Raw genomic sequence first — 60,948 nt, 5'->3', positions numbered from 1 at the left:
CTGTTAGCTCATATGAAATTAACTTAGAACTATATGTTGAATTAGTTCGAAAAGTTTGAATTAGGTAAGGGGAGAGAAACTGACAAGTATATGTGATATAGCGATTGATTATCATATAGAGTTTTGTATTTAAATGTGATTTAAATATTAAAAACAAAAATTCATATTCATATTCTGGAAGCTCGTAATTGATGGAACTAGTCAAACTTTGACCGATTTTACATTCAAATATGATTTGAATTTTAAAATGAATGCAGATTCATGATCAGGAGGTCGAAATTAGTTAAGACAAATAAAATGGATAAAAAGTAAAAATTGTTGACGTTTGACTTTGATTTAAATGGTTAAAAGACTATATTGCTCTTTGACTAAAGTTAGTGAAAAAATCTAACATTTTGTTAGATAATACCACTAACAGTTAGTGGGATAAATGGCTACATGGGATGTAAATACTTAACCCATAAAAATTGAGTAGAATGTGAGGTGTTGATTCAAATGTGGAGGATTTATATGCATTTTGCATGTTGTTCTTTATAAAATGCTTTGAAAGATCATTTTCAATTTTTTTTTGATAATTTTGTAAAATTATTCAATTTAATTATACAAAAAGGACTTCATTTCTTTCTTACATCAAAGGTTTCTTCTTACTCCAAATTCCATCTCTTTCCTTCATTCCTTCACTTATTGGATACCACAGCATGGTTTTAAGTCTAGGTTAACACTAGTGGTGGTCCCCGATTCGTGTTTTATGAAGATCGGGTAGCTTCAAAGGTATGATTTTCTATTAACCCTAATTTCACATAATTAGGATAGTTAATGAATATTAACTTCTAAATGGTTTAGATGAAAATAGGATAAAATTGATTTGTAATTCTATTGCTCATGTAGTGTCTGAGGTATAGATTATTTTAGTTTGAGTTATAATAGTATGTTTCGTGATTTATATTTTTACTATAAATGTATATTTTCATTTCCTAAACCTTTTTAATTTTTTCTATCATAAATTCAAATATTTAGTATATCAACAATGCATCAAATGTATATTAAGTGTTTGTTAGAAGAGTATCAAGTGTATGAAGTATATATCACAAGTATATCAAATATATCAAAAGTGAATATTAATAGTGTATCAAATGTGTATTAGTCGTGTATCGAGAGTATAAATGCAAATTATGTGTAACATGAGTTAGATTTGCTTTTTTTTTTCGTTGCTATTTTTAAAGATAAATAAGTTTGTACTGTGAATATAGTTTGGAGTATTTTAAAAAATATAACAAAGAGACAAAATATTTACATTGTATAGAACAATTTCGAAAAAGCCCACAGGCCTATAATTAAAATACATAAAATGCCCTCGTCAACGACATTGTCAACAATGTGTGTAATATATTTGATACACGATTATTTAAATTTGGTTATTGTTTGGTACACAATCGTTTATGACCAAATCTAAACAATTTTTTTCTTCAGAATTGTTTGTAATGATCGTTTAATTTGGTACACGATCGTTTAGATTTAAGTAGCCAAATCTACTCGATTTTTTTAAAAAATTATTTAGTACACAATCGTTTAGATTTGACTAGTTTTGGTACACGATCTCTTAGATTTAGGGCCTTTTCTCATGATTTTTATATTTAGTACACAGTCTTGAACAACCAAATAACAGTTTGGAAAAAAAATAGATCTTTTAATTAGGTACACGATCTTGAACTAAATAATAGTTTGAAAAAAAAAAGAAGAGAATAAAAACGATGGAAAGAAAAAAAATCGCAGTAGATGAAGAGAAGAAAGACGATGAAAAAGAAGAGCGAACTTGGAATATTTTAAAAAATACCCACATCCATGAACTTTTTTATTTTGTTACACGAGCAGTAAATATTTTATGGATTTGTTATGAAAAATTTACCTAATAATTTGAAACTTATTTTGTCTAACATACTTGACACAAGTTTGAAAATATTATTGTTATTATTTTGCATAAAATACAAAATTAAAGGTTTTTTATCAAGGGAAACTTATATAAATCTAACAAAACTGTAAACTATTTACGACCTGTGTAACAAAGCCCACAAGGTTAGCCATTTTTTAAATATTTCAAGTTTGCCCTTCCATCTTTCTTTTCTTCCTCGCGATTCGTCTTCCTCTGTTATTTTGTCTTCCCGTGCGATTTCGTCTTTCTTCTTTTCTGCGATTTCTTTCCATCATGTTTCTTATTTTTTCAATTATTTATTTATGCTATTTAATCTCTCCATCGTTTTTTTCTTTTCCTCTTCGTTTTTTTTCGCTTCGATTTCTTTTCATCGTCTTTCTACTTTTCCGCTTCTTTTTTTCGCTGCGATTTCTTTCCATCGTCTTTTTTTTACGCGTTTACATTTGGGTAACCAAATCTAAACGACTGTATACAACAAAATAACAAAATCTAAAAGATCGTGTATAAAGAATCTTGAAAAAAAATCATTTAGATTGGAGTAGCCAAATGTAAACGATCGTGTAAAAAAAAAAGATTATGTATAAAGAATCTTGAAAAAAAATTATTTAGATTAGAGTAGCAAAATGTAAACGATCTAAACGATCGTGTAAAAAAAATAAAAGATCATGTATAAAAAATCTTGAAAAAAAATCATTTGGATTGGATTAGCCAAATGTAAACGATCGTGTAAAAAAAAGGTAAATGATTGTGTAGATAAATCTAAACGATCATGTAAAGAAATCTAAACGATCGTGTACCAAAAGAATTAAAAAAATAGTGTAACAATTTTTTTTTTAAAAATCATTTAGATTTGGGGCCTAAATCTAAAGGATGGTGTAACAAAATTAAACGATGAATTGATAAATTATAACATATCTAAACGATCGCGTATAAATTGTAGCCATATCTAAACGATCCTGTTGTAGTCATATCTAAACGATCGCGTATAAATTATAGCCATATCTAAACGATCGATCGTGTTGTAGCCATATCTAAACGATAACGTATAAATTGTAGATATCTAAACGATCGTATATCAAACAATAACAAAATCTAAACGATTACAAATATATTAGGCACGCGTTATTGACGGCGTGGTTGATGGAGTATTTTTGGGATTACACGGTGGAGCTCTGGACTCTTTTCATTTTTGAAATTGTTCTATTAATATTCTGCAGCTTTTTTATATTTTCAAAAAGACCCATTTTATCAAATACTGAAAATTTCCCCGATTGGTCTTTTCTTTTCTTTATTTTTTTCTCTGTTTGAGGAGGCGCTTCACAATTGGTCCATCTTACGTGGAACGCCACGTCATTTTCTTTTTCTTTTTTTCTTTAGAAAATTTCTAACATACAGTCTCCGACGACCGGCACCATTTCCTCTACTGGGCTATCGGTTCAACGGAGAGAGCTAAAAACTCGGAGGCTATGGCTGTTAGAGCTACAGTCTCTCGTTTCCCAATTGACGCTGATGCTCAGGAGAATTCTGGTCTTCCATGGGGAGTTTCCGTCACCCCCTTTGCCTCCAAGGACGAGAATGGCCGCCCTCCCGCCTACGGATCCGACGCCCACCTCCTTCCCCGTTGCGAGCATTGCTGGGCTTACTTCAACTCCTATTGTGACCTTGAACATTGGGCATGGACCTGTGCTCTCTGCGGTACCCTCAATGGCCTCTCTTCCAAGGCGATTGCTCGATTCTCCAATCCTGAATCCTGCCCCGAGATGATGTCCTCTTTCATAGATCTCGAGCTCCCTGGTGAGTACGTTTTCTTCTTCATTTTTTCTTTGCTTTCTTCAGAAACAGCCTCTCCCCCGTAATTGTTCCTTTAGTTTGTAATTGTGGGATTTGGTGGATTTGGAGTTTTGTTATGGTGTGCAAAATTGAAGAACTGCTAAAGAATTGATTGGATTTATTGATGTCGTATAATGATTTAGGTTTCTTTTTGTTTCTTTGTTGTCTCGCATTCGGTTACCTGGCATTCAGCCAGTAATTCTAGGCTTTGTTTTCACCACCCTGTTCTCTCTTGCTCTACTGGTCCTATTGATTAATAGTTTCTTCTTCTTTTTGAAGGTTATTGTTTGATAGTTGTATTTCCTCTTTTCTTTCTGGGGTTTACATTAATCAATTTTTTTTTTCTCATTTTAAAGATGAAGGCTCTGGAGGAGAAGCAATGCAATCTCGTCCAGTATATGTTGCAGCTATCGATCTGTCATGTGAGATTTCTATAAACCCACTCATATGTCTCTGATCCAAATAGTTCTATCCATCTCTCTCTGATAGGGCATTTAAAATTGAGGCGGGTGCCAATAAGAAGCAAATTTTTATTTATTGATTTTTAAAATGAGGTTCTTCATTCTGCAGTACTGTAATTATCAAAGGAATTGAAAAATTACCAAAAAACATTATAAAGAATATCCCAATTAGAAGATACTAATATAATGGAATCCCTGATGTGTCCCGTTTAGGAATTTTCATTTTCTTCCCTATTTTGTGATGAAAGGAAACATGGACTTTTGTTTGAATAGTAATATATGTTACCCTCCCCTTTTTAAACATTGAATACTTTCATTGGGGAGAAATGGACATACAAAAAAGCAAAGCACATTCAAAGAAGTTCCTAAAGATAGGGAGTTCAATCAAGCAAAATAAGACCCGAAGGATAAGTACAAAAAATATTTAACATGGACGCCCAAAGAGAGACACAGATTCTAGCAAGAACCTAAACATCCCCATTGTCCCGCTCCACCCCTTTAAGGATCCTATTATATCTCTTTCCTTATAACACCCATAACAGAACACGAATGTCGTCATGTGCCACAAGCATGTTCCTCTCTCAAAACAGTGGATGGAAGAGGTACTGCTCCATTATGTGACTATGATCCTCAACTAAGAAGCACAAACACGGACACGAGACACCCAACACGACACGGCATGACGAGATGCCAATTTGGGGAACACAGTCGAGTGGACTATACAATTAAGCGAAGGACCTTCAGAAAAGAATGGATCAAACTGAACCAAGACAACACTGTATACGAGAGGCGAACTGTTCAACAGTTTGACAAATAAATAACCACAGAGATTTAGAAGAACCCTGAGTTATGGTCAACCATAGACAGCTGGTAGAGTGGTACTTTGCCACATTTAGCTTCTTCCACTAAGCATCATTTTCATTAGGGGGCGGAGTGGGGGGGTGGGGGGATTAAATGGACGTACAAAAAAAGCCAAGCACACATAAAGAAGTTCCTACTAAAGATAGGGAGTCCAATCAAGCAAATTAAGCCACGAAAGACAAGTACAAAAAATATTTAACATTCCCAAATAGAGACAGATTCTAGCAAGAGCCTAAATATCCCCATTGTCCTGCTTCACTTCTTTAAGGTTCCTATTATTTCTCTCTCCTTATAACACCCATAGCAGAACACAAATGTAGTCATGTACCACAAGAATCTGCCTCTTTTGAGACGGTGGATGGAAGACAAACTCCTCCATTATGTGACTATAATCCCCAACTAAGAAACACGGACACGGACATGAGACACCCGACACGACATGACATAGCGAGATGCCAATTTGGGGAACACCGTCAAGGGGACAACACTATTAAGCGAAGGATCCTTAAAAAAAATGGATCAACCTGAACAAAGACTACACTGTACACATGAGGCCAACCGTTTAATAGTTTGACTAATAAATCGCCTCAGAGATTTAGAAGAAGCACAAGTAATGGTCGACCACAGACAGCTAGGAGAGTAGTACTTCACCACAATTCGCTTCTTCCACAGCATCATTTTCATGTAAAAAGTCGCCAAATCTATTAAAGCTGGAAGAGTTCTTTTTGGTGATAAATTTGAGGTGACCACCTCAAGGGTTATGCCTTATCTCTTAAAAAGAAAAAAGCCTCAAAGTGCTTTTGGCTCCTTTCTCTCTTTCTATATATATGTAAATTTTCGGAAAAGCAAATAAAGCTTTTTCATTGATAGAATGAAAAGAGGCCAACACTTAAAATACAAGGAAACCAAACTAAAATACCAAAAATACCAAAACAAATATAGAGAAAAATAGAAGGACTGAGCAGGATAAATAAAATCAATCCAAATCAAATGTGAAGAGGCTTGAACCTGAGCTGAAATAAAACATCCAATTCCAATCCAAGGAAGAGAGTTACCTTGTATTTGTTTTTTTCATGAGAAGAGGATGTTTTTGTGGTAGGCTGGAATGTTATTTTGTGGGGACTATGGGGCGAGAGAAGAATAGAATCTTCAGACTTTTATTTTACTTGACTGGAGCCCCTTCTTGTATTTTGACTCCCTTCTTGTGGGCTGAACATATTTTATATGTTGGTGTATTCTTTTATTTTTTTCAATGGAAGTCTTGTTATGATGTAATCCACATAGCTAAAACCTACTGTCCTAGCTTAAATCTACTGTCTTATTATTTTCTGTTTTAGTTTTCTGTTATAATAGTTACAACTACTTAGTTAGTTACTACATAACTAACTTGTATTACATTTTCCTCAATAAATAATAATCTTCTCTCACATTGAGAGGCAAGATTTCATTCAAAAGTAAAGATTAGACTTTGGTTACACACCAATTGGTATCAGAGCACCATAATGCTCTTGGGTCCATGGCTCGCTGACGAGTAAATCTGGCGGCGGCGGAGCATCCTGCTCAAAACCAAGAGGCGGATATAACTCCCGTCCTCTCTACAAGAACCTCCTTGCGACGCTTGCTGTCATTGGAAGCTTTGGTGGAGGGAATACAAGCAACACTTCAAGAAGTCTTGCAATGGCTAGAAACCTTAGCACCTCCTCAAATATTGCATGAAGATTGTCAAGAATTTGTTCAAGAGTGGGGGCAGCGAGGCATTCAAGGGGCTGGATTTCAAAGAGTGGGGCGGAACCTCAAGAAAGAAGGTTTGAAGTGCAAGAAAGAAGAAAGATATATCAAGATTAAGTCTGGTTCAGATTTCTTCGACCAATCCTTCCTAATTCACATCTTTGTTGAAAGAATTTCTTTTGTAATTCCTTGTATAAGGATTCAGAAAATACTGGATCTTCGCCTACACAAGAAAATTGTTGATAGAACTCCAAAATGGCATTTTCTTTTGATCCAATTTTTTTTCACGGTGCAAGATTATCAAGAACTCCCTCCAAAATTCCAAGATTACTATCAAGAACCTCAAGAATGGAGCTCTTCTGATGATGAGCCTCAAGAAAGGTTAGTAAATGATCAAGATAGAAGGTTCTGGCCACTTTTTGATGAAAGAAGAAGAGAACCAACAGAGTATAAAATGAAAATCGATTGACCTAGTTATGATGGAACTACAACTATTGGGATAATTAGTAAAATAGATCAAGCTTCTTCAGATCAGAAATCTCTGGCTGCTGTACAGGCTTTATTAATAAATCAAGGACCACCAAGGTCTTCAGATATACCATGGGATGCTTTAATTGGTAAGTCTGTTTCAATTGCTACTGCACAGTCTGGTTCTGTTGGCTCTGAAAGTTCTTCGGAAACTGCATGGAGAGCCGAGAGTGAAAGTCTGAAATCCTTACTGACTGGAGCCCCTCAGAGTAAACTGAGTAGAATTGCTTTGGTGGATGGTTTGGCTCATCAAATACTGAACGGTATGAAAGACTTCCAAACCTATTATCATGGCTACAAGGAAAGTCTCAGATTGTTCAAGAGGAGTTATCGAAACTTGGTGACCATATGGGGGAAAGTACTGAAGGGATAAGAGCTGTAGCTTTGCAGTTCTGCCGTGAATTGGAAGATAAATTTCTTCAGCACATTGCAACTAGTGAGGGTGCTGGTTGGAAAATTGTTGATAGTTTTGAGGGAAACTTTCCAAACAGAATCAAGCAGCTCCCTCTAGACAGACATTTTGACAATGTCAAGAGGATTGTGTTAGAAGCTGATGGTTATCAACCATATTTGATATTCCCTGAAAAGGGTTTGCGATCTCTAATAAAAGGTGTTCTAGAGCTTGCAAAAAAACCATCTCGCCTTTGTGTCGATGAGGTTCATCGCGTGCTAGTTAGTAGTGGATATAGTTTCTGCTGCTGCAAATTCTACACCAGGTCTTGAAAGATACCTACCTTTCAAGAGAGAGATTGTCACTCTTGCAAGTGCTGCATTAGATGGATTTAAGACAAATGAAGGCCTTTCTGAATGGCCTGTAATGCAGTTTTCAACATGGTTGACTTAAAAAAATATCACGCTCCTGATGGATTCCAGCTTACATAGCAGATCCAACTCGAGGACGAGTTTGATGCTCAGGGGTGGAATGATGTAATCCAAATAGCTAAAACCTACTGTCCTAGCTTAAATCTACTGTCCTAGTATTTTCTGTTTTAGTTTTCTGTTATAATAGTTACAAGTACATAGTTAGTTACGACATAATTAGTATTACATTTTCCTCAATAAATAATCTTGTTCTCTCACATCAAGAGGGATTTCATTCAAAAGTAAAGATTAGACTTCGGTTACACACCAAGTTATTTCATAAAATAGACAATATACGTATAAATAAATCAATATTTTAATAAAGGCGTCTTTGCTGTGTTTGTGCCCTGAATTTTTTTAAAAATAATGTGCCACTGTGTCCAAGTTGTGTTGTTTTCATGCCTCGTGTCAGTATCTGTATTTGTGCCTTTTTGGTAGACCAAGACCTGTTCTTCAGTTTATTTTAAATATCTTAGATTTTTACACCCATCTTTGAAATGAGACACTGAATGCATGAATTGGCTTAGCATTTACACTTCCTATGCAACATTTCTATTTTGGAACAAAGTACCCATGTGTAAGAGCTTTGCTTCTACACTGTTAGATACAACTTCTTCTGCGAAAAGGTAGTTGGTTTTATAATGTCATCTATTGCGTGAATACGTATATCCATTAACTTTGGTAATTACTTTTTCTAATTGTGGAAGTCCCTATATTTTATGTAGTTATCCAGCGATTTCTTTGTTAATTGTATCCTGTTCTTTACTAGACAAGATTATTTGGTAGATCTTATGCTTCTTTTTTGTTTACCATTGCATTTGTGATCTTCAAATGATTTTATTTGGTTTTGAACTGATACAAATGCGAGAGATGGTTTGGAGTGAATAAAAGCTGATTATGGTTCATATATTGTCAAAGTTATTTATGTTCATGATTAGTTATAACATAATCGTTGACTGTTACCAGAAAACTATTACCAGAAAACTATGTGCTTATTTGTTAACCATTTAGTATATTTTTGGAGGACATACTACAACAATATATTTTTCTACAGAATTGGGTCTATTCTATCGAAGATTTCCCCCCAAGTTATTTTTTGAAGTGAAGATTAAAAGTTCTTATTGTCATATGAGGAATCTGTTTAAATAGGATGCAAAATATGAAAAAACGATTGAACAATAAATGCATTTTAAAATACCTATTAATTAATTCATTTATTTCACCCTTTGCTTCCCTTGGGAGATGCCCTTCATATTTATCATATTATTTTATTTGGTTTTCAACTGCAGCTTCAGAAGAATTTTTGGAGCTCACGAAAAGTGCATTACTGGCAGCTCTAGAAGGTTTTCAAGTGTTGGATTAAAACCTTATTTTCTTTTAGATCTGTAATTCTTATTAAGTCATTTTATTTTGTGGTAATTCAATATTCCTTGTAGCTCTTGGGCCTGGTTCACTTTTTGGTCTTGCTACCTTCAGCCACAAACTAGGTCTGTATGATGTTCAAGGTCCTATACCCGTTGTGAAGAATGTCTTCATTCCCCCTGATACGGAGGGGGCCCTGCCAATTGAACTTGAAGATGTAATGCCTTTGTTGCAGTTTTTGGCACCGGTATGTGAAGGATGTTGATGCATTTTGCCTTTGTACTTTATCTAATTGATTATTTTTTATCAATTATCAAGCACAAAATCCTGGAATTTTCACTCTGTCATGCTTTACAATTGGATGAGCCTTTAATTAAACAATCTGATTGTAGGTGGAAACCTGCAAGGATCGCATTGAGGCTGCTCTTGAAACTCTTCGACCAACGACATCATGGGAGAGAACTACAGCAGCAGGTCAAGGAATAGATGGTATATTGATGGGTGGAAGAGGTTTTGGTGTGGCTATGGAAGCACTCCTTAATTACCTCGGATCAGAATATGGGAATATATTTGCATTAGGCAAGTATTACAGGGGAAAGCTCATCTAATAGTTTCAATGCTTTCAAAATACAGGCACTGAGCACTGCACGTTTCTTTTTCAATCAAAGGGCATTAATTATGATGTCTGGTATTGTCTTCTTTACTTCAGCTAGAATTTTTGCCTTCCTATCTGGTCCTCCTGATTATGGAGCTGGGCAACTTGACACAAGGCGATATGGAGAGCAATATGCTAGTAAAGGAGAGGATGCGGACCGTGCATTACTTCCTGAGCAGACCCCATTTTATAAGGAGTTGGTAATATGGCTAATTAACAGTTGCTCTATTCTGTTTAGATGCTTTTCGAGGTTGTAGGTATTCATTTACATCTACAGGCTGCAGTTGCCGTTCAAGCAGGAGTTTGTGTAGACATATTTGCTGTTACAAATGAATACACTGACTTGGCGTCCCTAAAATTTCTTAGCATTGAAAGTGGTGGATCACTATGTTTCTATCCAAGTACTGACGACTCAACTCTTCCTCAGGATATGTAAGTATCTAGCAATTTGTATTATTCTTCTTGTCTTAAATTAAAAAGAAATAAAACATCCAGCACTCTGTAGCGTACGTGTTTTTAGTTATAAAGCAGTTTAGGATTGACATTGCACTTGTGAACTATGAATAATGACACTTGACACATACTCATGGTTTCCCATGTAAAATTGTTAGACCTCCACTTCCGCCTATTAAGTTTGTATATAAGAGAAGAAGTAAATCACACATGCAAAGCGTGTGAAGGGGGGAGAGTGAGTCGGTTAAATCATTAGTATAAATACTGTTAGAGAGGCGGGAAAGAGTTTTTAGCTTTTCATTCATGTAAAAGTTGGCTGTTGATTCTAGAGAGAAGAACAACAGAGATTGTAATTCGAATTGAAATCCTTTCAATTCAATTCATATTGTCCTTTGAATAAAGAATATAACTCATACAAAAGGTGGAGTTCCATCATTTTTGGTATTAGAGCAATCGAAATCTGGGAGCGAAATGGTGCAAACAAGGATTGAAGAGAGGTTAGAGTTGATCGATCAGGAGATTATCACAATGAAGAAAGAAATAATGAAAGTACCGGCGATCGAGTCGAACCTAAGCGAAATATCGAGAAATCTGGAAATGATGCGTCTGCAATCCGATAAACATCAACAGATGTTATTGATGGTAATGGAATCAGTGTCAAAAGAACGATCAGGATTGAGTGAGAAGACGATAGACTCTGTGATGCACGAGTCTACATCGGCGAAAGGAAAGGAGAAGGAAGCGTCGTTTAGCAAATCGGCCAATACTGAGCGAATCGCTCAAGAAAGCCGAAATGAGAGAAAAACTGTGAACGATGATGCTGCAGCGGATCGAAGCAAATTCAAAAAGGTAGAAATGCTTGTTTTCTCAGGAGAAGATCCGGACTCATGGCTATTCTGAGCGGAGAGGTATTTTCAAATTCACACTCACTAAATCAGAAAAAATGCTTGTTTCTACTATAAGTTTTGATGGCCCTGCTTTAAATTGGTATCGATCGCAAGAAGAGAGGGATAAATTCCTTAGTTGGGATAATCTGAAGGAGAGACTGTTAATCTGCTTTAGATCGAGTAGAGATGGAACTCTGTTAGGCAAATTTCTTCGAATTAAACAAGAAACAACTGTTTAGGAGTATCGAAACCTATTCGATAAGCTGGTTGCTCTGTTAATTGATGTGCAGGAGGAGGTAGTTGAAGAAACCTTCATGAATGGGTTACTGCCTTGGATTAGAGCAGAGGTTGCGTTCTGCCGTCCAAAAGGATTAGCAGAGATGATGCAAGTGGCTCAATTAGTCGAGAACAGGGAGATCATTAGGAACGAAGCGAATTTAAATAATTCCTTTGGCGGGAAAAATTTTCCTCACTCTTCAACTGTTAATAAAAGTGCAGTAGGGAATACTTCAACAGAAATCAAAGGGAATACCACCTTTCCTATTCGAACGATCACTCTACGGAATTCCAACGCGAATGAAGTTAAAAAAGAGACAAATTACCGTAGGCTACCCGATGCAGAGTTCCAGGCGAGAAAAGAAAAAGGACTCTGTTTCCGTTGTAATGAAAAATACTCAGCTGACCATAAGTGCAAGATGAAAGAGTTACATGAGCTGAGGATGTTTGTGGTAGCTGGAGAGAATGGAGAATATGAAATAATCGAAGAAAAGGTGCCAATTGAGAAGGAACTAGCGACACTAGAGGTGAAGGATGATAATCAAACCTTGATAGAGCTGTCAATCAATTCAGTGGTTAGATTAAACGATCCAGGCACCATGAAAGTGAAGGGAATGATTCAGAATAGAGAGATAGTCGTGATGATCGATTGTGGAGTGACGCATAACTTTATATTAGAGAAATTGGTTAAGTCTCTCCCATTAACCATCAAGGAAACAGTTCATTATGGTGTAATCCTTGGTTTTGGTACAGCGATACAAGGGAAAGGAGTTTGTGAATCAGTAGAGATTCAGCTAGTTGATTGAAAGGTGACAGAAGATTTTTTGCCCCTTGAATTGGGAGGAGTAGACGCCATTTTAGGAATGCAATGGTTACATTCCTTAGGAGTTACCATTGTAGATTGGAAGAATCTTACTTTTACTTTCACTTACAATGGTAAAAGTATGTGTATCAAGGGTGATCCTAGTCTAACCAAGACTCAGATTAGTCTTAAGAGCATGTTTAAAACTTGGAGTGATCAGGATGAAGGGTATTTGATCGAATGTAGAGCTATTGGAGTTAAAGGGGGCAGGAAACAAGAAGCTGATGAGACAGAAGAATCGTTCTGGGTAACAAAATCAGTACAAGACATACTTGAACAGTATGATGATGTGTTTACTTGGCCAGAGAAACTTCCACCAGGGAGAGAGATTGAGCATCAAATTCACCTTAAAGAGGGAACAGATCCTATTAATGTTAGGCCATATAGATATGGTTTCCATCAGAAGGCTGAAATGGAAAAGTTGGTGGAAGAAATGTTATTGTCAGGGGTCATTCGGCCAAGTAAAAGTCCATTCTCCAGCCCGGTATTGCTTGTTAAAAAAAATGGGTAGTTGGAAATTTTGTGTAGACTATCGAGCAGTCAATAATGTAACAATTCCTGATAAGTTTCCAATTCCAGTTGTAGAAGAGCTTTTTGATGAGTTGAATGGAGCCAGCCTATTCTCCAAAATAGACCTTAAATCGGGATATCATCAAATAAGAATGGTGGAAGGATATTCCAAAAAAGCATTTAGAACCCATGAGGGACATTATGAGTTCCTCGTCATGCCATTTGGTTTGACTAATGCACCAGCCACATTCCAAGCTTTGATGAATGCTGTTTTCAAACCTTACTTGAGGAAGTTTGTTTTGGTGTTTTTTGATGATATATTGGTCTACAGCAAGAACGAAGATGACATGTAGTTCACTTGGGGAAAGTTCTTTCTTCATTGAGGGAACATTCGTTATATGCTAATAAGAAGAAGTGCAGCTTTGCACAACTGAAGATTGAGTATCTGGGACACATTATATCAGGAGGGGGAGTTGAAGTAGACCCAGAGAAGATTCGTTCTATGGCTGATTGGCCCACACCAACGAATGTTAGAGAAATCCGTGGATTTCTTGGCTTAACCGATTATTATAGGCGATTTGTTAAGCATTATGGTTCCATAGCGGCACCATTGACCCAATTGCTCAAGAAAGGAGGATTTGCGTGGAATAAAGAGGCCGGAATAAAGAGGCTGAGGAGGCGTTTGAAAGATTGAAGAGTGCCATGATCTCATTGCCAGTGTTAGCTCTTCCAAACTTTGAACAACCCTTCGAGATAGAAACATATGCTTCAGGGGTTAGAGTGGGTGCTGTTTTAACACAGATGAACAAGCCTATTGCGTTTTATAGTCATACTTTGGCTATGAGGGATAGGGCAAAACCAGTTTATGAAAGGGAACTGATGGCTGTAGTACTTGCAATCCAACGATGACGTCCATACTTGTTGGGGACGAGATTTGTGGTTAAAACTGATCAGAAATCACTCAAGTTTCTCTTAGAACAGAGAACAATTCAACCACAATATCAGAAATGGGTAGCCAAGTTACTTGGATATTCGTTTGAAGTAATATATAAACCGGGTTTGGAAAATAAGGCAGCTGACGCATTGTCCAGGAAACCGATGGAGATATTGAATTGTGGAATATCAATTCCTACCCTAGTAGATCTCACTACTATTAAAGAAGAGGTACAGAAGGATGAGGAATTACAGAAGGCTTTTGAGAATGAGCAAACAGATACTATCTAGAAGAATATAAAATTTTCACAGAAAAATGGTATGTGGCATTATAAAGATTGCTTAGTCTTATCAAGGACTTCGAAATTAATTCCGACTATGCTAAATACTTTTCACGACTCGGTTGTGGGAGGACATTCTGGGTTCTTGCGTACTTATAAGCGATTAACAAGTGGATTATATTAGCCGGGAATGAAGAAAGATGTTTAGAAGTATTGTGAGGAATGTGTAGTTTATCAACGAAACAAGACCGTAGCTTTATCTCCAGCTGGTCTTTTAATTCCTCCGGAAATTCCTTAGCAGGTTTGGAATGACATCTCTATAGATTTTGTTGAGAAATTACCTAAGGCTAAGGGATTTGAAGTGGTGTTAGTGGTGGTTGATCGGCTAAGTAAATATAGCCACTTTATACCGCTCAAACATCCTTATACAGCCAGTAGCTGAAGTGTTTGTCGGGGAGATAGTTCGATTGCATGGGTTTCCTTCATCAATTGTCTCAGATAGAGAGAGAGTTTTTCTCAGCAATTTTTGGAAGGAAATGTTTCGTTTGGCAGACACAAAGTTGAATAAGAGTACAGCATACCATCCGCAATCAGATGGCCAAACAGAAGTAGTAAACCGAGGGCTTGAGACTTATTTGCGCTGTTTTTGTAGTGAAAAACCAAAAGAATGGGTGTCGTGGTTACCGTGGCCGAATATCGGTACAACTCTACCTTTCAACGATCGTTGGGCGTTTCGCCTTTTCAGGTGCTATATGGTAGGAAGCCTCCATCGTTTGTCTCATAAGGGGTGGGCGATACGTCTAACTCATCGTTGGCCGAACAACTGAGTGAAAGGGATACCGTTTTAGCTGCTCTTCGCGATCATTTGTTGTTGGCTCAACAGCAAATGAAACAGTATGCTGATATGAAAAGGAGGCATGTTGAATATGCTATTGGTGACTGGGTGTTTTTAAAGATAAGACCATATAGGCAACTTTCTTTGAGAAAGAAACGAAATGAGCAGTTATCCTCCAAGTTCTTTGGTCCTTATGAGGTTGTGGGAAGAGTGGGACCAGTGGCATACAAGTTAGACTTACCAGCTACTACTTCGATTCATCCTGTTTTTCATGTTTCCCAATTGAAGAAGTTTGTTGGAGACAAAGCTGGGATACAGCCAACTATTCAGTTTCTCAACGAGAATTTCAAATGGCAAGCTCAACCAGAAGAGGCTTTGAAGTACCAGAAAATCAGTAATGGTGGTTGGGAAGTTTTGATCCGTTGGAAAGATTTACCAAAACATGAAGCTTCGTGGGAATGTTATGATGAAATTCAGCGTTTGTATCCTACTTTTCACCTTGAGGACAAGGTGAATTTAGAAGGGGAGGGTAATGTTAGACGTCCACTTCCGCCTATTAAGTTTGTATATAAGAGAAGAAGTTAATCACACGTGCAAAGCGTGTGAAGGGGGGAGAGTGAGTCGGTTAAATCATTAGTATAAATAATGTTAGAGAGGCGGAAAAGAGTTTTTAGTTTTTCATTCATGTAAAAGTTGGCTGTTGATTCTAGAGAGAAGAACAGCAGAGATTGTTATTCGAATTGATGAATTGATATTGTCCTTTGAATAAAGAATATAATTCATACCAAAGGTGGAGTTCCATCAAAAATTCTTGGTGCATGAGAATTTTCTTTTATCAGCAAGAATAAGTATATGTTAATACAGATATGAAAATTTGAAATTCATACTAAACCTGCATTCTGAAATTGCTATTAGACAGGATATAGATTTATGATAGAATTCTGTTGCAGGTATCGGATGTTAAGTCGGCCTTATGCTTTTGGTTGTGTATTGCGATTAAGAACTTCTACTGAATTTAAGCCTGGCCGTTCCGTGAGTTTGTAAATGTTATTTGAATTATATATAGTTTGTTTGTTGCTAACCTTTCAAGTTTTTTATGTCATACTAATTTAAATGACCATTTTGCAGTATGGTCATTTTTTCCCAGATCCACAATATGAGAATGTCCAACACATTATCTGTTGCGATTCTTATGCAACATATGCCTATGACTTTGAGTTTGCGAATAATGTTGGATTTTCAAGGTACGGAACAAGTGTTGCAGTATTTTGTGCCATTATTTTCCCTTATTGACGAACTTAGAAACAGTTTATAGCATCATATGTTTTTTTTATAAGAAATAATTTCATTGATGGAATGAAATATCCGAGGATATCAACAAGGTCTCATTTAAAGGGAATACAGAAGATGTTTCCAATTTGCTATTATGAAAGAAAAAGCTGTGATTTTGAAAAAAAAAAGTGTTTTCTAATCTTCTTGATATGAAATCCTAAGAAATACCTATCATAATTAATGGTGTTTCTTAACTGGCACCAAAACCTATCGAGTTTATATACGAGAGGCATGCACGTTTATAGTTATAGATGAAATTCAATGGAAGACATCTATTTTGTTTCAATTTATTTTGAACATTAGTCTCTTTATATTATTTCGATGAAAAATTTCCTTTCTTTTATAAAAAAATGGAAAACGGAAGAAAAAGAGCAGTAAACTTGAACCTGTTTGGTTTGATTGCTATATAGGATTGTTTGGGAACTTATTTTCTTGGGTAAGATATTGAGATTCCATCGTTTGAACAAAAGGATTTTAAAAGGGTATATGCAAAAAAAAAAAAAAAAAAAAAAAAAAAAAAAAAGAAAAAAGAAAAGAAAAGAAAAATTCCAACAAAAAGGAGTCAGACTCCAATCTGACAATATAAATCCCAGTTCATAATTACAAAAAGGCAGGGCATTTATTTGCCCTCAGTTCTCATGTTTTTACTAGTTTGTTCGGATATGATAACGATGCTAAGGGGATATCAACCTAGTTGAGATGTTCAGATGTATTTACTGATTCCTCGGTTATTTTGTTCATTGTATAACTCTCTTGTTCTTTGAGCTTTTGTCTCATTATTATCATTAATAAAAAAGACTCGTTTCCCTCTCAAAAAAAAAAAAAAAACCAAATACAAACAAGTACCTATAATATTCTTTTGGAACATCAATCAAACAAATTACTGATCCCTTTTTCCTTCACTTAAGAAATGGGGGTAGAAAGCGAAAGAAGGTTGAGGGTAGGAAAGCTTCAGAGAGGATGTTGCTTTTGCCTCCAATAGGGCCAGAAAGTTTTTCAAGAGAAATCCATGTCTTTTTATAAGAAACAATTTCAATGTGTAGGAGATACAATCTATCCCAAAGTGGGGAAAAAAGAAATGAATAACAAATCCAACCAAATAGAGGTAAACTTTCAAACTACTACGACTGAAATTTCACCTTTAGCGGCAGAAAAGCAAAAGCTACTACAGTGGTACGAAAGAAATGCAGAGAGCAACCACCAACTAACAAAAGACTAACAAAGAGTTTTGGTTTTTCTAAAGAAAAGACTAACGAAGAGCTGTCAGAGCATACTAAAACTCTTCAATGATAAATGGACTAATATCTGAAGAAAGAAGCTTCTGAAGAACCAACACCAAGACACTTGAAAAGAAACAATCTCATAACTCTTTAAAATCTTCCACTGGAGCATGACACAAGGCCCAATAAGAAAAAGTAAACCGCCACTGCTAAAAAATTCCAAAAATAGCTAACAAGGAATCAACCATCAATTGTAAAGCGAAATCCGTAATGATCTAAGCAAAAACCCAACTCTGATTGACAAAACAAGTGGTCTCATGTGGTAGGAAGTTACCGTTACACAATCGACCAAAATGATGGTTGAGTAAATTTTTCAACTATGCTTTTCATTACAAAACGGTTTCCAAATGTGGTGCAAGATGAGCTAAATAACAGCTATTAAAATTCAGAGAAAGGTTTCCCACAATGATTCTTTGACCTAAATAGTTTGGATGTGCAAAAAAGCTTTGGACGACTTCTTTTTTAAGAAACAGGAGAGACACTTTTAAGTTTTCGTTGGAGAAATATAAAGAGGATTTTGTCAGATCAGCTCTTGAATGCCATCGTTATTTGGCCCAGTTTGTTGTACTCTAACTGTCGGAAGGTGGAGGAGACCTGGATCACATCTTTGGAGATGTGAGTTTGTGCGATCTGTCGTAATGCTTTCTTCCAAATGTTTGATTTTGTTCTAGCTCGTCAAAGTGACATTAGTATTTTGATCAGGGAGTTCTTTTTCCCTCCAAAGAGTCATTTCTGGTAGCTTACTGGGTTGCACTGTCATGTGAAGTCTTTGGGGCGAAAGGAATGAGAATGTTTAGAGGGTTGGAAAGAGACCCTAATGATGTTCGGTTCTTTATTAGGTTTTATGTTTCTCCTTCGGCTTCCATTTCAAAGTGTCTTTTTTCCTAACTATTCTATAGACACCATTTAAATATACATTTCATTTTTTTCATCTACTCTATAGACAATCTGGGTGCACGACGTTCTGTTTTAGTAATTTCACTTGAATATGACATAAAGCTACCATTGAGCATAATCCACAACAGTATTAGTTTTCTTTGAACTTTTTGACTTTCACAGCTGCAAATAGATCTGTCTGTAGATGATGATGAAGCCAAATGACATGTCAAAGAATTGACAAAAAACCCACCCGAAGATTTAAGAGACCACCTTCAATAATCTTCATTAGAATTACTTGTTGCTGGAGAAAGATACATAATAAAAGGGCTTAAAAGTCGATAATTTCTTCATCTTTTTAACAATGTTAGATATTATATTTGATTTTTCTTCGCCCATAAGCTTTATGCTCTCAGGTCAATTGGTGATTTAAAATGATAATAGGACAGGTGGTCCAAGGAGGTTTTGTGTTCAACCCCAACAATATTATTTCCTCCCCAATTAATATTCATCTTCACTTGTTGAGCTTTTACATATTTTAAACCTACATAGAGGTGGGGGATGTTAGATGATATATAATTAAAGACGATGTTAGATGATATATAATTAAATTTGCCTTGACCCATAAGTTTAAGCTTTTGAATCATTTGGTGATTTAAGAAGTAATCTTCTAAAGTTGAAATTTTAATTGGTGATTTAAGAAATAATCTTCTAAAAATGAAATTCCGTGAAGAAGTTGATGCATCCCACTATGACGAAACAAAACCTTCTGGATTATAAGAAATTATTGAAAGCAATTAACAACAACCCGAGATTTACGTGGAAACCCGAGAACCGGGAGAAAAACCACGATACTTTAGTTTTTATTATTTTTCTTATGAACAAAAACAATAGGTACAAAGGGAGAATAAATAGAGTACAATAGGAATAAGAAAGGAAAAGATTTAGGAAATATTTAGGAAATAAAATCTTATATTTTATTCTTTCCAAAAATACTAATTCTAACACTTCCCCTCAAGTTGGGAGGTAAATATCAATGAGTCCCAACTTGCTAACGCAAAGGTCGAAGTGTGGTCGGAGAAGCCCCTTGGTAAGAACATCAGCAATCTGTTGGCTTGAAGGAATGTACGGAATGCATATGCTTCCACTGTCAAGTCTTTCTTTGATGAAATGCCGATCAATCTCAACATGTTTAGTTCTATCATGTTGAACGGGGTTGTTAGCAATACTAATAGCGGCTTTATTATCACAAAAAAGCTTCAATGGTGTCTCATATTCCTGATGAAGATCTGACAAGACTTTCTGGAGCCAAATTTCCTCACATATTCCCAGACTCATAGCTCTGTATTCAGCCTCAGCACTGCTCCTGGCCACAACACTTTGCTTCTTACTCCTCCAAGTTACAAGATTGCCCCAAACAAAGGTACAATAACCGGAGGTAGACTTTCTATCAATAACAGATCCTGCCCAATCTGAGTCAGTATATGCCTCAATGGTCTTTCTATTTGTTTTTCTAAACATCAACCCTTTACCAGGTGTATTTTTCAAGTACCTCAGGATTCTGTTAACAGCTTCCATATGTTTCTCATAGGGAGCCTGCATAAACTGGCTGACAACACTCACAACAAAGGAAATATCAGGACGAGTATGGGATAAGTAAATTAATTTACCTACAAGGCGCTGATATTGTTCTTTATCAACTGGAACTTGATCATCAGAGTTTCCTAGTTTACAGTTGAATTCAATAGGAGTATCAGCAGGACGACATCCCAACATACCTGTCTCGGTTAGCAAATCAAGGGTGTATTTTCTCTGAGACACGGAAATACCTTCTTTTGATCTAGCCACCTCCATTCCAAGGAAATATTTCAGATTTCCCAAGTCTTTGATTTCAAATTCATCACCCATTCTTTGCTTTAGTTGACTGATTTCTGTTTGATCATCTCCAGTCAAAACAATGTCATCCACATAAACTATTAGAATAGCTATCTTTCCTGTCTTGGAAGTCTTTGTAAATAAAGTATGGTCAGAGTGCCCTTGACTGTACCCTTGGGACTTGACAAAGGTAGTGAATCTGTCAAACCATGCTCTCGGAGACTGTTTCAGACCATATAGAGATTTTTGGAGTTTACACACCTGCTGACCAAATTGGGCTTCAAATCCTGGTGGGGGGCTCATGTAAACTTCCTCCACAAGGTCTCCATTCAAAAAAGCATTCTTAACATCCAGCTGGTATAGAGGCCAATCTTTGTTTACAGCAACAGATAGCAGGACTCTAACAGTATTCAATTTAGCAACTGGAGAAAAAGTTTCTGAATAGTCAATACCATAGGTTTGAGTGAACCCCTTTGCAACTAACCTTGCCTTGTGTCTATCAAGCGTACCATCTGCTTTGTATTTGAGAGAGAATACCCATTTGCATCCTACAGTTTTATGTCCCTTGGGTAGAGCACAGATCTCCCAAGTTCTATTCTTTTCGAGAGCCTTCATCTCTTCCATAACAGCATTCTTCCATTCAGGACACTCTAGAGCAGTGTAGATATTTTTCGGTATTATGGTAGAGTCAAGGCTTGCTGTAAACGCTCTAAACTGTGGAGAGAGATTATCATAGGAAACATAGTTGCAAATGAGATGTTTAGTGCATGATCTGATACCTTTTCTCAATGCAATTGGAATGTCAAGAGAGGGATCATACTCATCAAGTTTTCTTGTATGACCCTGTTCAGCTTCATCGTTACTGGTTTCTATTCTAACCTCAGTCTCATCATCACGGTTCTTTTCTTCCATATTTTCAAGAACAGCAACATCAGACTTGTCATTCTCACTCATTGTATTATTAGTACAAGGTTTTGTAGGGTTTTCCATACCTTGGTCTCGAGGAGGTTCGAAATTTTGGACTGGAGCCGGCAGTTGACTAGTAGGGGACCCAACTTCCTTTCTGAGATTCCTCCTGTAATATGTTTTCCAGGGAACTTGGTTTGTGGGTAAGATTATGGGATGAGGATCAATGTCAGACACGGTAATAGGAGTAGGTTCAACAAATTCAAAGGTGCTGTTACATTCTTCACTCACATTCTCCCCCTGAAGATGGCTAACAGGAAAGTAGGGTCGGTTTTCACAGAAAGTAACGTCCATAGTGGCAAAATATTTCCTAGACGGCGGGTGAAAACATTTATAACCGCGTTGGTGAAGAGGATACCCAACAAACACACAGGCCTGAGCCCGATGGGTAAATTTGGTCTGATTAGGGCCGAAATTATGGACATAGGCGGTGCACCCAAACACACGAAGAGGAACCTCAGAAACAAGACGAGTAGAGGGGTAAGACTCCTTAAGACAATCTAAGGGAGTCTGAAGGTGGAGGATACGAGAAGGCATTCTATTGATTAAGTGAGCAGCTGTAAGAATAGCATCTCCCCACAGGTATGATGGAAGGGAAGTGGAAAGCATAAGTGAACGGGCTACTTCCACAAGGTGTCGGTTTTTTCGTTCGGCCACTCCATTTTGTTGAGGAGTGTAGGCACATGAGGTTTGGTGAACAATCCCCTTGGAGGCTAGAAATTCACTAAGGTTATGGTTTTGGAATTCCCGACCATTATCACTTCGAAGAATTGCAATTTTTGTATGAAATTGTGTTTTGATAGTATGATAGAAGTTTTGGAAAATGGATGGAACCTCGGATTTATCTGTGATAAGGTAGACCCAGGTAAGACGGGTATGGTCATCAATGAAAGTTACAAACCACCGCTTTCCCGAGGAGGTGGTGACCTTGGAAGGACCCCAAATGTCACTATGGATGAGGTTAAACGGTTGTGTAGGTTTATATGGTTGTGAGGGAAAAGAGACTCGATGTTGTTTAGTTCGAATACACACATCACAAGATAGAGAAGAGACATCAAGTTTAGAAAAAAGGTGGGGAAATAAATATTGCATATATGTAAAGTTTGGGTGGCCCAGTCGAAAATGCCACAACATACAGTCTTGTTCAGAAGTGCTAAAGTAGGATGACAGTAAACTAACCCTAGACAAACTACTACATGAGGTATCATCATCAAGGATGTAAAGTCCCCTACTATGCCGGGCAGTGCCAATCGTCCTCTCCGAGCTCATGTCCTGAAAATAAACCGATTCAGGTAAGAAGATAGCTTTACAATGCAACTCACGAGTGATCTTGCTTATAGATAACAAATTGTAAGACAGTTTAGGGACATGCAAAACATTCTGGAGAGCAAAACTGTCAAAGGGAACTATTTGTCCTTTGCCAGCGATCGGAGCTAGAGAGCCATCGGCTATTCGGATTTTTTCATTACCGCCACACGGGGCATATAAGATAAAGTGTTCCGAAGAACCTGTCAAGTGATCTGTAGCCCCGAGTCTAAGATCCAGGGATTCTTCCCATCAACGCTAATAAGCCCAAGGGACTGAGGCATACCTGACTGAGCAATGGCACCCAGAGTCCGAGTTTTGTCTGGCTCGCAGTAGGATCCGTTGATTGAGAAGTGCTAGCAGGTGTAGTCTCACTAATGTAGGCACGTCCCGAGTTCTGTTTCTCGTTGGAGGACCGTTTCTTACCTCCTGGGGGACGACCGTGGAGTTTCCAACACTGATCCTTGGTGTGCCATTGTTTCTTGCAGTGCTCACACACAGGAATTGACTTCCCATTATTCTTGTCACTGTCATGATTTGAGGACCGAGCGCTAAAGGCAGCGGAGTCAATGGTAGGGGTAGTCAATACACCCATGGCATTAGTGCGATCCTCTTCCAGGCAGACTTCAAAACAAACTTCCATTAGGGAGGGAAGAGGTCTTTGTCCGAGAATACGACCACAAACATTATCAAATTTGGGATTAAGTCCTGCAAGGAAGTCATAAACACGGTCAGCCTCTTCAAGTTTAGCATATTGTGTACTGTCATTTGGTGTGTCCCAAACTGTCTCTCTGCACAAATCCATCTCTTGCCAGAGGAGAGAGAGCTTGTTAAAATAGGTAGTTACGTCCAGGGTCTCTTGTTTGCAATTATGGACCTGTTTTCGCAGTGTATATAACCGAGAGGCATTCTGTCGTTTCGAGTAAAGGGTCTGAGTTGTATCCCACGAATCTTTTGCTGTGGCTGCATATAGTAGAGGCTTGCCGATCTGTGGTTCCATACTATTAATCAGCATGGACCGAATAAGTGAGTCCTCTCCTTTCCAAAGTCGTTCCAAGGCGTCTCCTGGTGGAGGACGTACAATCTCTCTAGTTAAGAATCCGAACTGGTATCGACCTTCGAGGAACATCTTTATTGATTGGGACCAAGAAAAAAAATTTTGACCATTTAATTTTTCGCCTGAAAAATTCCCTGTAGACGAACCCAAAGAGCCAGTTATATAATTTGACTGTGAATTAGGGAACGAAGTTACCGGGTTCTTGGAATACATCGGCAACTCGGTTGGTTTGGAATGTGTTGAAGATTCGCCCGCTTCAATGTCCGATCTGTTTTGGGGTTGATCAATTCCATTACCAGAAAACAGCGGTTGTTGCAAAGAGTGAACGTACAGCTGCTGCTTACTGTACTGATTTGACAGATTTACGGTTGAGGGTTACTGTCCGGAGCTCGTAGACGGCGCGTGAGGATGCGGATGGCCGGAAGGGTTTGACGGTTGGACATCCGACGGCGCGTAGAAGGGAACGGGATGGGCGGGTGACGTGAAACGGCGGCGGCGCGTGGGCCCACGCGCCGGACACGAGCGGCGCGTGAATCGTCTTCTGGTCAGACGGCGGCGCATACGGCTGCGGAACCACTCCTGTTGGGTAGATCGGCGGTTTTTGTAGGTTCTGGAGCAGTTTCTCCATGGCGGCGGCGGCGGCGATGGGTTCAGTTTCGATCTGGGTTTCTCCTAGGTTATTTTCTAGGGTTTCGTTATTGCTTTGCTCTGATACCATATTGAAAGCAATTAACAACAACCCGAGATTTACGTGGAAACCCGAGAACCGGGAGAAAAACCACGATACTTTAGTTTTTATTATTTTTCTTATGAACAAAAACAATAGGTACAAAGGGAGAATAAATAGAGTACAATAGGAATAAGAAAGGAAAAGATTTAGGAAATATTTAGGAAATAAAATCTTATATTTTATTCTTTCCAAAAATACTAATTCTAACGGAAATAATAAATGAACAAACAAGGAAAAGATACCTATAAAGGGAAAGTTATCAATCCACGATCAAGGCAAAAGAATATTTGGCTACCATTTCCCACTGATGTGTATATAGGACTCAATTTCTTCCATATTTTAGAACTACTTTGTTTGGAACCAAGGTAGTATAGGTTATCTTTTTTTTTCTTTCTTTTTCCTGAAACGGAGACTAGCCTCTTTATTAATAATAGTAAAGGAGACTAATGCTCAAAGTACAAGAATATTATACTAAGAGCAAAATAAGAAAAAGACAAAATCATCCAAACAAACTACCCAAAGACGATCTCGGCCAATACAAGGGAAAATGACCAACAATCGCAAAACTACTCAAAGTATAGGTTATCCTTGTCCCACATCGGTTATAATGGGATGACCAAAGTGGTACTTAAGTGGTTCGAATCTTACACCAGCTAGCTTTTGGGAGGTGCTCAAGGACCTAACAATTGTATCAGAGAAGATTGTTGACATTCCAGAAAGAAGCACCGGTGAGGGTTTTGACTGGGTGTTCTGAGTGAAGTATCATTGGTCTAGTTGCTAGGGTGTTGGGTTTCCGAGGATGGGGTATCGTTAGGAACTAATGTAGTATATTTTTTTAAAATGGAAATAAACCTTTTCATTGAAATAATGAAATGAGATTAATCTTAAAAATACGATAAAGTAGGCAAAACAAAAATAACCAACAAGAGATGAAATCCCCTTGTCCCACATGTAGTGTGGGCTACCTTTGTATTTAAGTGGCTTAGCTCTCCCACCTCAATAGCTGGCTATTGAGTGTGGTTCTCCAAGGTGCTTAAGTACCACATTGATAGAACCCAAATATATTGAGATATAATTGCTAATCAAAATACAAGATAAATCTAGTAATATAATTTAGAGTTATTTGGACCCTCCCAATCTTGAGAACGCACTCAAGTCCCATTTCACTCATGCCTTTCTTTCCTATTTTCCTAATCTCTATTTATAACCAAATACAATAACCAACTTCCCTAACCAATTTCTAATATACCCCTAATATCCCTCTAACACCCTAATACGATTCCTATTATACTCACACAAAGGCTGCAAAGACTTGCGCTGTTTTTCCAAATGTATGTGAGTAAAATCGTTTGAACCATGGAGGCTAACAATTATCTTTCTCCAGAAGGCATGGGGTTCTTCAAATCTTCAACTCCACTTTGCGATCAGGACCAAATTTCTGTGTTTCAATGCCTGATGTTGAGCCTCCTATGGTATTTGAGCTGTAGGTTAAAGCTTCATCTCACATAGTGATTTACTTTGCTGCCTTAAAATTCGCACAAGCTCGAACCGACCATGGAGGGCATGAGACAAATAGACCTGTAATATAAGCGGATGCATGAGAGGACCAAGTTGTAAAGAATCTAATGTCCATTTCTAGATAGAGTGAATCTTTTCCATCTCTCTATCTTTGTTTGAATCTTGTCAAGAACAGGCGACCAAAAAGAGATATTTTTGGCATATCACCAAGAGGAAGGTCAAGATAATTTCATGTTTGACCTTAGTATTAGTTCGCTGGACAGAAGTGCTGGGTGTTTACGATCATGCAGTATCATTTTCCTCAGCAGTTGGTGGGTCCTAATGCAATTACTTTGTTGTCAACCCTACTATTCGTCTGTTCTTATTTTATTGATCTCGTGGGTCTTTTCTACTGTAACTGCACTGGAATTTTCCTAAAAGTTTTCCTGCTAGATTTACAAAATCAAACTAACAACCTACATCAGCTCGACATTATGTTTCTTTACTTGGCGATTCAAAGCTTAGGAGTCGTCCATGTAGTATAGTTTTATGGAAAGGTGTCCTCAAAGTCAATTTTGTTTTGTTTTGTACAAGTACTTGTTCACTTAGCAAATAAATTAGTTCACGTTTGGCCTCGTTGACTTTCGTGAGCTTCCTGTTCTTGCACAATATTTTAAATTTATAAATTCATCCTGTTAAACATTTTTATGGTGTTTAGCAGCTCAATACTAATCACTAGCCTATGATCTTATGCAGGCACGCTCCTGGGTTTCCCATCGTGCAGATTGCTTTCCAGTATACAGTTGTTGTGCCTCCTGAGGAGCTTTCTAGTTCTCTTTCATCTAGTAGGTATATCCAAAGATACAAAAGACTGTCGATTTTTAAGTTTTACTTGTAAATGGATTTTAAGTTTTCCTCCTTATAACTGCTCCAAAATCTAAACACCGTCTATTTGTCTAGTCTAACATGTGTGCTATTCAATAGGTTGGCCCTCTTGTGTAAATACGTTTTTATGTTCCTAATTATATTTTTTTTTTCCTTTTATTGGTATCTCTGAGCATCTATTTTCAATTCCTTATTAAGAATTCTTGTAAAAGAAGAGAAAAGAAAAAAGTTGACCCTCTTGTGTATTTGATGTTTCATTAAGTGTTGAATTTCAATAGTATATTTACTAATGTGTTTATCAGTTTGACTGTCCAGTCCTCACTGACGAGTTAGAATTTTCTTGGGTTGGTTCTTTATAACAGTTCTTTACACTAACTGGTAGGTCATGATGTTACAGCTTGCATTCTAATACTAGAATCATCATTTTGCTATCTCTTATTTGTTATATATATATATATATATATCTCAAGGCACACAAGTGAAAGAAATACCTCAAAATTTCAATAGTCACCCAAATTTTACATCAAGCTGCCTTATTTATAGGTAAGGCAGAAAGGGTAGGATAAAAATAGAGGGTTAGACCAAATAGGTGGTTGGTTTGAGAATGACATAAAAATTGAGACGTGTGGTTTATTTTGTAGTTTTTTTTGGGCTTTAGAAGCGTGGATCTGAGCAAGGTGTGGTTCCTTGTAGTGGTGCAAGTGGTATGGTTTGGTTATTGTGAAGAATTGAAACCGAATTAAAGTTACACTATTCTTTGGTCCTCAATGAAAGACTGGTTTTTCATTCAAAAAAATTCTCATCACTTTCTTAGCTTTATTTTCAATTAATTTCCTCCATAATGCAGTAGGGGGACGAAAATGATCACAGAACATAGTTTTTCGTCAATCCATTTTGTTTTCATATTTCAGTTTCAATTTTCATTATGATGGTCACGGTACTCTCCAACGCAAGTTGATTTCGTGAAGAAAAAGTGAGGAACTTCCTATGAATCTTTTTCTCCGTTGGATTCCTTTTATCTGAAATCAGCATTTCATTATACAGTCATCGATATGTTTCTTTGTTAAGCATAATTTGCTTTGATTTTGAATATTCAATCAGTTTCTTGAAGTTCTTTTACTTCGACCACTAAAACATAATCATCGATGTACTCCTCCATCTTCCCTTCAGAGAAAGAGGGGGCTGTTTATGGATTGTTGGAGTGTATGCTATTTTGTGGAACATTTGGGGGAGAGAAAGAATCGGGTGTTTCGGGGTAGGGAAAGGGATCAAAGTGAGGTTTGGTATGTGGTTAGGTTCCATGTTTCCCTTTGGGCTTCAATTTCGAAGTCCTTTTGTAATTATTCCATTGTTGACATTCTTCTCTGTTGGTCCCCCTTCTTTTAGTTGGGGTGTTTTTGTGGGCTGGCTTTTTTATATGTCTTTGTATTCTTTCATTTTTTCTCAATGGAAGTTGTTTTTATCATACGATATATTCTTCTCACGCCTTCTACCTCAAGTTATTTTGGCTAGCTTGACACATGATGGTTTGTTTATACAGAACGGGACATTCCCTTAAACGAAGACTGAGGATACGAACTATACAATTTGGTACTGCTCAAAATTTCAACGAGCTTTACGACAGTGTTGAGCCTGAGGTGGTTCTCTCATTGCTCGTTCACAAGGTATGTCCTATAAATCGCTCCTAGAAACAATCTTGAAACCAAACTTTGGTTTATTTACATTACTTTAAATTTGACCTTGAGTATATAGGTTATCTGATATCTTAAATCACTGATTGGCCTAAAGCTTGAGCTGATGGAGGAAGGTAAATTTTATATTATATTATCTAACACCCTCCTCACTCGTGGGCTTGAAATATGTAGTCCAAACTTGTGAAATCAGTAGTAATTATGGAGGATATAACATGACAAGGGCTTGAACATAGGAAATCTTGGACTACCTGCTCTAATACTAAATTGAATTTAGAAAGAATAATATTATTTTATTTCTTCTTACTTGTATAAAACAACTACAAGGTCTTCTTACATAGGAGAAGATCACCAACGAATGAGGAAATAAATATTACAAATCTAAAAAATAAATATGCACAGATTACACAATAATGTTACAAAAGATTTAAGGAAATCTGAGATGTTATCATGTCCACCTTGATTGGTTGAGGAATGCCGAATTTCTGTGCCAACAATCTGTTCTGAATATATCTAATAAAGGATTCACATGGTCGCATGCTGATTTTTTTACACCCATGATAAACAAACGATACGAGTATCACGACAGCTACTGAATATAGTTTTATTTATTGTCTTGGAGGAAGGCCACTTGTTGGGAACTGTAGTAATAATCTTAGAGGCCCTTGTTCTCCTAAGGTTGTGGTATTTGAGTAACACAACTGTACATACTACATTAGCAAAAAACACGTGGTGTCTGAGTAAGACCTATTCAGATATCGTGTGTTAAAAAAACTTGACTTCTCTTATGTTTGAGTACCTCGGATTGGTGGGGGTGATACCCTTGATACTGGATTGTTGAATGAAATATCTCAGACTCCTTTGTTAGAGGGAGAGTGACTTTAGGCAGATTAGTGTGGTAGAGTCTGTCTTTAAGAGAGGGATGTGGTTATTGTAGACATTTACTCTATCCTCAAAGTTGTCAATAAGGGTCATGTAAATAATAAAGGGTTTAGAGAGAATGAGTTCAAGCAATGACGATTGTTTAGGATTCAATATCTTATGAGCTAGTTTGACAATCAAATATAGTTGCGATAGGTAGTTGTCTAGTGAGATTAGTTAGTGAAAGCAGGACACAGATTAGAAAAAAAGCCTAAGCTTCAGATTAGAAAAGAAGGCTTGTGCTTTAGAAGTTACGTAAATAAATATGATAGTATAAGAAAATATTAAATTAATATGTAGTAGTTTAACATATAAAGTTATCGTATTTAAAAAGTTAGAGCCCAATAGAGTATAACTAGGTACTCTAGATTGCTTCCTTGTTTGCAAATTTTTTTTTATCTTTATTTAGTTGAAATTTCATTTATTAGCTAGCTGCATTTTATATATTTCATTGGTTGCATATCTTTTTGTAATTTGGTATTCTGAATGTCTTTTATCACGAAAAACAGGTGGTATTAGAGCAACTATAAACCTAACTTTTTTGGTACCACTTTCTTCTTTTGACGTCCCTTCTGGCGTTGGGGTTTTCGTCTCGCATTGCACATGTGTGAACATCGCACAAAATCCCCACTGGTCACATGCTGAAGACTATCGTTTTCTTTAGTCCCTTGCGGCTCAATGTTTTTCTCGGCCATGTTTGTGACATCCACTGTAGTTTACTGCTCATCTGTTGGCTGTTATTTAGTGATGTCTCTCGGCTATGCTTGTGGCACATAGAGACTATTGCTCAAAAGATACTAACTTCGAAGAGGATGGAAGAAAGCATAAAGAAACATAACCATTAAGACAAATATCTTGAATAGAAAACTCCCCAAATAATTCAGAACACCAAGTAGATGTCTTTGAGCGAGCTAATTTAATATGTATTTTTTTAATATCCGTAAGTATCCGGGCCAGCTTACACGCACTTCGACTAATCTCACGGGACAACCTGCCTGACCTTATAACATTTGGGTATCAAGGAAATTCGTAGGACATTAATTCCTAGGTAGGTGGCTACCATAGATTGAACCCATGACCTATTAGTTATTGAGACTATCTCTTTTTTTACCACTAGGCTGACTCATGATGGTTGAGCTAATTTTATATGTTGAAAACCTGGTAGATGTTTATCATGGAAGATAGGTTGATTCCTTTGCATAACCAATATTATGAAATAATTGTTTTAACTGTGTTTATCCAAGATAATCTGGCTTTGGAATGTGGCAGATTTCATTGGGCATTAATAGAAACTGTAGATAATAATTGCTGAAATTCAAATATTTTTTCATCCTTTGAGGGGTTGATTGGATTGAGGGAATTGGGATGAGAACGGTAAGCGATACACATCTTCTTGTTTGGTCCAAGGTTTGTCTCCATTAAAATTCTTTTATCCCTTGCTGCTATTGGGAGACCTTTGCTCTGTCTACAAAAATTAACTACATCAGAGTTCTTTTGTCTCTTGTAGCTAATTTAGATTGGCCACTTCATGAACTGGATGTTAAAAATGTCTTTCTCAATAGTTATTTAGAAGAGAGGTATTTATGAACCCACCATTAGAATTTGAAAGAGATTTTAAAGATTTTTCTTGTGATTGAAATAGGGAAAACCCAACAACTATATAGTTGAATACAAGAAATTTGTCCAATTGGAAAGATAAACTATAATGAGTAAGAGGAGACTCAAATTTACACCAAGTAAAAGTTAGTAAGAACTTAATCCATAAGTCTATCAGTAGAGGTTGACCATTACCTTTGCTCTTGGGAGTTTTGAAATCCTTTTTAGGTTGGAGGTTGCTAGAGAAAAGTATTTTCAAAGGAAACGTGTTATCAACTTACTTTAGGAGTCAAATTTACTTGCCAGGCAGCAGAAACCCCTATTGAATCGAATTTCAAATTACGAGTTGCAAAAGTTGAAGAAGTAAAGGACAAAGATATATATCAAAGGCTTGTGGGTAGATGCATCTATTTATCTCACACGTCTAGATATGCCATTTGAAATAAGTATGGTGAGTCAATTCATGCATGTACCTAGACCATTCATTTTGAAGCAATGTATAAAATCCTAAGATAAAAGGAACTCAAGGTAAAAGCATATAATTTCAGAAACATTACAGTCTTCAAGTTGAAGTGTATATTTGATGCATATTGGGTTGGAAGTACTAGAAGATCTACTTCTGGTTATTGTTCATTTGTTAGAGGGAATTTAGTTACATGGTGTTGTAAGAAGTAGTAAATGGTTTTAGTCAAAAGAAGTGCTAAAACAGAAGTTAGAGCCTTAGCACATGAAATTTGTGACGGTATATGGATTAACAAGATACTTGAAGAATTGAAATTGTCTCAGAAGATACTGGGGATTTATTGTGAAGATTTCAACTCCAAACTTGGCTTGTATTCCATCTACAATCCAGCCTGAGGGTAGTATAAATTTATTCCTTAGTTATGAAATATTTAATCTTTATTTAATTGCAATTTCATTAATTAGGAAATTTCCTTTTTAATTTTTTCTGGGTAATATATCTTCTTTTAATTTGGTATTTTTGAGTATAGAAGTCTTTCATCCGGAAAAAGAATGGTCCAACTGAAATAAAATGTAATTATAATAGCATATTCCATTTATACATTCTGCAAAACAGGACTGCTATCAAACTAATTTTAAGAACGCTCACAACAATTTTCATCTGAAGTGAAATAAGGATGGCATTTGGAGAGGGATATTGCTATTTCATTCTCGTTCTTTTAATTGTATTTGTATGTGCTAAAAACTATAAAAGCAATCTGTCACTGACATTTATGCTGTCTTTTTCACACTTCTATTTCTCAAGGTTATATTAGCTTCTTTGGAGCAAGGTGTTAGAGAGGGCAGGGCTCTACTTCATGATTGGCTTGTAATTCTCACAGCTCAATACAATGATGCTTATAAACTCGTTCATTACAAAAATGGAGCTTCAGGAACTTCTCTTGTTGATGTTGCATTCTCTCAGTGTCCTCAACTTCAATCTCTACCTCGGTTGGTCTTTGCTTTACTTAGGAACCCTCTCCTTCGATTTCATGAAGAAGGTGTCCATCCCGACTACCGGATCTACCTGCAATGCCTTTTCAGGTAATTTTGTGATCATCGTTATTTAGAAGAATGTCATCTCCCATTATTATGGATTATGGTTGCAATATCATAACGCACCTTTCATTTTTTCAAATTCAGTGCCTTTTTTCTTTGTTTTTTGGGGACAAGCCTAATTCAAAGCTGATTATGTCTTAGTATGTTATGTAATCTATCTTAACCCACCCTTGATTTAGTTTTACTATTTCTTTGGTGGAGTGCGGTAATATTGAGATTTTAGTACGACTAGATAATTTTGGGTTTAGCAACAGGCTGAAGAGTATGTTCAAAGAAATAGGTATTTGTTCTCTCCCGTTTCTCATGTGACATTGCCGTTGTAACTCATCTGTCTTTTACTGGTGCAGTGCACTTGAACCAAGTTCCCTTCATTGTGCTGTGTATCCAGTGCTGACATCATATTCTACCCCAGACCTTCAAGCATATCCACGTCACTCATTGAGTCGTGCTGCACTGATTACAAGTGGCAGTCCAATATTTTTCCTCGACGCATTCACAACTCTAATTGTGTTTTATTCTTCCACCGCAGACGCTACGCTTCCGTTTCCTCCGCCTCAAGATTGTAAGACAATTTATTGCTTTCATTTGGGAGGAATTGTACTTTAAAAGTGTGATTGAAGTCTGATTTCAAACTTTGCGGTGCTGATTTTTCAGGTTTATTAAGAAGTACAATTAACGAGCTAAAAAAAGATAGATGCATCACTCCAAGACTCATATTTATCCGGGGAGGTCAAGATGATGCTACGGCTTTTGAAAACTATCTTATAGAGGAACAGGATGTCGATGGAAGCGGCCTCACTAGCGTCATGGGTTTTGTTTCCTTCCTTGAAGACGTCAAGCAGAGTGTTCTGGAATATCTGAAATAGTCTACATTGCTTGGAATTAATCTTTCTTGGCAACTAAAACTTAAAAGCAACAAACATACACCAAACGTCCTGATATTTCAACTACTCTCAAGTCTGAACAATGAGGGGTCTGGATCAACAATTGAGGGATCTATACGAACGTTTGCAGCAAATTTGGGTTTTCCTCATAGCATAGAAGATCCCTTGAGGTGGACACAACATAATGATCATTTTCAGGTTCTTACTACTTACTGCTAGATCTCTATAAAAGAAATTCACAGGTGTTGTCGTTATTTTTCTTGTCTGAACATAATAAATATAGCTATAAGACTTGTTAGTATTGTTCACTCTATATTCTTTCAGCATTGTATTGTCATTGTGAAATACTTAGCTGGCTGGAAAGTAATTAGTTTTTCTTCCATCTTTTTATGTAGATAGTTTGATAGGATAATTTTATTTCTGTGGAATAATTGGCGAGAGTATTTACTTGGAGCTGTTGAGTTGTTTAAACCGAACCAATGCAGTAAACTTCGTGGGTCATTTACTCACATTAACCAATCATATGTTTCGATCCTTTAAATTCGATGAAAGTTGGAGACCTGAAGAATGACCTAGACTTTTACCTGATAATTTGTTATTTTATTTATTTATTTATTTATTTATTATTATTGTTATTTTATGCGTTTAGGGGGATAATTTTGTAATTCTGTTCATTATGGGCCTGTCACACAACACATAATGCAATCTCAAATAACTCATTCATCCAGAAATTGGCATCGATTATTTTATGGTGGTTTGCCCAACCCTATCTATGTCCACTTTCCGAGCTCTTTTGAGTATGCAACTCAAACTCGAGCTCTTTTTACGGCTTAAAGTTAAACAATTACGATGTTTCTTTTTCCTATGCAAGAACAAACTCAATCTTTTTCATGAAACCTTTACAACCACTCTTTAGAGATCAAGAGTGATTTACAAATTTGAGCTTACAAGAAATCAATCAATCTTGAGTGAAGAATAAAATGAAAAAAACAAAAATTGAAGCAAAATAAAATGAAAAAAAATTTTTGAAGCAAAAATTGAAGCTTCGAGAGATGAACAAGTGGCTAGAGTTATGGAGAATTGAGAATCACAAAAATTGTTGTTTTAATTTTTGGAACAGATGAAATGTTTAAGAAGAGGGGAAGGCGAGATTTATTCACGATAGGCTATTTGATTGTTGTTTTATTTGAATGGTGGGGATTTAAACTCAACTAATTGTTAGATATGTATACAGTATAATATAATAATATATTCATTCAAAATAATTTCTTTTAAAATCCAACAGAAGGCAAATAGGTGATTTGTATAGAGATATGGCTTTCATTTTGAAGCCCAAATGAAAAATGGTTCAGTTTTTAAGAGCGAATGAAAATGAATTTCTGCTTGCCTTAGCATCTTGTGAATTTACTAATTCATCCTTGAAAACGCTTGATGCTCGATCCTTGATACTCGATCGTTGATACTTGATACTCGAAGCTCTATATTTTATTTGTGTTACGTATGTTTGCAGGTTGATGTTTAACTCTAGAAAAGATAAAAAAGAAAAAGAAAAAAAGAGAGGAAAAATGCTAGAAAAAGAAAAAGAAAAAAAAAGAGAGTGAAAATGCTAGAAAAACGAAAGAAGAAGTCTAAAACAAGGACAAGAAAAAAGTGTAAAAATGGAAGAAATGCAAAAAAAAAAAAAAAAGAAAAAAAAAAACAAAAGAGAAGAGTCGTCGGAAACGAAGAAGAAAGGAAGAAGAAAATGAAAAAAGAACAGGAAAAAAAATTGAAAGCCGAAAAAAAGAGAAAAAAAGCATTTAAGGAAAAAACGGTAATTTTAGGATGCGTGACATAAACAAAAATCCATTTCTCAATGGTTTTAGAAAAATACTCATTTTTTTTAATTTGGCCTTTTATTTTAGGCCACTTATGCAATTTTTTCATAAACTACCCATTAGATACAAACATAAAATAATATTTAAGTTTATTTTCTCTTTAAAACCGATCCAAAAATAAAAGTTCCACTATGTGTCCTTACTTTCATTCTCCAATTGGCAGTTTTTAATAGGTCTATTTGATGAGAAAAATTTCTTGTGTCGCCACCTTTGGTATTTATATCCTTCGAGCTTGTTTTGGCAATAACTTTTTCGTTATATTCCAACGAAAGTCGTATTCCACCATTGTTTTCGAGTTTTACACAATGGACTAGTCAATGCATTTAAATTGCTAGTAAATTAATCCAGATTTGTTATTATCAAAATATTAATGAATTAATTTGGGGTAAAATGAACTTTTAGTCCTGAAGTTTAAAGTTCATGTTTATTTGTCCTTAAAGTTTCAAAACAGACACTTTGGTCCCCACGTTTACTAAATACTCTTAAATGGTCCATGAGTTTACTCTCCAATTAATTCAATATAATTTACACATAATCAAATATAACTAATGTCCATGTTCGCAATTATCGATCTAGTAAGAATTCCATTAAGTTAAAGTTAACTTAGGAACCATTTAGAAGTATATAGCAAATGTGGGAGACCAAAGTGTTTGTTTTGAAACTTTAGGAACCAAATAGACATAAACTTCAAACTTTAGGACCAAAAGTACATTTTACCCATTAATTCGAGATTAAGATGCCAAAAAGCCAACACTTGATACACTTTTAATATACCATTATCATTAATACGATTGACACATTTGAGTCATTAAAAAATGTCATATCTATAAAATTGAAAAAATGTGTGTGACATTAAGAATAATTTTGTATTCTATAATTATTGAAAAAGATTCTATAATTAATCTGTTACCCACGACAATTATATGATGTTAAGTTAAATTAATTAATTATAATTAATTATAATTAATTATTTGGATAATTTACATAAATGTAACAAACTCAATACTATTTACGGCTCGTGTAATAAAAAATTAAAGCACATGAAGTCACCATTGTTTTTCATAAATTCCAGATTTGCCCTTTATTGTTTTTAAATATTGCAGGATCATTTTTCACTTTATTTCTATCTTTGAGATTTATTCTTCTCCTTTTCATATTATTAATTTCTTCATATTATTACTTCTCGTTTTTCATATTCCCGCTTCTTTTTATTTGCGATTTATTCATTTCCTCTTCTAGAATTTCTTCCGTTTTCTTTACGTCTCATCTTTTTTTCTTCTTGGTATAAGATCTAAACGATTTTGGTACAAGATCTAAATGATTGTATATATCATCATCGAAATGCTCAGTTGTCTATCCTAGATAGATAAAGATATCTCTATCTATCGATAGACCATTATCACTAATAGATCATTTAGATTTGGTATATAATCGTTTAGGCTGAGTACAAGATCGTTTAGATTGGATACAAGGGTACAAGATCGTTTAGACTAGGTACAGGGGTACAACATCGTTTAGATTGGGTACAAGAGTATGAGATCGTGTAGCAAGATCGTTTAGATTGGGTAGAAGATCGTTTAGATTAAGTACAAGGGTACAAAATCGTTTATACTGGGTACAAGGGTACAAGATCATTTAGACGAGGTACAAGGATACATGGTCGTTACCAAGATTGTTTAGACTAGGTACGATAGTATAAGCTTGATTAGACTGGCTACATGGATCTTGGTACAAGGATACAAGATCGTTTAGACTGGATACAAAATCGTTTTTCCACATGTGTGTGACCGATTAATCACATGGTATTTTTGTTATTTCACGTTATAGGCTTGTGGACTTTTTTCTTTATTCAAAATTATTCTATATGGTGTAAATATTTTCGCGCTTTGTTCTATTTTTGAAAAAAACCCTTGATTATAATTAAATAATTTTATTTATTTATTTAATTAAATAAAAAGAAAATAAAAGCTCTTGTGCGTTTTGCAAAGAGGAGAGGGTAAGTAGGAACTTACATCTCATTCGCTTAATTTATTAGTAGATAGTATGCAAATTAAAACCAAGAATGTATATATATTTAATTACAATGGTTTCTTATGAAATATCGAATTCTTACATAACCTTGTTAAAGAGAGTGAATTACATCTTGAACTTTAAATAACACTAGTTGAGACCATCACAACACGCTTTATTCTTGGTATTCTTTTTGTTTCTACAATATAGATTTATTCTTATTATGGCCATGCGCATAAACCTCGAGTCATCGTGAAAACTCTAGAAAGAGACCTTTAAACTCTTTCATAGAAGGAGACCATACCTTCACTATCACATTATATGCTTCATTAAGTTCGTCAAAACAAACCACTCGAAAAGAGCTATGAAGACTTCGTCAACATCCATAAAAGTTATGGACCACTCAAAATGTTTTTGTATCATCCATCAAGTCCATTTAAAGACTATCCATACAATGGGCTATGGACCATTAAGTCTATCGCAACAGACCACCAGTAGGAGGTTATGGACCATCAAGTCTATCACAATAAACTACCCAATATCATGTGCTATGGATCACTGTAGGGCTTCAGGCCTATGTTCACTGAGGAATCTAGAATCATTTTTCTAGTTAGTCCTTTAGTTAAAGGATCAAACTGGTTCTTCTCAATTCGAACAAATTCCACAAAAAAATAGTTCCTCCCTTTTTCAATAATTGCTTCACAGCTCCATGTCTAAGACATATATGTCTTCTTTTGCCATTATAAACACTATTCTTGGCAATACCTATGACAGCCTGTGAATTATAGTGTATAGACACTGGTATAGATGTCCCCACAATGGTACATTTCCTAGTAGACTTTTAATCCACTTAGCCTCTTGTCCTGTCAATTCTAATGTAATAAATTCAGATTCCATAGTTGATCTAGCTATGCAAGTTTGTTTTGCAGACTTCCAAGATATTGCTCCACCTTTGAGCCAAAATACATAACCACTAGTAGAGTTAATCACTTCATTATTCGTAACCCTGTTTGCATCACAATAACCTTCTAAAGCAATAGGAAATTTGTTGAAGTGCAAATAATAATTTTTTGTGCCTTTAAGATATTTCAACAAATTACGCCAAGCGTCCCAATGATATTTATTAGGATTATACGTGTATCTACTTAATCTACTGACAACATATGCAATATCAGGTCTAGTGTAGTTCACTAAATACATCACACTACCTATGATCTTTACATATTCAAATTGAGACACACTATCTCCCTTGTTCTTCTTAAGATTTTTACTAGCATCATAGGGAGTTCTGGAGAAACATCAAAGCTATCAAATTTCTTTAATATTTTCTCAATGTTATGAGATTGACACAAAGAAAAACCATTTCTGGTTTTTCTGATTTTAACACCAAGAATTATGTCTGCTTCTTCTAGGTTTTTCATTTCAAAATATGATGACAAAAACAACTTGGTATTATTTATTGATTCTATATCTGTTCCAAAGCTTAACATATCATCAACATACAAACATATTATCACACAATCAACTCCAAACAACTTTGAATAAACACATGTAAGAGAAGAAATTACCTTAAACCCATTGTTTATCAAAGTATTATTAAATTTTTCATAGCATAAATTAAGAGCTTGTTTAAGACCATCGAGAAATATTTTCTAAGTTTACATACTTTAATCTCTTGACCAATAACTTTAAACCCTCTTGGTTGTGCCATATAAAGTTCTTCTTCTAGATCACCATTTAGAAAGACAATTTACATCCATTTGGTGAATGAGAAGACTATGTATGACAACTAGTGCAATCAAGGACCTAATTGTAGTTATCTTGGTTATAGGGGAATATGTGTCAAAATAGTAAATACCTTGTTTTTGTGTATACCCTACCACTATTAATCTAGCCTTGTATCTTTCAATTGAACCATATGATAGAGTTTTCTTTTTGAAAATCCACCTACACTTTATTGGTTTACTCCCTTTAGGAAGGTCTACTAATTCCAATGTTTGATTCATGGTTAGAGAATCTAGTTCACTCTTAATAGCTTCCTTCCACATACTCGAGTCTACAGAGTTTAAGGCTTCTTGATAAGATTTAGGATCCTCATCTATTAGATATAAACATGTAATTACAGTTGATATCATCGTGCCTTTAAACTACAAAAGTGATCAAAATGTTCGAACCAAAACTTTTCTCAGTTCTCTGTCTTTTATTCCTTATAGGTTCTAATTCATATATTACATCAGAAGTATTAGTAGTTTTAGATTTGGATGTTTTACTAACAGTTGAAGTGTTTTCAAAATCATGTATATTGCTAGACTAGCAAGGAACATATAAAGATTTAATTTCTCATTTTAATTGAAAAACATGCTAAAAAAAATTATGCATCCTATATTCACATATGGATTTGTCATTCAAACATATCAATCTATATGCAACACTATTTTGAGCATAACCAATAAATACATAGTCAAAAGTTTTAAATCCTACCGTAGATTTCTTGAATGCAAGATATTATATCTTAACCAAGCATCCCCAAACCCTCAAATAAGAAAGATTAGTGCATATCCTTTCCTTAAGGGTTTGCTCTACTATACCATTTTGTTGTGGTGAATAAGGGGCAGTAAATTCATGGATAATATCATCTGATTCACAAAAATCTTTAAGAAATTTATCACTATATTCAGCACCTTTATCTGATCTTAATCTTTTTTATCTTTTTATTTAACTGATTTTTAGCTTCTGCCTTAAATTTCAAAACCATACGGCTTCATCTTTTGTTTTTCTAAAATAAATCTTAGTTAATCTAGAAAAATCATCAATAAAAGATACATAATAAAATTTTCTACCTCTACTTGTAGTGTTTTTAAAATCAGATAGACTAGAACGAAACAATTATAATAATTGTGTATTTCAAGTCATGATATATTTGAAAAATTTCTTAAAATAATATTTACTTTCTGCACAAACAAGACATTTACTAGTTTCATATGATTTAGATGAATTAATTAGTCTTAATTCTTTATGCTTTCTAATTGATGCAAAATTTACATGATCACCTAATCTACCATGTCACATATCAATAGATTCAACTATGTAAGCATAACTAGAAACACTTGCATTCATTGAAATAATATTTAGTACAAATAGACCATCAGATATATACCCCTTACCAACAAAGTCTTCGTTTTTTGGCGAGGATAATCTTGTCACCTTCCAGTACAATCTTAATACTGGTCCGATTCAAAAAACTCTTAGACACCGGATTCCTACGTAAGGAAGGTACATACAAAACATTAGTTAAGGATAAGGTTTTTTTAGAAGTCAATTTTAAAATAACATTCCCTTTCCCAAGTACTCCTGTAGTGGTAGAGTTTTTCCATGAACACATATTCTTCATATGCAGTGCCCTCATAGTCATGGAAAATTCATGATTTATGCATAAGTGTCTCGAAGCTTCAGTATTAAGAAGCTAGTCAGTCTTATTTTCAATTAGGTCAACCTCCACAGTAGCTGCTATAACACCATCTTGTTCAACAAGATTGGCTTGTGGTATAGGTCTTTGGTTCGACCTCCCTTTCCTTTGATTGCATTGATAAGATTTGTGTCCCTCTTTTCCATAAACATAGCATATTGGCTTCTTCTTTTCTTTCATCCGTAGCCTTGAAATGTCCCTTCTTTTGTGAGTTTTTTCCATTATGGATTTTAAAGTTTTTGTATCTGTCTTCGTTAACAGCAGAAGATTTAATGAGGCTAGCATTCAAAATTTAGATTTCATAAATGAGCTTATCTTTCATTATATTGGCATCTTATGTGAGCATATGGCTAAACAGCACCTGAAGTTTCAAATCATTCTTTTTATGTTTCAGGTGATTTCGGTAGTAGTTTCCACGATATGGGAAATTTCTCGAACAGTAAATTCACTTGGAGTATTTCACACATTGTCATTCCTTCGATTACAACATTTGCCACCAAATTTCATATTCATGAACTTGTTCCACAATAGGTTTATCATATGTTATTTGAAACTGTAGTCATTTTCCAACAACATACTTCTTATGGTTTGCATCATCTCCACCATATCGAGATTCTAATGTACTCTAGATTACCTTGGCAGATTTTTGGACCACGAATAAATCGAACATTACATATACGATTCAATAGTTGTCTGCGAACTGTCTTATTGTCCTTTGCGTATTCCTTAGGATTGGCTGTAGACATATATTTCAATTGATCAATGGTAGGAGGATCCATGGATGATTCTGGATCAGAAGAAGGTGCTAGAATGGTTACTGCCATTTGTGGATGAGATGGTGGATATGTGGTAAGAACATAGTCAACTTCCATGTGCTAAAAAAATATTAGTAATTTTTGGGACTATTGACAGTAGTTCGTTCCATCAAGCGGTTCGAGTTTGGACAAATCAGAAAGAAACTTGTTGGAATTTTTGATCGACATTATTTTAATTGCTTTCAGATTGTAAGAAAAATAAGATCAAAATGTCGAACAAAATAAATTGTTGTGCTATGACGAATTACTGCCCTGAAAGAAATTACGGTCGATTGAGGTGTCAATCATGTTGTCGGTTGCTTCATATGGTTAACATAACTCCTGTACTTAGAATATGAAACAATATAGATTGTTGTGCTGTGATAAACCGCTGTCCTGAAAGCAATTACGACCGATCGAGGTGCCAATCGTCTGCTAGGTGCTCATCGAGGTTAACATATATATTTCCCCTATTTAGACGTGCACTCGTTAGAATAAGGAACATAAATAAAATGAAGATGCTCAAAACAGTGCAGAAGCAAAACAAAGATGGTTTTTCGGTGCAATAGATTTTTCACGCAAGCGCAATTACCCGATCCCTAACTTCGACAAGCGGCAACGACGATACACGTGTATAATGATAGGGTTATGTACTTAAGCATGCCTTTTGTAGAATTAAACTATAGAAGGAAAAGGATTTTACCTTTGAATATGAATAATGCCAATAGAAAAGGTTGTAGATCGGTATTATTCATATTCAAAGGTAAATTCCTTTTCCTTCAGTAGTTTAATTTTATAAAGGTCATACTTAATTACATAGTTCTATATTCTGCATTTTTATGCAATTAGAAAACAATATTTAATGAAGAACGAGCATCGCAGTAAAAGTAGAGTCGAATAAAATACTCTGATTTAACATCAAATTGAAAAATAAGAAAACACGAAATTCAACAACACTAATTTTTAATTTAAAATTTTCTATTAGTTCTTGATCGTATTCATTGATTTCAAACCATAGACAACCACAGGAGCTTTTCTACTGTTTTCTGACTTTACAACGTGATCGTAGGATCTAATCGAAGATGGAGATTATTTTTATGTATTTTTGATAGAAAAGGAGAATACAAAGTTTTTCCAAAAAACTTCAAACTTCTTAATATATTCTTCACCGAGAACTCTTCTTAATTGATGAGCTCTATGCTAACTTATCAAACAAACTCACCAGTATATATAAAAATAAAATGTTTGGCGGAAGAGGTGGAATTTGTCTTCTTGTGAAGAAAACAAATTCAATTTGTAATTGAATTTCAAATTTCAAATTATTTGATTCTTTTAAAATTGATTTTCAATTTTCTAATTGTATATTATTTAATATTAATTATTCTAATTAATTAATATTAATAAAATAATTTAAAATCAAATTCCCATCGATTTCGAATCTTTATTTGAATTCTTTGATAAATCTTAAATATCATTTATTTCTTAAAAACTTGTTAATAATATCAAATATTTTTAACGAAAATAATTCGAACTATTTATGTTCTTTTGATCATTTTGTTCTAAATTTTATTACCGTAATGAGTTAGTAGAGGGACCTAGTGGACCTATAGATCATGTGCTTCAACGATTTAAGATTAATTGACTAAACTCTTTTAGACCAAACAAATCAACATTCTTTAACTAACGGGTCATTCCACTAAAATCCTGTAGTTGCAGTCCCCTCACTATAGATATATTTATGTCCACCAGATATAACCATGATTAGTAAGGTTAACCCTTCACAGGTTGATCGTAAAACTCAACTGGGTCAATTTACTGTTTTACCCTTGAGATTACTTCTTGTTAAGAAACGTTCCTTAAGTACCATGATCCTCTAATGAACAACTGGTTTAAAATCCAACCTATAAACCAAATCCTTCTTTGGCCAATAAGAGGGTGGGGTCCTTGTTCAAGACTTAGATTCAGTGCATAAGAGGATAACCTATCTACTGACTTTAATGAGGTCATGAGTGAATTCTATCTTGCACCTTATGTCCCCAGCTATCCACTTGGTCTTACCCTTGAAATGGGAGGCATATTGGACCAGCGCTGATGAGCTGCCCTTACTTATGTAGATCTGAGGATAATCTTGTGTGAACAGGAGTTCATAGTTAGCTTAGGATAAATGTTAAGTTACCTAGGTCATCAAATTAAAAGAAATAGTCAGTTTTAAAATGTCAATGATGTTATAATGTAAAAGTGGCTATTTAATGGTTTGGTCTTATGCAAACTCTTTACATAAGATGCCCCTACTTTCATGTCTTTACATGAACGATTCAGGATTACATCGTTTGTACTAACTACAAAGCAGACCGCATCCATAGTATTACTAGAATAAGGTGTCTAACCTTATGAAGGGATAAGAGCCCTATGAAGGGATAAGAGCCCTATGCAGAGAAAGATTTAATAGAGACAATTACTCAATTTAATTGGAATATAAAAAATACCAGTACATAGGCAAATAAATATAGAAATTAAATTACTATAAGGCGGCTAAGCATGTTTCTAAAAAAAAACACATAGAAGAAATAAAGGGGACTTACGTTGTTGATAATTCTGTATCTGCTAATCACTAATTTTGGGGTACCACCACTTGGAGACCTCTATATTCTCTGAGTTAAGATTTTGGTTTGTCAAACCAAAATTGGTAGGGAATTTTTTTATAGAGAGAATTTTTCTTTTGAGAGAATACGCAGTACGTAGAACATCTCAAAACGTTTCTTTTTCTAACGTCCCAATTACTTCCTCTTCTTCAATCGGGAAGTTGAGAGAATATGGAAACATGGAAAAACTACCCACGTTCCCTATTTTAATAAATTAATATTAATACAATATTAAATTAAATAAATAAATAATTAATACTTAATTAATATTTTATTTAAATAATATTTAATTAATATTTCATTTAAATCATATTTAAATAAATATCTCACATAACCTGTAGTTTTAATTTAATTAATTTAATTAAATCAAATTAAAATAAACTATTAATTAATTTTTTAATTAATTAATTTCTAAATTAAATATCTTATATTTAATTTGATCCAAATTTGAATCATATTCAAATATAAATTTATATCATAACCTATAGTTTTAATATGTATCATATACACATTAACTTTTAACCTATAGTTTTAATATGTATCATATACACATTAACTTTTAACCTATAGTTTTAATATGAATTTAATTTACATTAAATTAATATTTGAACTCATTCAAATATTTTATTCTCTCATAAATTAATTTTGAATCATATCAAACATTAAATTTATATAGTAAAATTTAATTAAAATATAAATTTTATATTACAATGTATATACATTATATTAATTCTCAAAGTAAATTTGAAAATTTCAAATTACAACAAATACATATAAATCTCATTACCCTTTACGAGCTAGGAAGGAGACCTAATGGATCTATAGATTAGAAGCTACAACGATATGAGATTAATTGGCTAAACTCATTAACCACATTAATCAATATTCGTTAACTGTGTGTACGTTCCACTAAAGACTCACAGCTGAACTGTTCTCACTGTAGATATATTTATGTGTCCACAGATATATACCATAACAGTAAGTTAGTCCTTTACAAGTGTTCATAACACCAGCTGGGTCAAATTATCGTTTTACCCCTAAGTTACTTCTGGTCCTTAAATATCCGTTTAACGAACAACCTGTTTATGGTCCAACCACTAAACAAAAACCTCTCTCGTGCCATAGAGAGGGTAGGTCCCTTTATTTAAGTCCTAGAGGCACCATTTAAGGGAACACTCATCTACTTATCCTAAAGTTGGGAAGGAGTGAATTCCATCTTGTGTGACTATGTTCCCAGCTCCTCAATAGGTCTTGTCCCCAAAATGATAAACATATTGAGTCAGCAATCTGGTCACTCTCACCTGTACAAATCAAAGGACAATCCCTTGTGAACAAGAGTTTATAATACACTCAAGATTAAGACTAAGTTACATAGATCATCCTAATGAAATAGAAACCTAACTAGTTAACGGAGTTACATCTAGTGGTTACTATTTCGTGGTTCGGTCTTATGCAAACTCATTGCATAAGATAACATCACTTGCATGTCACCTATACAAACACGTTGAATCATTGCGCTTGTATCAAATACAAAGTGAGCCGTATCCATAGTGTTACCAGAATAAGGTAGGGGTGTAAGAATAACCTGAGTAACCCGATAACCTAGACTACCTAACCCATATTATATGAGTTGGGTTGGGTTAGTTTAAAATGTTGGTTGGATTGGGTTGAAAATTTTGAATTTTTCGAGTTGGGTTGGATTTCGGGTTGAAGGGTTGACAAATTGGGGTCAACCCAACCCAACCCGAATTAATATAATATATACATATATAAATTTATATGATATACACACACACACACACATATATATATATATATATATATATAAAATATTTTATTATTATTTATTCATTTAATAAAAGTTAAACAATTTTATGAGTTTCGAGAATTTTTTTTTGCTTCACTTGATGTGAAACATATTTGATTTATGCTTGATGATTTTCATTTATAAACATTAAAATTTAGAAATGAAAAAAAAGTAATAATAATACAACCCGACAACTTAACCCATAGTTGGGTTGGAAACTTAATTCGGATTCTTCGGGTTGGCAACCCAACCCACCCAAAAATATGGATTGGGTTGAGAATGTCTCCCAAACCAACCAACCCAACCTGTTTACACCCCTAGAATAAAGTACCCAACCTTATCCCTGTACATAGACCCTTTAAGTTGATCTCGAACAACCGTGTATGTCTCTACATATTGTTCAAGACTCATTAAATAACTTCTAATGTTAGTTTATTGGATTTAGGTTATTAAGACAAAACCAATAATATAATCAATAACACTTATTGAAATTATAAAAATAACACTTTATTAACAATGATAATTGGATTACTTTTACTATTTACGAGTTTTAGGAATAAAACCCAATACCTTATTCATATACTATTGACTGTTTAAGCTATGAAGTCGAACTTGATCCATATTTATGTCTTTACATAAAATTCAAATTTACAAGATAACTTCGGAACATTAGTTAATTAATAAGAGTTTTAGGACCAATAATATTAATAGAAAAGGCGAATTAGTCGCTTTTGCTTGGGATTTTGATCTCTCCAGGAAGTGCATCTGTAGTTAAAAAGAAAACCATGAGATTAACACTTTGTCTTTAATATAAGACAGAGACACCATAAATAGAAAATTTCTTCTTCATTGTCATTTGCACAATTTGCTTGTTGCTGGGAATGTTGAGTTCGTTTTTGTTTGTCATCGCAAAAGTTCTTTGAAAGATGTCTTTATTGCAATAATCATAGTGATAGACTTGTTTATTTTTTAATGATTAATTTTTTTTCAACATGATTGATTATCTTTTTTTGGTCTTAAAAGAAAGGAGAATTGATCTTTTCTTGGCACTCTTGTTTTTCATGCTCACTTCATTTTTACTTCCATGTTTGTCATCTTCAACATGCTCCTCGTTAGGCATCGTATCCCTTTGTTCAAGGGCTTGCAATCTTTTAATTAATTAAGGTATAACTAATAGTTGTTAGACCAAAAGACTTCTGTATGGATGAAATCGTGACTCAAACTTGTTGGGAACATTAGTCATTATCTTTTCACTAGAAGAAATCTGGTTTTTAATGTCGGATGAAAAAAATGAAAAATAAGCTTTAATGTCGGTTTTCAAAAGGCGGATGTTTAATGTCGATTTTCGGTTTTCAAAAGGCGGATGTTTAATGTCGGTTTTAAACCGACATTAAAACTCTATCTTTAATGTCGGTTTAAAACCAACATTAAACATCATATTTTTTAGAACCGACATTAAATGTCTTTTTATTTTATTTTTTATTTTTGTAATTTTGTAAAAAGTTGAATTTCTCTCTCTCTTACTTTACTCTTTTCTCCTTTCTTCTCTACCAAACCCCACGAAAGAAAGGTTTTCTCTCAACATTTCTTCCCTTTCTTCCTTTTTCAATCTCATCACTTTCTCCCCTCTCTTCTCTGATCAGTCGCCAACGCGCATGAACTCGCCGCCGTGCTATCATCAGAGGCAGCTTCTTCCGTTGCCGCATCGCGCAAGTGCCTCACGTGGAACACTCACCCTTCTCACCACTGGCACGTTACCGGCTCGGGATGTCCGTTGTTGAGCGATTTTGGTTGCAATATCCCGGCACCGGAGGCTCATCCAGCAAGTCAGTTTTTAGCGGAATGGTTCGAGGCACGTGGGGGGTCGCCCGGGAATGGGCTTAGGCTATGTTCGCACGTGGGGTGTGGACGTCCGGAGACGAGACGACATGAGTTTCGTCGGTGTTCTGTTTGTGGTGCTGTTAATTACTGCTCACGTGCGTGTCAGGCTCTTGATTGGAAACTCCGCCATAAGATGGATTGTGCGCCGGTGGAACGATGGCTCGATGACAATGATGACGGTGGGGACGATGTAGCCGATGATATCATGGAGGAAAGTTAAAGATGGAAATTTTAAAAACGTTAGTTGATAAGGTATTTTGGTGAACTATCGTATGATATGATGTCCAGCAGTGTTGATATTATCAAATTTTAGTATCGTGTAATTAGGCTAAACACCTACTTATAATGTCTTGACACACTTCTTCAAATTTGAAGTTTAGTTGCTCATATTTTCACTAAATGTTCTTCAATATAATATCTTACAATTCAAAAGAATCCATTTGCTTTCTGTCACTTTTTTTGTCATGTTTCGACTAACAAATTTATTTTTCAAATAAATATCACGCATTCTTTATCAATCATCCTTCTGAAATGGAGCACCCCACCCCCACCCCGACCACCATTTTTTGTTTTGTTTTTGGTTTACAGTTTGTTAGTCTTCCGTTTTTTGTTTTTGGCTCCTTTTGTAATGTGTATTTCCTTCACTAAAAAGAGAGATGAAACTAAGATATATATCTTTGTATTGGCTAGTTTGTTCAATCGTTGTGCTCAATTTCTCCAATCATGTTTGTATGATTGAAGTTGGTTGATACACTTTTTCCTGATTCATAATTTGAGTAGGCTCGTGAAGCTGCAATATCTGTGCAAGGGAAATCAGTTGATCTTCAGCGGAAAAAGAGTAAAGGTCCGTGGAAACTTGATGCCATGAAATTGTTTTTGACAATTGAATTTTATGTACTACATTGAATACTGTATTATGGAAATAGTAATAGTTTATTTGTAGATGGAATTACAAAGCCATAGTTATGGAGGATTAGAAACCAAATTGTAGTATCTTGTTACCTTTTTCTATAAAAAATGTTTTATAAACAATCAGCTTTCATTGAGACAAGTATAATAGGTGGCCACATAAAACTATGGCATAAAAATTACCAAAGAGCCTAAAAAATTATGATAGTTTTACGGTAGACTTTTTCATTTCGTCCATTTTGTTATTGAGAAAATAATATACAATAAAATGAGTATGGATAGTTTTGAATGAGTGAAGATTTATTGATGTTATTATCATCAGGAAGCTGAATATAAAGGAAATACTGATTATCCATTAGTTTCTTTCGACCAATAAATCTTCATTAACCATTAATCTATTTCACCAATAATGAAAGCCTAACATATTAATTAACCATTAGTTTCATTCTACCAATGAAATTAATGGTCAATTAATATTTCCTTTCTATCCTTCCAAATTTTACAATGAATTCCTTTCTTATGAAAAAAACATAATGGTATGTGAGAGTGTATAAAAAAGATATTGTTAGTTTCTAAAAAAAGAGTAAAAAAATTATCAACACTAACTTTTGGCTGAACAAAAATTTTAGATGGATATCGTAATAATTCAAATTGTTACAACTCAAACCTTTATATTTCTTATGAACAATGAGGTAAGTGAATACTAGTTTCCTAGTTATTATAAGAGGGGTAAATGGTTTAAGCCTCATTGTATTTTGGCCCAAAGGAAGCCTATGCGTTGAGGCTAAAACTTAGAATTCTCGTCAATCTTTTTTACTCGATGTATAGTTAACATTCTTTAATATTATAATTTTTCTTATTTTTAGTAAGTTTAAGTAAACTTGATGAACAGCCTGAGTGGTTGAAGGGAGGCAAACTTCGAGACTATCAGCTTGAGGGTTTAAATTTTCTTGTTAATAGGTATATTTGTTATTTATTTATTATTTCTAGTGAGTTTAAGGAAACTTGATGAACAGCCTGGGTTTGTTTACATTCCATATTTTTTTGCTTCTTTGTCATTTAAGTGATGTTGCTAATACAAAGTAGTCAATCAGAAGAAACAACATGAAGGGCCTGTGTGTAGTATATGTGGTGTAAACGAAAGTTAATGATTTTGGCTGTTAATTCCTCCCTTTTCAGGGGACCCTTTCTTTCTCCTATGAGTCCTCACAGGCTATAGAACTGCTTACTATTATGCTTGACATGTTTGTTTGCTACTGCTTAAATGGTTTATTTTGATATTGCTTGTAGAATGATTGAAGTCATCAGATTGAAAGCTAAGCGATTGTGTAGATAGTCAGGCGATCGTTGAAGGTTGAAGACTGAGAAGGCGTTTAGGATTTCTTATTTAAGTCTTGTATTAGGATCTTGTTTCATGTACTATTGTAGAATGTATATATAAACACAATATTAAATTTTCATTTTGTGTATACAAATGTAAAAGATAAATATTATAGTTTCTAAAATAATATTAATTTTATTAATTTGTTGGAGCGAGAAAAAAATATTTATCTATATGGATTCAATGTTGGTTTATAAAAAATGGACAATAATACAACAATTAAATAAATATAAATTTCTAAAAATGGATAAAAACAAGCCTTTAATGTCGGTTTAAACTGACATTATTGGCCTCTTAATGTCGGTTTTAAAACAACATCATAGCCCAATCGACATTAAAGGGTTTCAATAACACTATCAAAGATGTCGGTTTAAAACCGACATTAAAGGGCAACCGACATTAAAGGGCTTCAATAACATTATCAAAGTTGTCGGTTGAAAACTGACATTAAAGGCCTTAATGTCGTTTTTAAACCGACATTAAAATCCAACCGACATTAAAGGCCTTTAATAACGCTCGCAAAGATGTCGGTTGCCAAGTGACATTAAAGCCCTTTAATGTCGGTTTTAAACCGACATTAAAGGTCAGATTTCTTGTAGTGAAATTTGCATAGCTCTTTGATGTGAAAAATTTTCACCATCTAGACTCATCTACTTTACAACGGTTGTCAATCTATATATTGTGTAGTCCTTGCACTTCCTTACATTCTTTCTGCACTTTATCCCAGGTTTGTTTTATCGTTTTCAATCAATAGTCATAGCAAATATAAGATAAGATAAAACAACATGAATCATAGATAAAGCCTTGAGCTTCTTTAATTTCTCCTCTTCGTATAGTCTACTCTAATTCAAACGTTAGATTGTCTTCTAATGGTTCAGAATTTACTTTAGTTGACACAAATTTGCAAAGGTCAAGTTTCCTGAGATTTGATTGCATTTTAATGGTGAAATTTGGCAGTTTTTCACCATTAGAATGTGGAGAGGGTGATAACACAAAAAATGTATAATCTGACTCTGCTTAATTTCGAACCATTCCATAATTTTATGATCTTATTGGCTATTTTATAAGTTTTTAGCAATTAGATTGTATAATCGAGCTTTGGTGTATATTTAAAGCTAAAACGAGGGATATTGAAGTCATAAGACATCAATAGGGGATCAAGAGCAAAGAAAAGGGTAATTTTGGCCTCTGGCTTGCAGTGCCAAGGCACCCTATGATGCTTTCGCGGTTGCTATAAGGCAATAGCGTGATAATTCTTGAAAAGCACTTAGAGTCGGGACACTATCCTAGAGCGTTGCACGCTTCAAACTCTGCCCAAGAATGAAGTACTGTGAGCGCCATGACACTGTCCATAACGACATGCGCCACAACGCCGCATCAATTTTATAAAAAAAAATTTGTGCCACCTAGGTCAAGGGAGGACCGTTTCTAGCTCTCAATTGCATGAATTCCCTCTATTTTTTTCCCTTTTTAGTTTTGTTTATGCACTTTAATATCTCCTCATAATCTGGCATGTGGATGAGAGGCTAAGGTACTATTTTCTAGCTTGCGTTGTTTAGACTTTCCCATAATTCCATGTATTTGTGATTTTTGAAATAGATGATCTTCTTGGTTGATTAATTCAATCTTGTTTTGAATGTTTTAGTATCTTGTTGTCAGATGCTTGGGGATTGCTAGATTACCACTTTGTTGAAGCAATAGGTTAAGTTCGCTTGCTATAGGCATTGATCAAACATAGAGTTGAATTTGCATGAATATTTAATTTGACACTTGAACACTAATTATTCTACCTAACGAGCCCTTGATCTTAATATAATTGATAGTAATTTGAATTTTGTATGATTTTCATTGGTTCGATCAGTATCATTAGTTACTTAGGACATTTTAATTGTCTTTTCAATCGATTTGGTTAGGTGAAAGCAACCAAGAAATTTAGTAATGACAAAAGCATGATCGAAAACATGGAATATGAAATTTCGTTAGACCCAATCTAGATTCCTTTGACATTGAATTCAGTTAAATTTACTTTTCCTTGAAATTGAAAGAGAAACCAACCCCCCTTCAGTTCCCTCAGGTTGGAGGCAATTTGACTTGAGAAGTTCATGTGTTTCTTGAGTTGGACTTGGACTTACCACTAGGATTAGCTCTTGGTGGATAATGCTTGTTATTTTTATCTTTATACAAAATTCGTTCATGGGTGTATCATGAAAAGTTCTAATAATGTGATTAAGATGGCATCTAGATTAAGGTTATGCGATAAAAGGTGCATATCTTACCTACGCGTTGCTAAATTCAAAATGATCAACATTTAGCACAAGTTTTCCTCTTTCTCGCTTAGATGCAAGCGAATAAAGAGGTTTCCTGGTAAGTCTAGGGTCAAAGGCAGTGAGTTAGTTTCCTAAGTGAACCTATCTCATGTCTTAATCCTATGCAGAAAGCATACAATATAAAGTATGCACAATATAGTTTTCCTAATTATTCACACTATGGTGCGAATTAAAGCAGCAAGGTAGATATGACGGTGAAATGTGATGAAACATAAACTCAGTGATTTTAGGCGTGAATGTGTAGGAAAATTTGATTAATTAAATGTAAAATGAGGGAGTTTGACATTTCAAGACGATACAAAGCATCTATTACCTTCAGAATTAAGGGCAAGCAACCTTTCGGTGACTTCACCATATTTGTTCGCCTCTCGGGACCTAAGTACTTAAAGTTAATCTATGATTTGTATATTTTTTGTTTGTTTGAGCTATGAAAAACTTGTCCTTATTAAGGCGAGCAATCTCTTGGTGCTTTTGCCACACAGATCATGCATTTATGTGATATATGCAAGGAACAAATTCGGGAACAAGATTGTATTGCTACAATCTCCTTACCGTATGGTTAGCGAAACATGGGTCATTACACATCAAGTGATAATAGTCAATACTTTATCTTTTCTCTTGAATGAGATAAGGTCATATTTATCTAAACATAACTTATAATGCATTCAATTAGAGTCACTAGTATTAAAACACCCTGTATTATGTAAACAATTAACTAAATGTGTAATGAATGAATAGAGAAAGAAATATGGGAGAATGATAGAAGAAAAATATCAAATATCATAAACAAAGCTTTAGACCTTTTTGATCATGGAGTCAATATTGCAACTTAATGTTAACAAAAGACAAAAATGAAACACAGAAAAGGAGGCAAGCTGTAGAGTATGAGTGTTCATACTCTTTGGCTCTGATTTTTGCCTTTACACTTAGGAAAAAATGGTAGGAGAATTCTCTCTCTTTTTTAGACTCTCACCTAAAACAGAGGAAGGAATGGAGGAAAAACTCTTGCTCTTTGTAATAATTTATGCCAAAATTCGCACACAACCAATGAAGAAGCCATAGACGAAAAGTGATGTAACAAGTCATCATGGACAACATGGGCTCTAATTAATTCTGATAGAGCTGAGTCGGCACCACATAAGTTATTTTCAGCTTTTCAGATATTCGTGCCAACCACTTTTTTGTTTGCTAGCGTTTTATCTCGCCAAGCTTTGCTATAGTGGTAGTCTGGTTGGTCGCGAACATGCGTCCTCGCTTAATATTTTATTGTCGGACTGCTCTTCATCTTGCCTAAGATCTTGCAATAAGACAACTAAAACGCGATAAACAGGCTAAGACCTTTTTGTGATTCGCAATGCATAAATTGATCGATTTACTTACTTTCCTATATGTTTTCTTTCAAATTTATGCATTAATGCTTCATTTGCTTCATTATTCTACCTAAAATGCTATAATAACTTGTATTTCTACAAGTTATTGCGTACTTCGGTAAATATTTGATTCAAATGTGGGTGACAAAACATGTACATTAGAGAGGTAGCAACACATTGGATTAAACATTTTTCAAATAGAAAAAGAAAATTTACACTCTCAAGTGAAATCAAAGACCTTTAAATCAAAAGCTCTGATACGATTTTTCAAAAAATGAAATCAATAGAAAAGATAAATGTTGTAGAAGCAAATCAATGTCTTAATGTTTGTTAAATAAAGAAAAGAAAAATAAAATGAAAATGAGATGGTGAAAATTGAAAGGACTAAGTTAGAAGACACGATATGAGATGAATGTGACTAAAAGCTTTTATGGCATGAAGTTAATTGAAGACAATTTAAATTTTCATTGAATATTCATGAAGGGGACTAGTCAATATTTCATAAAGTAATTCAAAAAATACCTTTTAAAATTATATATTTCTTATTTCAAATAAATTTACAATAAATCTGTATATAAAAGTAGATGAATGATTCCAATTAAAATATAGATGTTGTAATTGAAATAAATTTTGTGAAATAAAATGACATATGCAAATAAAGACTTTAAGTATGGGGTAATTCTTTGATGGCTGATTTTTGGAAAGAAAGCAAATATATTTTATAAGAATTATTATATACCTCGAACTTTTTTTTAAAGTAAATAAATATATAATAAATTAGATATTGATTAAAGAAAAATCTCTTTGTAACGACAAATGAATCAAACAGAGATGTTGGATAAAAAAATATAATAAAATAGCAAAATATTTAGGCTGTATAGAATAATTCCAAAAATGGAAAAAGCCCATAAGTTCACAATGAAAAATACGAAAAATGTCCCATCAACCTGCCGTCAACAACTCGCAAAATTATGCAAAGTTTAATTCATTATTCTTAAAGAAATAAATAAAAGCAACCTTACGAGGAAAAATACATGTTTAGAACAAAATAATAATAAACTTTCGAAAAAAATCACTAAAGAAACAATTTATTCAGCAACTAGTTAAAATATGAAAGAAACCATGAGTTTAAATTAAAACTACATATCAGTATGGATAATGGTCTAAAACATCAACACATAAATGTAGCGAAATTGTCGCCATTATAGTCCCAATATGGCATAGTCACGGGTCCTCTTGGTCACTCGTCAACTTTTCTTTACCTTTGTTTGTGCTTGGAAAAGTAAATTTGGAAAGAATGAATATATAAAATATCTAGTAGGGGATCCATTACTTGTTCCACTATGTAAACTGTTAATTTCCTATTAGAGATACACCCGAAGTCATAAAAGTTTTGTGGTCTGGTAGAAGCACACATGACACCATACTGGTATACTAGACTAATAGCCAAAACTAACATAGTTTCCAAAAGCATTCTAGTTTAGTCAATCGCAACCTAGTTTAGTCATAATTATATCATGAAATATTTATTCAATAACCTCATTCAATTTACATAATCATCATGCTTTATGATTGTACATTGTTACATTTGTTATGTTGTGGTCCCACTTCCTTTATTATTTAATTATTAATTACTGTTGTTGGTGGATTTATGTATGTTGGGATTATGGTTAGGATATCTTCAAATTCATTTAATTAATAATTGTTTGGATTATGCAAAACAACCAAGATGCTCAATTTTATTTAAGGAATGAATGAATAAATATGTGTGTGCGTGCTCGTCAAGGAAGCTGAGAGAATTTCGATTGAAGGTAACTTTTCAATATGTACATCAAGATCTAATGAGTGACGTAACAACATTTTGAAAATGAGAGGTTATCCTACTGGTTCAAGAAGGCTTAAAGCTAGAATTACCTGTGAACATTGATTAGGGGGGAATAATCCTTCTCATGTTATGATAGTTATTGTTATTTCTGATTATTGTGTTAGTTCATGGTTAGCACAGTGAAATATATGATGAGTGTTGAACCCTATGTCATAACATCATAATCATTAAGTTCTACATGAGTAATATAATCTCTTATCATGGGTCAGAGGCCCCCTAGATGTAGATGTTGTGTCATCGAACTAGGTTACCAAAGTTGTTTGTGTTGATTTACTTGTCTTTCGTGTTTCCATTGATATTTTCGTGTTATTAACTTATAGTACAACATAGTAGTTTACAATTATAACTAAGTGTTCACTTTCTCAATTAGTATCAGAGCAGGTTTCGAAGCAAACTACTGTGAATGGATCAATTACATGAAAGAAGCTCAACAACAAGATCTTTGGTTCTTGATGGAGCCAACTATGGATACTGGAAAGCACGAATTATGGCCTTCTTGAAATCACTTAACCTTAGGTGTTGGAGAGTTGTGATGGATGGATTGGAGTATCCAACTAAAACAAGTGAAGATGGCAAAGTTTCTCCCAAGTTTGAATTAAAGTGATCGAATGCTGAAGATGAAGCTGCTATTGGGAACTATCGTGCTTTGAATGCCTTGTTTAATGATGTTGATCAGAATGTGTTTAAATTGATAAACGCATGCACATCCGTAAAGAAAGCCTAAGAGATTCTAGAAGTGGCCTATGAAGGAACCTCTAGAGTAAAGATGTCTTACCTGCAGATTCTGACATCTCGTTTTGAAGCATTTAAAATGGCTGACGATGAAACTCTAGCAGAATACATCGTACGGGTTCTTGATATCACAAATGAATCATTCCTACTAGGAGAAAAGATATCCGATTCAAAACTTGTAAGGAAGGTTTTGTGATTTTTTCCTCGACGTTTCAATATGAAAGTCACAACAATAGAAGAAGCAAATGATATTACCAAAATGAAACTTGACGAATTATTTGGGTCTCTGAAGACCTTCAAACTAACTCTAGGAAAGGGTGATCCAAAAGGAAGTCTGACATTGCGTTCTCATCAGTCAGTGAAGAGAATATTCAACTTCAGAAGAAGCATACCAGTGAAGAATCTTTGGCCGAATCTATAGCTCTCCTAAAAAAACAAATGTCAAAACTCATAAATCAATTTTTCAAGTATGTTGGAACCAATAAAAATCACAGTCCTCGAGATTCCTCGACATCCTCGTCATATTCTCACAATGTTTCTAATTCAAGCAATAATTTTAGAAGAAAAGATTATGAGAAAAATGACAGGGAGAGTGCATTCATAAGATCTGAGAGAGGAAGCAGAAGTATCCGACGTCATAAGTGTGATGGGTTCGATCATTTTGAAGCTGAAAGTCTAATTTTCTTGAAAAGGAAAAAGAAAAGTCTGACAGTGACTTTATGCAATGATGAAATGACTTCTGATACTGATATTGAAGAATTTGGGCATGCTCTCATTAGCATATCTACTGAGAAAGAATTCTTGAACGAAGGTGGTACCAACAAACGACAAGAATCTGGTCTAACCTGTGATAATCAACGATCTTTCTCAATTGCATTCTCTGACAGTAATGATTTATTGAAGAAGTTGGTCAAATTGCTCTAAAACAACTAAATGAAAGAAAACAAGTGTTGGTGGAAGGTAATCATCGGTATCTAACATCCATTGCAACACTCAGAACAGAGTTGAAAGAAGATCGTCATGAGTTCGAATCCTTATCAAAATATGTCAAGATGCTAACTTCAAGAACACAATACCTAGAGAACATTTTAAATGATGGGAAATCTCCATAAAATAAAATAGGTCTAAGTTTATCTGAAAATAGTGATGCTAGCTCATCATCTAAATATTCATAAAGGCCTCCAACAATCTCAACTCTACTTCAACAATTAAGGAAGATTAACAGATGTTGAAAGAAAAGAAGATGCACTGGATCTATCATTTTTGTGGAAGACCTGGGCACATTCGACCGTTTTGTTATAGCTTACACGGTTTTCCAGTACATGGGAAAACTGCCTGTGTGGAAAAACTTCAAGACTGAATGGAGAGCAGGAAGAAACGGGAAATGTAATATTGCATTAACATCCGTCCATTCTATGAGAGCTATTGACTGATATTTCATCAATGGATGTTCTTGTCATATGACAGGAAATGTTGCATTTTTTACTACTTTTAAAGAATGTAGTGCTGGAGATGTTACGTTCGGAGATGGAGTCAGAGGAAAGATTCTTACCAAAGGATCAATCAATCAACTTGGTCTTACATGTCTTTAAGATGTGAGGTTGGTAAAAGGTCTTTCAGCGAATCTTATCAGCATAAGACAATTATGTGATCAAGGCTTTTCTGTGAAGTTTAGCAAAGACAAATGTGGTCTTTAATAAAGAGAATAAAGTGATACTAAGTGGCACTCGTCTCTTTGATAATTGCTATCATTGGGACTCTGAAATATCTGTATGTAACTTGTTATAGACAAATGAAGCAAATTTATGGTATAAACGTCTTGACTGGTTTGGGATCTCTATAATATGTAAAACCATTGGAGCAGATGCAGTTCTTGGCATTCCTGTGTTAAAATCTAATGTGAATGACATTTGCAATGAGTGTCCAATTGGGAAACAGGTTAAGGCTTCACATCAGTGTACCAGAAAATGTTCCACTTCTAGAGTTCTTGAACTTCTTGAAAGGATGAAAACCCTTTGAACAGCGGAAGAATTACAGAGACCTTAACACAATTTAATTGGGAACCTAAAAATACCAATACATTAGCAAAATAAATTACAAAACTAATTTCTATGGCTATGACTAAGCATGGTGAATTAAAAAAAATATAGAGAAAAACAAAGAAGAGGAAACTTATGATCGTTGACGTCTCTGTATCTACAAAACTCTAAATTGAGGCACCACCACTTAGAAACCTTCATATTCTCTGGATTGAGATGGTTTGTGGGACCCAATTGGTAGGAAATTTTTTACAGAGAAGAAATTTCTTTCACCAGAGAGAATTAGAGAATTCGCATTACAGAACTTATCTGTAAAATGTGTATAACTCCATTTTCTTAACATTGAAGGAGAGGAAGTTAGAGAGAATCAGGTAACGTGGGAAAACCACACACGTTTCTTATTAATTTAATTTTATTAAAATAATAATAATATTAAATTAATTAATCAATTAATTAATTAATTAAATCATATTTAACTAATATTTCATTGAAATCATATTTAAATGAATATCTCTCACATAAACTATAGTTTTAGTTTAATTAATTTAATTAAATAAAATTAAACTAAACTATTAATTAATTCTCTAATTAATTAATTACTAAATTAAATATCTTATATTTAATTTAATTCAAATTTGAATCATATTCAAATATAAATTTCTCTCATGACCTATAGTTTTAATATGTATCATAGACATATTAAATTTTAACCTATAGTTTTAATATGAATCTAATTAACATTAAATTAATATTTGAACTCATTCAAATATTTTGTTCTCTTATAAATTAATTTTGAATCATATCCAAAATTAAATTTATATAATAAAATCTAATTAAAATATGAAGTTTATATTAGAATGTATCATTATACATTATATTAATTCCCAAAGTAGATTTGAACATTTCAAATTACAACCAATATAAATAAATCTCATTACCATTTACGAGCTAGGAAGAGGACCTAAGTGACTTATAGATCAGAAGCTAAAACAATATGAGATTAATTGGCCAAACTCATTAATCACATTAATCAATATTCGTTAACTATGTGTACACTCCACTAAAGACTCACAGCTGAACTCTTCTCACTGTAGATATATTTTTTTGTCCACGGATATAGACCAATACCAGTAAGTTAGTCCTTCACAAGTGTTCGTAACACCAACTAGGTCAAATTACCGTTTTATCCCTAGGTTACTTATTGTCCTTAAATACTAGTGCTCCTCTAATGAACAATCTTTCTATGGTCCAACCACTAAACAGAAACCCCTCTCATGCCATAGAGAGGGTAGAACCTTTTGTTCAAGTTTCGTAGACACCATTTAAGAGAACATTTATCTACTTACCCTAAAGTCGGGAAAGAGTGAATTTCATATTGTGTGATTATGTTTCCAGCTTCCCACTCGGTCTTGTCCCCAAAATAATAAGCATATTCAGTCAACAATCTGGCCACTCTCACTCGTATAAATCAAAGGACAATCCTGAAGGGATGAAAACCCTTTACAGTGGAAGAATTATAGAGACCCAATTTTAATTGAAACCTTAAAAAATACCAATATGTTGCCAAAATTACAAAAATAATTTCTATAGTTAAACATGCTCTAAAGAAAATACAGAGAAAAAGAACATACTCTCGTTGACGACTCTGAAACTACCAAACACCAACTTGGGGCACCATCACTTGGAAACCTTCCTATTCTTTGATTGAGATGGTTTGTGGGAACCAAATTGGATTGAAGGAATTTTTATTTATAGAGAAAAATTTTCAGAGAAAATGAGAGAGTCTCATTGTTCATAGAACTCACCTTCAATTTTTTGTTACGTAAAAATTCTCTCTTCTACAGACGGAAGAAGTGGGAACTTGAGAGAATAAATGAGAATGTGGGAAAACCACCCACGTTCCTTATCAATTTAATAAATAAATATTAAATTAATATATTAAAATAAATAAATAATTAATTAATTAATTAATTAAATCATATTTAATTAATATTTCATTTAAATCATATTTAAATTTATATCTCTCGCATAACCTATAGTTTTAATTTAACTAATTTAATTAAATCAAATTAAACTAAACTATTAATTAATTCTCCAATTAATTAATTTCTAAATTAAAT

At 34.6% G+C, this 60,948-nt stretch overlaps 1 protein-coding gene across 2 annotated transcripts; it reads left to right on the top strand.

Annotated features, from left to right (window-relative positions):
• Nucleotides 1-3,236: 3,236 nt before the first annotated feature.
• LOC103499983 (protein transport protein sec24) lies at nucleotides 3,237-34,227 on the top strand. Of its 2 annotated transcripts, none has more exons than XM_008463168.3 (14): nucleotides 3,237-3,724; nucleotides 4,117-4,182; nucleotides 9,489-9,542; nucleotides 9,636-9,808; nucleotides 9,954-10,140; nucleotides 10,271-10,416; nucleotides 10,494-10,648; nucleotides 16,204-16,285; nucleotides 16,382-16,497; nucleotides 26,928-27,020; nucleotides 28,597-28,720; nucleotides 32,532-32,809; nucleotides 33,172-33,386; nucleotides 33,479-34,227. In XM_008463168.3, exons 1-14 carry the CDS (start codon nucleotides 3,397-3,399, stop codon nucleotides 33,688-33,690), a joined length of 2,229 nt encoding a protein of 742 aa, XP_008461390.1. In that variant the 5' UTR covers nucleotides 3,237-3,396; the 3' UTR covers nucleotides 33,691-34,227. The 2 variants fall into 2 exon arrangements, with proteins under 2 accessions (XP_008461390.1, XP_050935873.1); XM_051079916.1 differs by having other exon boundaries at nucleotides 3,317-3,724; nucleotides 9,954-10,144; nucleotides 10,275-10,416.
• Nucleotides 34,228-60,948: the final 26,721 nt, after the last annotated feature.

Source organism: Cucumis melo, chromosome 12 (assembly GCF_025177605.1).
Source record: "Cucumis melo cultivar AY chromosome 12, USDA_Cmelo_AY_1.0, whole genome shotgun sequence".
Taxonomy (NCBI): Eukaryota; Viridiplantae; Streptophyta; class Magnoliopsida; order Cucurbitales; family Cucurbitaceae; genus Cucumis; species Cucumis melo.
The sequence above is the reverse complement of the archived record's forward strand: the minus strand, read 5'-3'. Positions and strand labels throughout refer to the sequence as shown.

Excerpts from the sequence above, each read along its gene's own strand:
- LOC103499983 (XM_008463168.3), top strand. The coding sequence starts at position 3,397 with ATGGCTGTTAGAGCTACAGTCTCTCGTTTCCCAATTGACGCTGATGCT. Across the intron at positions 27,021-28,596 it reads AGTTCTCTTTCATCTAGTAG|AACGGGACATTCCCTTAAAC; the intron begins GTATATCCAAAG and ends TTGTTTATACAG. Across the intron at positions 32,810-33,171 it reads TACCTGCAATGCCTTTTCAG|TGCACTTGAACCAAGTTCCC; the intron begins GTAATTTTGTGA and ends TTACTGGTGCAG.